The following is a 72,089-nucleotide window of genomic DNA, read 5'->3' on the forward strand; positions in this document are numbered from 1 at the left end:
AGCAAACATGGGACTGAGTTGCAGGGCCAGTGTTTACACTCCTATTGCATGTTGCTAATACACTGTTCCTGGGAGCACCCAACAGGAGTAAATTGCCTTGATGAGGGATGTTGAAAGGAGAGGAAAATACTGGCCAAGCTACCTTCCTGAGAAAGCAAGGGAAGATGGGGTTTAGAGAAAGTAGAGACCATAAAGCTTATGCTACCTTAGAGGAAACAATCATTGTGCAATCATTTTGTAAGCGTTAAAGCACCAGAAATACACAAAGCTTAGATATTATATATTCACAGTGGTTATCAAACAAATTTTAGCGAATCAGATGCCCTGGACATTATATTGTTTAAGATTCCCAACAATCATGCAAAGGAGATAGAAGTTTCATGAGTTTAGTTGAGGGACGAGAGAGGCAAATACCTAGGAAGATAAATTAGTTGTCTCAGTTAAACAAGCAGGAGTTTGCAGAACCAGGGCCTGAGGCTGAGCTGGTCCTAAGTCCCAGGCTCTTGATCACCTCACTCTGGTAGAGTGTCACGGGTTTCAACTGGGCTGACAGCGGGTTTGGGAGAGGCCCTCTGCCTCCTCCACCCAGAGCTTTGTGATAACCAGCACATGGACCAGAGCATTCTAATCCCCTTTTATTTCTTACCTAGAAAGAGTGGTCCTTGGTTTCCAGAATCAGGGTTGGTGGTAAAGGCCCAGTTGGTGGAAGAAACACCAAGAATGGCTTTGCTGTCACCACAGTCAAGATGCTGGTCCAGCTGCCACTGCAGACAATCAGTCATGTGGGTGCTTTTCTGAAGCTATGCCTGTGAAGTTGGCACCTCTGACCCTGGGAAACTCACAGGTTCCTGGTGAGAGTCCTCCCAGGTGTCACCTGAAAGGAAAAGAGGGTTCGTTGGACCAAGGAAAGCTTTCTCTTGCTAAGCCCTCCCAGAGGGCCCATTTCTGCTGTCCTAGCCCATAAGTGAAACCACCCAATAACGCAGACAACAATGGCAGACATCAATGTGAAGAAGGCGCCGTATTTATGCCTGGGACTGGGGTGTGGAGAAGGCAGGTGCTGGGCTGCAGTTTCTTGAAATGAGAAATCACCCACTTGAGTCGAGAGGGTTTGGGTGACACAGGAGGTCAAGCCTCTTATTCTGTTATTAGCCTTATTAGTCTTGGAGCCTAGAGAGAAGGTTCTAGACAAGCCTCTAGGCATGGGGGAGAAAGAGTTGTTGATATCTACCCACAGGAATAAAAGATCAGGAAGAGACATATGGCCTGAAAGCTTCAGGTCCTACTAGAATTTGAGCTGAGAAAATACAGTACATTCCAGACCCTTTTGAACTTCCTTGCTTGAAATGTTTGTCGACCCTTCCACTCACCCGTACATGTACATATAGAATAAAATCTATTGCCACGTGGGGCAGAATGGGGATGGATGGTATTAGCAGCTAGAACTAGTGGGGGAGAGGGCTGAGACCCTGTTGGAGACATCTTTGTGTCTCTTTAGAGAGATTATATAAGTATACTCCTTCAATCCATGTCCTCCTGCTGGTGCCTGGGCAGTGCTCCTAATGAAATCTGTTTATATTTCCACTGGAAATGAGTACATATTCTCAGAACCTGGGCTAACCAAAGGCACGAAGTTCCCTCCTCTGGTGCAGCTCAGGCTGCTGTGAGGTCCCGGCCGCCAGGGCCTGCTCTCCATTGCTGTGGGGCTCTCCTCTCACCTCCTTATGCGTCCGCACCCTCAACAGGGTTTGTTTCTGTAGCTGTCTCTCATGTGTCTGTTATCTCTAGTCTTCCAGAGAGCATCTGAGTCTGACTCTCATCAGATTCATCCAACCTCCTTCCAACTGCCTTCTCTGATTCAGTCCTCTCCACACTCTCAAAGGTCACCTGGCTTATCACCCCCCAATCCTGTTTTATCACATGCTCCTCAGTTTATGGAAATTCATCCTCCCTTCCCTGCTACACAGATCTAACCTCCTCACCTGCCTTTCCAGTGCTCCTGGCTTCTGTCCCTCTTTCTTCTGCAACATCACTTCCCACAACTCCCTCTGCAAATCCTCCTAGGCTCAGGCTGGCCCATTTCTGACCCCAGCCCTGTACCAGGAGCCTCTGTGAGCTTCCAGGGCTTTTTCCAAAAGCACTTCTCTCAGTCTGGTGTGCCCTTCATATTTCCACCAGGCAAACTTCATTAAATATTAATCATCATGTTTTAGGACACTTTATCCGATTTTATGATAATTCACATTATGCTGAAGGGTAAATCCTTGTATATCAACAAATTTGGTGTTTGAAAGTACTGTCAAAACTAATATTCTCCAATGTTATTATGAATCGATGTCTAGAATTGTCTTTAATTAGGATTGTGTAATTTCACCATCTAATTTTATTTGCCTTTCTTGAGAATGGGTTTTATTAAACCTATGCTTTGAACATTCTTTGCATTCACAGAATATATAATAACCAAACATTTTAATAATCATCAACAATACTGCCCAATATTGTTAGTGTGGGGAAGAGCCTCCAGAGAAGATCAAGATATAATTTAAAAATCAAGTGTCTGTGTTGTTTCTGCAGGGTTTCTCCTTGTACAGAGAGGACGGGGTAGGCCTGACTACTCGTACACGCATGGCTGCATAATGGCTATTCACACTGTCCTCACGTTATCATGTGAACCCAGACGCAGGATGGATGCTGTATAGTTAGATATTCTATTCATTCATTTCAATCCATCTGTGGGGCTTTGGCCTTTCCTGGCCCATTGTGAATAATGGACTCCCAGGACTGAGCCCTATCACAAACTCACAAACATCTCAGACACATATCTGAGTCACGTGTCTGAGCCTCACTCATCCTCTTCACGGGAACCCACACCCGGCAGTCAGTGTTTCTGAGATAGAGCTCCACAGTTTTCAATGGCTTCAGCACAGACAAATTCAAGGTCCACCTGGACCCGTCGTGACAGCAGGTGACCTGGGGGCAGGCGTGGGGAGCGGCGTGGACTCTCACCCTGGCTGATCCCCAGAGAGAGCCCCGTGGGGCTGTGGCTCCACCTGGAGGGGCCGGGGAGCCGCTGGCTCTGCCCTTGGGACACAGTGCACAGAGGGACGGGGAGCTGGCAGTCTGAGTGAGGGACCACAGGGCTTCTCTGCAGCCCTCTGGCAACTTTCTGTTGAAGATTAAGATAGTTGCAAATCATTTGGTTAGGGCAAAGAGAAAAACGTGAGCAACATCCTCTCTGAGTCATTGATGGTCTGACTGCTGAGAGGAGAGGACAGAGCCTGAGCCAGGGAGTCGGGCCCAGGAGAGTTCAGTGTCCCACCTGCCAGTGGCCAGGAGTCTGGGGCCAGGGAAGGGACCTGCTGATCCTCAGTGCCCTCGGCTCCGCCATGGGACACCACAGCTACCTGAGAGGGTGCCTGGGAGGGCTGAAGGGGTTATAGTGCACTAGGAGCTCGCTTAGGAAGAGCATGGAGGACAACAGGTGCACAGTAACTGTGTGTTCCCTTTCTGGTTTGTGAACTACTGTGATCTTGAGAAATAAGAAAGAAACTGCTTCCAAGGTGAAAAGGCACCAACTGATTGACAGACAACATTTATATGCCCAATATCATTTTAAAAGAAGGCAGATAAAGTCTGATACATAATGGAGTTTCTTCTGGTTTATCAAGATGATCTTATGTATCAAAGTCCTAACATTAAGAATGATTCTCCTAAAGAAAAAGTACAAAAAAAAAAATAGCCCAAGAAGGTATCATACTAGGTTTTAATTTCCACACCCTATGAACTCCTACCCAAGGGGACCTGGCCCATAAATTAGGTCAATACCCCCATCAGATACACAAGTTATAGATAGTTTCCATGAGATTATACCACTGAGATTGCATAAAACATTGAAACTATAAGCCACACATGGAAATCTCCTTTTTGCTGCACAAAGGATGAAACACAAGGGTGATTCTAGACGATAGAACAACAGAGACAGCTTTTGGCTTCACGGAAATGACAGCACATAGACAGATTTGATGCTCAGGACCTAGTATCTAAATGCTTCAGAGGGAGATAGGCAGCCAAGGGGTAAGAATCTGGAGTTGGGGAACAATATAACATGCATTACAAATATGGAGCAGATTGCAATCATGAATGCAAAGCCAGAGAGCTTGCATTTTCAAGAAATACAATTAGTAGCAAAATTTCATGACTCTAAGGATTCTTATCTTGATAAAAAGAGCTCTGTTACACAGATTCCTGCAGGTGAGACAGTGGGAGCTGAGATTCTGCCCTTATGCCTCCACTTGCCCTCTCTGGTCTGACTTGATACCACAAGCCTGTGCTGGCAAGACGAGTTCAGGTGACAGAGGGCAGCCTGGGGCAGGCAAAGGTTCATGACGCCTTTTAAAAGTTCAAACTGATTGGGTCATTTATTTTTCTGGAATTGAGCTTCAGGAGTTGCTTGTATATTTTTGAGATTAATCCTTTGTCTGTTTCTTCATTTGCTATTATTTTCTCCCAATCTGACGGCTGTCTTTTCACCTTACTTATAGTTTCCTTTGTAGTGCAAAAGCTTTTAAGTTTCATTAGATCCCATTTGTTTAGTTTTGCTTTTATTTCCAATATTCTGGGAGGTGGGTCATAGAGGATCTTGCTGTGATTTATGTCAGAGAGTGTTTTGCCTATGTTCTCCTCTAGGAGTTTTATAGTTTCTGGTCTTACATTTAGATCTTTAATCCATTTTGCCCATCAGCAGATGAATGGATAAGGAAGCTGTGGTACATATACACCATGGAATATTACTCAGCTGTCAAAAAGAATTCATTTGAATCAGTCCTAATGAGATGGATGAAACTGGAGCCCATTATACAGAGTGAAGTAAGCCAGAAAGATAAAGAACATTACAGCATACTAACACATATATATGGAATTTAGAAAGATGGTAATGATAACCCTATATGCAAAACAGAAAAAGAGACACAGAAATACAGAACAGACTTTTGAACTCTGTGGGAGAATGTGAGGGTGGGATGTTTCAAAAGAACAGCATGTGTACTATCTATGGTGAAACAGATCACCAGCCCAGGTGGGATGCATGAGACAAGTGCTCGGGCCTGGTGCACTGGGAAGACCCAGAGGAGTCGGGTGAAGAGGGAGGTGGGAGGGGGGATCGGGATGGGGAATAAGTGTAAATCTATGGCTGATTCATATCAATGTATGACAAAACCCACTGAAATGTTGTGAAGTAATTAGCCTCCAACTAATAAAAAAATTAAAAAAAAAAAAAAAAAAGAAAACTAAAAAAAAAAAAAAAAAAAAAAGTTCAAACTGAGAACATAGTTCTAATCGACCCGAGCCTAAGAACCTGTCTGGGAGCACTCACCGTTTACATCTAGAGCCAAGAAAACCTCTCTCTTCTCTGTTGGGAAGGTGACACTCCTAGAAGGATGACAGGAGCCTTCCAGATGATGGCCAATAGAAGCAGCCAGATAACATTCATCCAGTGAGTCTGGGTGGACTTCATTCTCTTCTACCACCAGCTGCTCCATACTGAGATTTGTGGGGTTGGGAGAGCAGATATTTAAACAAGAGGGATTAGTCAACCTGGAGCAATAATTGGTTTTGATGGGAGGGTTAAGGGACATGTTGCGAAAAACAAATGGGGATTTCCCTTAAAGGGAGGCATAACAATCCCCCCACCCACAACCCCAATCTGGGCCTGAAAGCACTTGCAAAGGGAAAGTGAGAGAGAGAGAGGGAGAGTGAGCATGAGATGCTCTGAGCACAGAGAAGAAATGAGCTCAGGAGGAAGGAGAGGAGCCACCGCAGGACACATAGTCATGTCACACACGCCCTCAGAACACAAAGGCGGCTTCAAATGGACCATAAATTTTGTTGAAATTTACATGCTGCATCCAGATGAACACCAGCTCCGGCAGCATAATGGACTCCTAGAAATCTTGTGTCTGCAAGACCAATTTTTCTAATACTGCAATGGGACAGGAATTTTTTTTCCCTAGTTACTTTTCTTGCCATGAAATACCTGCCAAGGTCTTAAGACCAAAGACAAAGGCAGATAAGTATGGCATCCTGGTTTTCATGAAAAGGAGAGGACAGAGGAGTACAAGAAATCCTGTGGCTGATCAGTAGCCCTGCCTCAACTGACTGAAAGTCACTGTAATTGAGAGGGATTCATAAAGGGTGAAAACAGATAACCTTGTTACAGGGACAGTCTGTCGTGGTCTGAATGGAAGGAATAGGCATGTGCAGCACTTTCTGATTCCCCTGCATGTGAGATGACCAAACGTCACTACTGATGTCAGACCCACGTTTCTCCATAGTTACCTAGAACAGATGATGTCTTGATTTTCCTCATCCTCAAGATCAGCAAGATTTTCTATGGATAAATTCAGACAAGTTGAGAAACATTTACAGATCTCATTCTGTAAATTAATAATCCAGTGTCTAATACTACCATAGGGACATTTATATCAGCAATGAGATGATAGGCTCTTTAAGAAGGATATTCCAGGTGCCTCAAGTTAGATCTCTCAGACTCTCCTTGGTTTACTTTCCTGAGCCATCAGGCAAGATCTCCCTTCCCTGGTGGATCCTCACCACAGTATTCTCTTCCAAGTCTCAGTAAAATGTTAAAGATTCATCTTCCCCACTAAGTCTGGGGAATCGCCCACAGCATTCTTACAGAATACTGTAATACTCAGGCTTTTCTCATCATATGCTGACTGCTTTAGCAGAATGATGAGTGGAATGAACAAATCCTCGAGTCACATGAATCCTAGTTGTTACACGGACCCTTCAGTCATTCATGGGGTGGGAAAATGCCAGGGCTCTGCCTTGCTTCATGAAACACACACGCAAGGTGATGGGAGGGCTCTCTGCATCCTGGGGCCCAGATGATTGGTTTGCTAAGACAAGCAATTTAGAGAAGTAGACACTGGGGGTGCCAGCAATGACACCAGGGGAGTAACAAATACTGAAGGCTGTGAGCACCTGTGGGAAGGCGCAGAGATTCAAGGGGCACTCTGAGTGTGAAAATGGGAGCCTTGTGGGCAAGAAGAGACATCGCAAAGGAGTCAGGAAAAAATACAGTCATCTCCGGACCCCTGCACACATGCAAGTGAGTGAGTGTTTCACACCAGCCTTGGGTCCGTTATCTTACCTGGGGCTGACCCGTAGGCTTCACCTGAATGAAGAAGACAGCAGAGCTCCCAGACCCACCTGACGTCTGTACTTAAAACTCTACCACAGAGTCTGATTCAAATCACTGTCTACAGAACTTCCAACAGGGAGGAGAAATCTCAGCACCCCAGAGGCGAGGAGTACGAAGCACACAGGGTCTACCTGGGCATCCAGGTGGAGTTTTATCACAAGACAACACTCACTGGTTACATCCCGAGCATAAGAGACATCCAGGTCCTCAGGTGAGAAGACGGCTGTGCTCCTATAAGGCCAGAAGGAGTCTGACAGGTTAGGAAGCACCGAGTAAGTCAGATAATAGTCATCCAGAGAGTTCTGTGGGACACCATCTTCTACCATCTGTGGCATCTGTCTGCTGAGCCTGGTGGGGGAGGGAGGGCAAAAGATTAAGCCAAGACTGATCAGAAACTGTACAGTTCTATCTGGTTCTGGTGGAATGTTTGAGTGGTGAAGCACGCCAAGGGTCTCATCCATTAGAGAGAGAAAAGTCTGTTTTGTGTGTGAGACACAGCGTGGTTTCACAGGGGCAGAAGAGAGAAAGAGCAGTAGGTGCTCAGTGCTCTGGCCAAAGAACAGGCTGATGAACAGACTGAATTGTCTCTGATGGTGCAGTCATGCCTCACATACAGGAACACAGAACATTGGCTTTCACACTTCCATTTACACTACATTGACATTACTATGACACACACGCCAGCATGCAACACCAAACAGACAGCAGATACGCATCTCACTCTGTAAAACACACCTGACATAAAGGTTGAGTACAAAAACACCAGTCTGACTTAGTTCACCCGGGTCAACTGATTTGGGTTTTAAACTTGACAAGTAAATGCGAAATGGGAAATAATAGAAGTACCACAGTGATAGCAGAGAACATTATGAAAAAGGATAATAGTGGTGGGCAAAACTGCTGACACAATATATTCAGCACTTTCTGTTTTTCCCTGGATCAGGGTGTGTAGATGTCAGCACTGTACAAAGAGCCCACAGATATTCAAAATTACCTCGGGGCAACCACCTCTGGTCCTTTCAGGTCATCATGATCATTCTGCTTTTCTGCAAATAAATTAACAGGAGAGTTATATCAGGCAAATGCCTTTCAAAAATGCCCAATCCTGTGCCTATCTTCACAATGTGGTAACAGGCTGTTGAGACAGAAATCATCCAGGAGGCACTAGAAAGAGCCTCATAGGTAGGCACTGGGTTTCCTTCTTGAGGCAATGGGCAAATTTCCTTGATGTCATATGTCATTGGCAGAGTATCCTGGTCGTGATTCTGTGCAAACAGCTAAATAAATCCTTTTCCCCACAGTTTCTGGGGAACAACTTTGCTACATTCTCAGCCTGCTATAATACTCAGGAATTTTTCATCTGAAATGTTGTTTACTAATGGGATAAGTGATTATACACTGAGATTAAATGGAAGTGGAATCCATACACCATCAAGTCAAATGAATCTCAACGCTGCAAACAGTGGACATTCATCAGGTTGGGAAGTTCCAGGGCCCTGCCTTAGCTCAGAGAAACATACCAAAAGATGATAGTGTGGCTTACCTTCTGGTTTCAGAAGACTTCGAACAAGATAAGTCAAAGGAAAAGAGAGAGCCTATGGGTTGATAGAAGTGAACTAAAGTAGTGAAATCTCCAAAGGTATAAACAAGCCTGCCAAAAGCCCTGGACAGGTGTAGGAACTCAGGGACATTACCCAGAAATGAAAATTAAAGCATTTCATGTGAGCTAAGAGGTTCACTCAAAATTAGGAAGCCTGAACGGTACCTCCTGTGCCACAGCTGCTGAGGTACACGTGAGTCTGGCTGGACCACCTTGGGTAGAGTGGTTTACCACAGGGACACCCATGACAGGGAACTTAGAAAAGTTCATTCATAGAATGTCTTATTTTAGATGGAATTATAGAGTCTGGTTCAAACCAGGCTTCAGGATGTAAGCATAGGGTCTATTAAAGGGGATTAATTCTCCAGGAGTAGACTAACAGATGTAGTGAAGTCTACCTGTGAGACCAGTTGGAATTTCATCCTCTTCAGCATGAGAGCAACCACAGGCTCCATCCACGGCAGACTCCACATTCTCTTCATCAAATGCAACTTTCCCATCACTGTAAGGCTGGTTGCAGGCAGAACCTTCCTGGGGAGTGGAAGCTACTGAAACACATTCATCGTGGGATTCCGGGAACACCACCTTCTTTTCCACATCCTGTACATTCACGCTGTGTCAGATGGAGAAGGGATGACAGATTAAGCGGACTCGATTCCAAGCGATCTGGCTGGTTTTGATGATAGGAATTGAGAGTGGTCACAGAAAGCAAAAGGGCAGCCCCCTTAAGGAAGGACGTAACTCCTCCTGAGGTGGAGTGGAGTGTGGCTGCCCTGGGGTGGGAAACATCCAGCAGGTTCTCCGGGCACTGGCCACACAACCGGTGGCTGAAGGAGGAGTCGGAACGTTCCCTGCATGCTAAAGTCATGACCCTCAGCACACACAGAGGACTGGGACCTCGGTGCAAACTTTTCTGCACACATTGTGTTAATCTGGATATCCTGTGTCCAAGTCAACACAGCTGTTAAGAAGTTAAAAATTTGTTTGAGTTTGGACTCTATTCCATTCAATTTAAAATTTTTTATTTGCACAAATATACCTTCCAAATTAGTATTTCAGAGTTGGAGAAAAAGGAGTTATAGACTAGATATTCTGCCTTCAAGGACTATTTTTTCAATATTTTGTTGTAATATTCATATCATTCTGTTTTCTTCCCTTGAAATCCAATATTTGCCAACATGCTGATGCCAAACCAGTGTAAGACCGTAGGATCTCATCCTACATTAACACTCAGGAGAAAGCACATGAACACAGGAACTCCTAGGTTTGGTTATTTCACCTGCATCAACTCACTGTATATTACTAAACTTGAAGGATTAAAAAATTGAAATGCAAAAACATGTGAAACATAAATAGACAATGTTGTTAAAGAGATAATTGTTGTTGAATGAATAGATGAAAGAGTTACATAGGCTACTTTCTATGTTTCTGTGGATCTGAAGTCTCTTGCTGTCACCACTGACATTCACAGCCCACAGATCTTCAAATTACCTGGGAAATGTGAGCTCTTGTCCACTCACTTGCTTGTGATAATTTTCATTGTCTAGTAAGAAATTCAGAGACAGCAGGTCATAATAAGAAAATCAGACCTCACACATATCTACTCAGTAATCACATATACAACAAGGACTTTAATATTCTCATTGTAAGAACATAATTCTTTAGCAAAGTTATTCTAGGACACTTAAGTCTTATGAGAATTAGACTGGACTGCTTCCAGAGCCATTGAGGAAATTTGCTGATTGAGCTGGTATCTCTCCCAACATCCTTTGTTCTGAGTCTGTATAAGCAGTTAAAAATGTATTTTCCACAGAGATGCTGGAACATGAGCTGAGTTATTTTCTAGAATTATTTCTGTAGTACTGCTTAGTCCCATCAGATTATGTGGTTGTTGATGGTTTAGAGGAATTTATACTTGGGGCTAGAGTGATGGGTGAATTGTGAAAGCCTTAGCCACTCAGTAATATCTGTTTCTTTGTGACCACGTGGACTACAGCCCACCAGGCTCCTCTGGCCATGGAATTCTCCACACAAGAATACTAGAGTGGGTGCCATTCTCTTCTCCAGAGGATCTGCATGACACAGGGATTGAACCTGGGTCCCTGCATTGCGGACAGATCTTTACCATCTGAGCCACCAGGATAGCCCAGTGAATAGTACTAACCCTCAAATCAAAAACAATCTTTGGTGCTACACAGAAGCCATGGCCATTGGAAGCTGGAGGATCTGCCAGAGCCCAGCCTTGCTGCATGCAAACATCCAAGCGAGGCAATGGTACACTTGTGTCTGTCTTGGTGTCAGATAACATCTTAGCTAAGACCTGCCAACATCGAGAAAGGGGAGACTGGGGCTAAGAGGAATAAAACCAAACCTGGACATCACCTCGCCTTATAAAAAGGCAACACCGTCATCATTTCTGGAGAGGCCAGGAACACTTACAAAAATTAGATCACTGCAGGTAACAATACACTGGCTCCAAACTAGTTCTGACAGATACCTCCTGTGGATTTCCAGCTGAGGTGGGTGAGAGTTGTCAAAACTGATTTGGGTCAAATGCCTGACACTGGGGTCAGGGTGACAGAGGCAAGCCCAGAGCCAAGAAAAGAATGAAAGCTCCCTGACCCACCTGATGTCTCTGTTCCATAATAGACCCTTTTCCCTGGTTTCGACTAAGATGTGTCTATACAGCCTGTCCTAAGAGATGACCTTCCTTGGTCTATACAGCTTGTGGGGACAAATAATATGGGGGCTACCTGAGATTTTGGTTGGAATTTCATCTTCTTTAGCATGAGAATAACCACATGGTCCATCCGGATCAACGTCTACTTCCAGTTCATTAAAGTTAAATTTGTCATCACTGTAAGGCTGGTGCTTATCAGAACTTCCTTGGAGAATTGAAGGCATCAAAACACATTCATCCTTGGATTCTTTATGCACTTCCTTCTTTTCAACCTCCTGCAGCTCCATGCTGTGCCAGATAGGAAAGGAGTGACAGAAAGTTAAATGAAGACGATCTGACCCCAAGCCATGCTGGCTGGTTTTGACAGGAGGCATGCGGAGTGGTCACAGAGAGTACAAGAGCAGGCCCCTTCAAGACAGAAGGAACTGTCCTCTCTTATATGAAGTGGAGTGTGTCTGTCTGGGGATCAGAGAGGGGTCAAGCAGGTACGCAACAGACCAGCCACAAAGCTCTGAGGAGGAAGGAGTCTCAACCATCCCAGGATGGTACTTTCAGGAACAGGAAGCACAGATGAACTTCCACACCAAGTGCTTCCCCACAGGTCCTAAGCCATGTTGAATTTAAGATGAAGTAGTCAAGTGAATAAGGACTTCCCCGGTGGCTCAGGAGGCTGAGTGTCTCCTGCCAATGCAGAGATGCAGCTTCGAACCCTGGCCAGGAAGATCCCTTGGAGAAGGAAATGGCAACCCACTCTAGTATTCTTGATGGGAAAATGCATGGGACTGAGGAGCCTGGCATGCTCCATCCAGTCTGTGCGGGTCACAAAGATTCAGAGACAACTGAGCAACTGAGCATGCACAGTGAGGTGAGTACAGATATTAAAGCTTTATAGACTCTCTGAGATATTCTACCTTCTCTTTAGGAATTGAAAGGCCTCTAAGGCCGCTTTCACTTACTAGTATCACAGACAACTAAATTTCTTTTCTGGACAGTTGTCCTGGTGTTTAATTTTGCTAGGTGCTTCTCTACTAATACCGTTGCTAGTTACGTTCCTTCCAAGGATTGTAAACAACTGTGTAGAAATCGATATTTATCTCACTTGGACTTCCTATAGAAGAGAACAGATGCTCTCTGTCTATACAGGAAATCCTAAGGGTGGTGCATTCACTTTTGGTCATACATACAAGTAGCACAGAGACAGCAGACAACCAAGTTACAGGGACACTTCCACGTGGGTTGAGTGAATTAAATTAATGCCATGTGAAGTTGTGCTTATACTGACATCTGGCATGTGACTCTCTTGAGTTCACTTATTGTTCTTCTGTGACCCTGTCCATGTTTACCCTACACATTACCAGCTCCTGACAGACAAACTGAAAACCACAATCACAGAAAACTAATCACTCTAATCACATGGGGCACAGCCTTGACTAACTCAATGAAATTATGAGCCACGCCGTGAAGGGTCATGGTGGAGAGTTCTTACAAAACGTGGCCCACTGAGAAGGGAAAGGAAAATCACTTCAGTATTCTTGCCTTGAGAACCCCATGAACAGTATGAAAAGGCAAAAAGATAGGACACTGAAAGATGAACTTCCCATGTCGGTAGGTGCCCAATATGCTCCTGGAGATCAGTGCGGAAATAACTCCTGAAAGAATGAAGAGATGGAGCCAAAGCAAAGACAACAGCCAGTTGTGGATGTGACTGGTGATGGAAGCAAGTTCCGATGCTGTAAAGAGCAATACTGCATAGGAACCTGGAATGTTAGGTCCGTGTTTCAATGCAAATTGGGAGTGGTCAAACAGGAGATGGCAAGGGTGAACATCGACATTTTAGGAATCAGCAATCTAAAATGGACTGGAATAGGTGAATTTGACTCAGAGGACTATTATATCTACTACTGTGGGCAAGAAGCCCTTACAAGAAATGGAGTAGCCATCATAGTAAACAGAAGAGCCCAAAATGCAGTACTTGGATGCAATCTCAAAAAGGACAGAATGAGCTCTGTTCATTTCCAAGGCAAACCATTCAATATCCCAGGAGTCCAAATCTCTGCCTTGGCCAGTAATGCTGAAGAAGATGCAGTTGAACAGTTCTCTGAAGATCTCCAAGACCTTCGAGAACCAACACCCATAAAAGATGTTCTTTTCATTATAGGGGACTGGAATGCAAAAGTAGGAAGTCAAGAAACACCTAAAGTAACAGGCAAATTTGGCCTTGGAGTACAGAATGAAGCAGAGCAAAGGCTAATAGAGTTTTGCCAAGAGAATGCACTGGTCATAGCAAACACCCTCTTCCAACGACACAAGAGAAAACTCTACACATGCACATCACCAGATGGTCAGCACCAAAATCAGATTGATTACATTCTTTGCAGCCAAAGGTGGAGAAGTTCTATACACTCAGCAAAAAGACTAGGAGCTGACTGTGGCTCAGATCATGAACTACTTAATGCCAAATTCAGACTAAAATGGAAGCAAGTAGGGAAAACCACTAGACATTCAGGTATGACCTAAATCAAATCCCTTATGATTAAACAGTGGAGGTGAGAAGCAGGTTTAAGGGACTAGATCTGATAGAGTGCCTGATGAACTGTGGACGGAGGTTCGTGACATTGTACAGGAGACAGAGATCAAGACCATCCCCAAGAAAAACAAATGCAAAAAAGCAAAATGCCTGTCTGAGGAGGCAGTAGAAATAGCTGTGAAAAGAAGAGAAGTGAAAAACAAAGGAGAAAAGGAAAGACATTCCCTTTTGAATGCAGAGTTCCAAAGAAGAGCAAGGAGAGATAAGAAAGCCTTCCTCAGTGATCAGTGCAAAGACATAGAGGAAAAAATAGAATGGGAAAGTCTAGAGATCTCTTCAAGAAAATCAGAGATACCATGGGAACATTTCATGCAAAGATGCGCTCAATAGAATTGTATGGACCTCACAGAGCAGAAGATATGAAGAAGAGGTGGCAATAATGCACAGAAGAACTATACAAAAAAGATTTTCATGATCCAGATAACCACGACGGTGTGATCACTCACCTAGAGCCAGACATCCTGGAATGTGATGTCAAGTAGGCCCTAGGCAGCGTCACTATGAACAAAGCTAGTGGAGGTGATGGAATTCCAGCTGAGCTATTTCAAATCCTAAAAGATGATGCTGTGAAAGTGCTGCACTCAAAATGCCAGCAAATTTGGGAAACTCAGCAGTGGCCACAGGACTAGGAAATGTCAGATTTCATTCCAGTCCCAAAGAAAGGCAATGCCAAAGAATGCTCAAACTACTGCACAATTGCACTCATCTCACATGCTAGAAAAGTAATGCTTAAAATCCTCCTAGCCAGGCTTCAACAATACCTGAACCATGAACTTCCAGATATTCAAGCTGGTTTTAGAAAAGGCAGAGGAACCAGAGATCAAATTGTCAACATCCGTTAGATCAATGGAAAAGCAAGAGAATTCCAGAAAAAACATCTATCATGCTTTATTGACTACGCCAAAGCCTTTGACTGTGTAAGCTAAGCTAAGTCACTTCAGCTGTGTCCGACTCTGTGCGACCCCATAGATGTCAGCCCACCAGGCTCCCCCATCTCTAGGATTCTCCAGGCAAGAACACTGGAGTGGGTTGCCATTTCCTTCTCCAATGCATGAGAGAGAAAATTGAAAGTGAAGTCACTCAGTCGTGTCTGACTCTTAGAGACCCCATGAACTGCAGCCTACCAGCTCCTCCATCCATGGGATTTTCCAGGCAAGAGTACTGGAGTGGGGTGCCATTGCCTTCTCCGTTTGACTGTGTGCATCACCACAAACTGTGGAAAATTTTGAAAGAGATGGGAATACCAGACCACCTGACCTGCCTCTGGAGAAATCTGTATGCAGGTCAGGAAGCAACAGTTAGAACTGGGCATGGAACAACGGACTGGTTCCAAACAGGAAAGGTGTACGTCAAGGCTGTATATTGTCACCCTCCTTATTTAACTTACATGCAGAGTACATCGTGAGAAATGCTGGGCTGCATGAAGCAGAAGCTGGATTCAAGATTGCCAGGAGAAATATCAATACCTTCATATATGCAGATGAAACCACCCTTATGGCAGAACGCAAAGAAGAACTGAAGAGCTTCTTGATGAAAGTCATCGAGGAGAGTGAAAAAGTTGGCTAAAGCTCAACATTCAGAAAACTAAGACCATGGCATCTTGTCCCAGCACTTTATGGCAAATAGATCAGAAGACAGAGGAAACAGTGTCAGACTTATTTTTGTGGGGTCCAAAATAACTGCAGATGGTGACTGCAGCCGTGCAATTAAAAGACGCTTACTCCTTGGAAGAAAAGTTATGACCAAACTAGACAGCATATTGAAAAGCAGAGACATTATTTTGCCAACAAAGGTCCATGTAGTCAAGGCTATGGTTGTTCCAGTAGTCATGTATGGATGTGAGAGTTGGACTATAAAGAGAGCTGAGCACCGAAGAATTGATGCTTTTGAACTGTGGTGTTGGAGAGGACTCCTGAGAGTACCTTGGACTGCAAGGAGATCCAACTAGTCCATCATAAAGGAAATCAGTCCTGAATATTCACTGGAAGGACTGATGTTGAAGCTGAAACTCCAATACATTGGCCACCTGATGCGAAGTTCTAACTCTTTTGAAAACACCCTGATGCTGGGAAAGATAGAAGGTGGGAGGAGAAGGGGACGACAGAGGATGAGATGGTTGGATGGCATCACCGAGTCAATGAACCTGAGTTGAGACTCTGGGAATTGGTGATGGACAGGGAGGCCTGGTGGGCTGCAGTCCATGGGGTCACAGAGAGTCGGACACGACTGAGGGACTGAACTGAACTGATAGATAATCATCACCTGGGGGTTGGTGTTTCTTGTGCTTGTTCATTGACTTCATCTTCATCTTCATCAGTTTCTGCAAACAAAATTCGAAATACCCAGTCAGCTTTTCGTCACTTCTCCCACTAAAAACACAGGGACTCCTGGTCACAGAACCATAAACATCTATGTGTGAGGCAGTACTGTACGGGAGTTTTAATGCATTGTCTTTAAACAGCTGCCCAAGCATGGATTTCTGATCCAACAGGCAGTCGGTTTCTAAACTGGTAGATCAACCTCAGGACACCTTCTGCTTGAAACTGGGCAAACATTTAAATTGTCTTTTCTTCCTTATATCACCTCACATTGTCCACCTCCCATCTCCACTTCTACAAATGTATCATCCATCCTGCCACAAATTCTGCCAAAGACACAGCCTCTATAAACCTTCTCAGGTCTCACAAGATGCTGTCCTTGCTCTAAGGAGAACAACCACGTCCCACATTCCTCCATCTGGGAACATCCTGGCTCTTCAAGGTAGCTTTTGTGTGTTAACTGGGAAACTCCCTATGGAAAGTGAGTTCTCCGGTTTAAACCATTTTCCCAACACCAAGTCCAATTCTATCAAGTACCTCATCCAACACCACAAAGTGAAGGGTTCTCTTTTCTGCAGTGTATTTGTAAATATTCCCAAATTTCATCACTATAGCTACCATCAACAGATTATTTGATCCATTTTACAGATGAGAACAGTTACTAACATAAGGAAAAGCAATCATTCTCACACAGTTATAAACACAGCACTCAGCATGGAACCTGGGAACTTCCAAGCTTCATCTAGGGCTCTATTCACTCTAACAAGCTGCCTGTCACCTTCTCCTTTCTGCGCTTTAATACTGGCTGGATGTTGCCTCCTTCCCCAGTGGCCATGGTCCATCAGGGAGGAAGCAGACCGTTGGGATACGCTGACTTCCACCCTGTGCATTTCTCCTCTATCCTCTTACTAAGACAATTCTGCTCCTACATAGCCCCAAATAGGATATGAAACAGGAAAGCTTATAAACATTCCTAGTGGAGGTGTTCATCTTATCACCTGGGGACCTAGGGGAGGATCAGTGCTCTCAGGGTCTGTGGCCCCCTCACCTGGGCTGAGCTTGCAGGCAAGGCACTCTGCCAGGCGGTATCCCTCAGACAGGCTCTCTCGGAAGCCCTGCCCCTGGTAGTTGTTCAGGTCATTGTGGGTGAGGAGGTCCTTGAGGTGCTGCTTGAGCAGGACAGAATCATCTTTCCCATCCCGTAGTGTCTGCCGTAACTGGGTCAGCTCTCGTGCCTGACTTCGAATTAGGACGTCACACGTCCTAGGTGGAACACAAGACACAATTGGAAAAGGCAAAGAGTTAGATGAAAGACAGTTAGGGATTTCTGTGAGAACATCCCTAAGGAGACCTCCAAATAGAATTCTGGCACATATCTGATGACTGGCTCAGTCACTCAGTCATGTCCGACTCTTGAGATCAAATGGAGTATAGTGCACCAGTTTCCTCTGCCCATTGGCTTATCCTGGCAAGAATACTGGAGTGGGTTGCTATTTCCTACTCCATATCTGATGACTGGCCTATGTCAAAGACAAACAAGGTAAACAAAGGTTTCCCCTGTATCAGATAGTACTCCTGTAAGATTCCGTGACATTCCATTCATCTTGTCCTTCTGTAAAGGTAACCTAATGTCTTCCCTGGAGGCTCAGCTGGTAAAGAACATGACTGACAATTCAGGAAACACAAGAGATGCAGGTTTGATCCCTGAGTCGGGAACATTCACTGGAGAAGGAAATAGCAACCCATTACAGTATTCTTGCCTGGAAACTTCATGGACAGAGGAGCCTGGTGGGCTACAGTCCATGGGGTCATAAAGAGTCAGACACTACTGAGTGCACATGCATGCATCAATGTCTTCCTAAATCTGCATCATGAAGATGTCTCTTCAGTTCCTCACTCGGCCATACCCATTTTCATTAAAAAATACACAAAATATTTTCTGTATTTTTAATGTGGCAACACAAAGTACTGTCCAGTGAATGACACACAGCCAGATATACAGTGTGGACACGTACAGCTGGTGTGAATTGGGAAGAAAGTAAGAATGACAGGGTCAAGAAAGCATTCCAGGATGTAGTCAGTCAGGAGGCGGTTGTGATTGAAAGGCAAATAAGGTACCATTGGCACAACATTGTCAATGAGCTAAGTGCCACTGGTTCACTTGAATGTAGTGAATTTCATGATGAGATTCAAGTCACTAGTTTATTTAAAAGCAAAGTAAATTACTTTCTGAATAACAACTTGAGTCCATAATTCACCAACTGGTGTTCTCCACCAATTTTATCACATTCTGCCCTGTGCCTGTGATGAATATCCCTGCCCTCCTTACCTCAACCTTTCATCAAGTGTTGGCTTCTCTGCCTGCTTCTCTGCTGAACTCCGCGCCTCAACCGGCAGCTTCTCCCCCAACACGGATTCAAGGATGTCCTTACATGCTTTACAATCTGAGGAAAGAGACAGTGCCTCAGGGAAAGCCGGCCTTGCTGCTGTGGTCACTGCCTTCAAGGGAGGAGGATGGGCCACCTCAGTGGTGGATGCAACTCCTTCCCCAGTCTCTATGGAGAGATTTCCACATCTGATTCCTCAGCGTCTGAACCGAGGTGACTCCCCATTTTAGAGCTGAGGAAAGAGAAGTTCCTAGGCACAGAACACAACTTGACAAGATGAACTACTTTTTGGCAAAGTCAGAATTCACATCCCCTGAGACTGACCCTGAATCCTGGGCCACTGAACCAGGACCTGCAGCCTCTTAGGTGAGACACTGAGCGGGGGCCTGGGTGGCGAGTCCTGTGGGGTCAGTAAGCCTCCCAGTACTACAGAGCTGCTGGTTCCCTCATGCTGGGATCTCAGTAACGAAGAAGTGTCTCAAGTATACAACTCACCTGGACACACTGGTGTGAAATAGAATACATGAAACCATAAGGACCTGAAAGAGATAGGCCCAAACCCTGAGAAAGCCTGTGTCATTAGGAACAGTAGAAGTATGAACTAAGTGTATTTACACTGAGCCAGGCACTGTTGTCAGAGCTTTGTCAGATTTACTCAGTATTCACTACAACTCAAACAAGAGTTCCTATTAGAGCACCACATGGACAGAGGAGGAAAGCGAGACACAGAAAGGTTCCCACCAGGGATGTGAGCCCAGGAAGCCTGGTCCAGAGTCCACGTCTTTCACACTGTGCTGAGGTGTGAAAGGTGACCCTGACCTCCACACCAGGGTCCTGGTGAGACATTTCTTCTTCACCAGCCTCACAATGTCTTTCCTAGAATTTTGTGACTATCATAAGGAGTGGGGTAAATTAAACTTAGTTTGTCCTTTCCCCAAAGCTCATCATTTCACTTTCTTAAACAGGAGGCTTTACCTCTTACGTCTCTCTGTGTCAGTCATTTTTCATTGACTCCCTCATCGCTTCATTGAAAATGACTATAGGAAAGTGACACAGACACAAGTTGTCAAGATTCCGCTCATCCCCTTGTTGTGCATGTACCCTGGTCATGACTTCTTTCCTTACTCCAGGCCCCTCTTACTGAACAGGAAAAAATGATTCCAATTGCCAGGCTGATGTGGGTGCAAAGGGCCAACTCACACTCAGCCTGAGTTTTTACTAGGGCTGGTGATCTCCCCCCACTTACTATCATCTTCATGTTGATCACACAGCTTATAGCATAGACTCAGGGTCCCCCGGACTCCTGGTCAACCTGTATCACCAAAGTTTCACCAGCTCAAGTGGGGAGAGAGGGGAAAGTGCAGATTGTCTGATTTCACCAGAAACACCTTCATTCTTGCCACAGAGTCACATGGCTTTCTTGGACTCAAGAAGGAGAACCTGCACCTCAGAAAGCATGGATTCCTTCTCACCAGGGAGGCCCTGTCATGACGGCGTCACAGAGACCACGGTTTCAGTGAGAAGCAGATTCATCCTTAAGCTCCTTTAAATCATATCCCCTGCTTCTCACAGTGTGTAACCACACGTTACCCCAGTGCAAATAGCACAGGGCTTTGTCAATGAAACCTCAGGGAACCTCTAACTGACGGAGTTCATTAGTCCCAGAGGTTTAGCCAAGAGGCATGCAGGATCAGATACAGAACAGAAAAGATTCCAATCAATGCAGCTTAGTATGTGCCTGAGAGACATGGGCACTCCTGTGCTGGCACCAGGAATCACTGTCTGGAATTTTAACTCGAATCTCACCCTACACATCACTAAAAACTTGGAAAAGTGCCTCACTCCTTGTGCCTCAGTTTCCCCAGCCTCAGGAACTGAAGGCGAAAGAGCCACACTACTACCTTTCCTGCACTGTGGTCAGAATGGAATTCAAAATGACTAAGGGAAAAGGAGACCAATGTTGGAGGCTTAGTTTCTTAGAGGGAAGACAGTGATCATTCATTGCTTTGGTGACCATGACCCCGAGGACTTACTGTATTTCTGCAGATGATTGGCCAGGGAGTAAGCAGTAGCTTGGGATATGAGGAATTTCTCTGTGAGGTCTCTGAAGTCCTGCTTGTACTTTTCTAGCTGCAACTGAAGCTCCTGGTTGATTTCCATGAGGGTACGTTCTGCCCTCAGATCCAATAAAGACGGAAGACATAGTGCCATGGTGACATGTGGTAGAAGAGGTAGAAGCCAGGGCTGGGGAGGAGATACCTAATATATGGGGGATTCAAATAAGCAAAATCACATTGGTTTAATCAGCACTGAGGGATGACAAAAACGGAATTCCTGACTTACTGTTGGGAACAACTAGAGGGTTCTCAACCACAAAGAGAAGTTGAAGATGCCAGAGCTCAGAGCCACAGGTGCTTTGTGGGGCTCAGACTAAGACAGGAGTGAAGTAGAGGGACCCAGCATGCTAGGTAACCATCTGGAGTTGCCATAACAGAACTAGAAGGGGGAGGGGTTCATGGAATCTTGGGGGCCCCTGCCTTCCAGGTGCCTAGGCCATGACCGTTTGTGGACATCACCACTGATAGCACCCAGTCCCTCAGCAGCCACTCTTGGGTTGTCTACATACGTTCCGATACCACTGACCTATCTCCTTCCAAAAACTATCTCAGCTGAGTTCCCATTGTTCATTCATCTGTGTATAAAAATATTCATGGTAAAAATACTTTGCCAGCAGGTCTTACTTTTTGTCGGGCTGTCATAAAGTTCGGTTCAGTTCATTTCAGTCACTCAATCTTGTCCGACTCTTTGTAACCCCATGGACTGCAGCACACCAGGCCTCCCTGTCCATCACCAACTCCTGGAATTCACTCAAATTCACATCCACTGTGTCGGTGATGCCATCCAACCATCTCATCCTCTGTCGTCCCCTTCTTCTCCCACTTTCAATCTTTCCCAGCATCAGGGTCTTTTCCAGTGAGTCAGTTCTTTGCATCAGGTGGCCAAAATATTGGAGTTTCAGCCTCTGCCATCAGTCCTTCTAGTGAATATTCATGATTGATTTCCTTTAGGATGGACTGGTTTGATCTCCATGGAGTCCAAGGGACTCTCAAGATTCTTCTCCAACACCACATTTCAAAAGCATCAATTCTTCACCACTCGCTTTCTTTATAGTCCAACTCTCACGTGCATACATGACTACTGGACAAACCATATCACCTCATCTTCTCTCTAAACCGATCTTAAGGCTTTTCCACAAGTGAAGGACATGAAACTTGTGGACTGTGATGAACTTCTTCTCTGGGTCTTCTCCAGTTTAGTCTGTGTCCTAAAAACTGTAGGATACAAATCAAAGTACAATACTAAGTGAATAAATAATTTTTAAATATATTTTCTGTCCCATCTCAGTGCTTTTGCTGCATCCTATTGTTATGTCATTTTCTTCTCTTTGCTGGGCAGCGTGTTGTCTTCAGAATAAACTTAAGTCTGATATCCCTACTTTCTAAATTCTTCCTCTGGGTCTGGGTTGTTCTATTTGTGTTTTTTTTAATATTACTAAACACTGCATTTCATACTTTCACTTATGTATGTCACTGTAGCCTCACAAGAGCTCTTTCCCAGCTGTCAAAGTGACTAGAAGAGTCTATGTGTATATCCTAGAAAACGTGGTGTGCTTGTGCCATCACTTCATTCTTGTCTGACTCTTTGCGATCCCAGGACACTAGCCCGTCAGGCTCCTCTGTCTATGGGGATTCTCCTTGCAAGAATCCTGGAGTGGGTTGCCCTGCCCTCTTCCAGGGGATCTTCCTGGCAGAGGATTGATCCCGCATCTCCTGTGTCTCCTACATTGCCGGCTGATTCTTTACCCCTGAGCCACTGAATACATGGTGGTGCCTGTCTGTTTAGGAAGATCTGACAGCCTCGTGCTATCGTTCTGTGTTCATTCAGTTCACCCACATATTGAACAGACCAGGGCTCCAGAGCAGTGTTGGTGGCACACACTTTGACCATCTCTTTGAGTTTTCCTCCTGCCATTGACCTGTGGTTGTGTTCCAGATACAGAGCATGGTTGAGTTCAAGGTCATAGGTCAGGGATCATGATGATCCAAAGTGAACATAAGCATTGTGTTCAGTGACATAGAAGCTGAGTTTGAGGAAAGAGAGACAGGCAGCCCTGGGACAGTGATGGTCTGAACCAACTGCTCATTCCCCTAGCATCTCTTCCGACCTGGGTCTTGTGAGTCTGAGACTTGGGGAACCCCTATATAATCCGTCTCTTCAGTTTAGCTGTTGGTATAACCTGGATGGAGGGTGAAATGTGTGTGACAACAGGCCACTGAGCATGTGTTCATGTTAAGGTAAAAGATACAAACCTGGAACAACTATTTATGAAAGCTTATCTTCCCCACACCCCCAAACAATCCTCCAACTACAATGTTTAGGGATAATTGCTGTGTGAGGTTCAGCCAAGGCTTTAAGGGAATCTACTTTCCGGCTGCTGTGGGGCCTGACATTCTGTGGGGGAAAGAAAAATGTGTCAAATTTCTTCATTATAAATAGGATGAAACCAAAAAAGCTCACAGAGGGTATCTGACTTGAGGTCAAACTGGGATGAATTTTGCCACCCTAACAGAAGTGCATAACCGGTACAGTTCATTGACTGATACCGTGCCAGGCATTTCACACATATTATGATACTTTCCTTTATCGTAATCATTGAAGGTGACATCATTGTAGAAGAAGTACATTAAAAAATTTATTCAACCAAAGTTAAAATAAAAAAAAAAACATTTTATCAAGGCAAGTAAGCTATTGCTTTGTATTTTGTAGGTAGGAGAATTCTATTGTTTTTATCCTTCCTTTGTCCCACTTCATACTCCTCTTTTTCTCAGTGAGCTGACTTTATTCCTAGAGCCCTACCTTTTTTCAACTGAACCATTTCTATGCACTGAGCAACAGCAGAAGTGATGGCTGGGCCCTTCTAAAGGCTCCCTGAGCGCTGACATGTTTCAGGACACCAGACACCATCTGGAGGCAAGAGCAGCCCGTCTGTCAGATTGTGTGTGTGCTAAGTTGCTTCAGCCGTGTCCGACTCTTTGTGATCCCATGGACTGTAGCCCTCCAGCCTCCTCTGCTCATGGAACTTCCCAGGCAAGAACACTGGAGTGGCTTGCCATTTCTTCCTCCAGGGAATCTTCCTGACCAGGGATCAATACCGTGTCTCCTTCACCCTTTCCATTGCCCTTTTAAGGCTGATGCAGTGCCTTAAGAGGCTAACACAAGAGGGTAAAGAAAGTCTCCATAAAACTCAGAGAAGAGATTTTTAGAACTCCTCTCTGGATCCTGTCTGGAGTCACAACTGAATCAGAAGATTTTACGTCCTAGCACTTACTAGCATGTGTATAGTTAATACCAAAGTCATTAAATTTAAACTTGCCTTTGATTTGACAATAAAAAGAAAAACAAAAAACCATGTCTCTTCCGTGTCCTACATTAGCAGGTGGGTTCTTCACCACTAGCGTCACCTGAGAATCCCGTCTGTTAGAATGGGCAGCTGCTTTCCCAGCCCACTGAAGTTAGCAGGATGTCCCAGGACAGAAAGGGATCACTTCCCTTCAACTCAAGAATCTTTTCTGTCAGTGACTGTGCTCTATCGGGCTGAACTTTCCTGAAATTGAACGCTCTTGCTAACTTTTTGGCTTCTTGTTAGGTGGCTTGGGTATTCATAAAATTTGCTAACAAACATCTTTGTTGAAGAGTACATTTATAGCAATGCAATTTATTTTTTAGAAAGTGGCAGCTTGGAGAAGATTGGTCCCATCAATGAGCAAACAAGGGTGAATTTAGCTTTCACTCAAAACCAGACTGAATTAAAAATTAGGCCTCTCACTTTCCTCAAGGTGGATGGTCAGCTGCCACAGGCATGTGTCCCCAAGGACTTGTGTCTCTGCTGTAAACTGGACAAGAGTAAAATGGGGTCAGATGGGCCTAGTCCTTCAACTCTAGAGTCTTTCAACAGTCCTCTGCTTTAGTCACTGGATTGGAAACACCCCTGTGCTTCTGCTCTGTCCTACTTCTGTGTTTGGGTAAAAGTTATACAGATCACTGTGTTCTGTCCCCAAGCTGATCATTGTAAGAATCACTAATCTGAGCTAGCACCCAGACAAGTGCACAGTCCTCTCCTGAAGCAACTGTGGTTCAGTGAGTTGAGGCGGGACCTGGAATCTATTTGTTAAAGGTACTCAGGTGTGCACTTAGTTTTACCCACTGATTTCATTGACCTCCCTCATGATCCGAGGGGATGATTATTTCATTTATGGTGCTTCTAGTGTTCAAAATTGACTGGTGCCAAAAACATAACTCTCTGATGCTTTGCAGCTGAAGAAACTGAGGCACAGAGAGGGTCTCTAACGGGCCAAGACCCCCTTGCTGTAAGTGCTGGAGCCACACCCGGGTAGCGTCCCTTCTACTCCGAAACCCCAGCCCACATTTTCCAGTTCACTCTTGTGTCAGATTCTTCCAACTAGCTGTTTCCTTCCCCTATACTGCATTTCTACCGAAAACTTCCCCAATGTATTAATAATTTCTCACTTGATACTGTTTTTCACAACAGATATTTTTCAGAAAAGTCTATCATTACCCCGTGATGCATATTGATGACTTTATTAAAAAACCGAATATGGGTGTGGGTAACTTTTCTACTCTTTCCTCTTTCATTCATTTGTGTTCTGTTTACTTACACCCGTATAGTCTCTTACTTACTGTAGTTTTAACCTGAGTTTTGAAATCTAGTAGAGTAAATCCTCCAACTTAATTCTCCTTCCTGGCTAACTTGTTTTGAAATCTAGTAGAGTAAATCCTCAAACTTAACTCTGCATCTTGGCTAATTGACATACTTTGATTTCCACTTACATGTTATAATATGCCTGCAAAACTATACCTCCCCCCAAATGCCAGCTGCAATACTATTTAGAAGAACAAGGATTTAACATTCTAAAAATATTGTCTTCCAATCTATGAATATAATGTATATTTCTGTTTATTTAGGTCTTCTTTAATTTCTCTGAGCAATAGTTTTCAGGAGTCGTCAGTATCTGTATTTTTAAGCATTAAATGATCATGGATGTTTCTCTCTATTATGTTTTACTGAATTTCATTTCCTAATACTGCTGGTATGGAGAAATGTGGTAGATTTTTATATGAGTCCTCTTGACTGCGCCGTTTAAAAATATACAACTAAATGCATTTTGATAAATGTATACAATATGGAAACCACAGCCAGAATCAAGATGCAGGGTGTTTCCATTGGCCACAACTTTCCTTGTCCCCCTTTGCAGTGCATCATGCCCTCAACTGTTAGCCCCAAGCAACCATTGCCAGTTTAGATGAATTTGCATTTTTAACAAATTTATACACTGGAACAGTATACATACTCTTTCTTGTCTGCAAATTAAGCATTCAACATATAGCTAAGAGATGATGTGTGTAAAGCCTCAAAATTTTAACTGCAGAAGAATATTATTACCATCTCTACTTCAGAAATGAGTCCCATTATCCTGGCCCCTGATAAGAATGAAGATCTCTAATTTTCTCCAAACACCATTTATCCAACTTATTGCACACTTACTTGGAGGACATCCACGTGTGGGTGCTTCCACGTTTCAGGCTGGGGGTCTAGGGCAGAGCCTCAGGGTCTCATCCTCCTCCTCCTGGAATTGGTGCTCCTAGCAGTATAAGCCAACTGGATCTGTCATGTGCATCTCCTCGGCAGGTGCACAAGTTCACTGTGGACTAAGTTACTCTCCTGGTCCTTCCTGCTCAGCTCTTGCTCCTTGAGAAGTTAGATGATGCTGTGCATTCCTCACTTCCTGTTGAACTTTCCAAGCTCAACTTGTCCTTATCCTCACCTCCCTTGGCAAACAGCTCCTCGACCATTACCTTGCTTCTCTTTGGGTTTTCTCATCCTCTGAACCTGCTGATTTCATTTCGTCCATCCCCTCTCTCCTTTCTGTGTTTCCAGTGTGTGGGCCAAGTTGAGGCTCCTATAGGAGACACACAGAGAAGGAACCAAGATCAAGTCTTGGCTACAGATCCCAGTGCACATTTAACATGCATCTCAGTCTCTTATGCACTCAGAAAATAAAAAGGAAATTAATTTGGAGAATTGGAATAACCTTCTCTTACAGATGGGGAAACTGAGGCCCAGAGAGATGTGGAGATTTTGCCTAAATTCCCACACCTTTATGCAGCATAGCTGCCACACAAACCTTGACCACAAGTTTTTGTATCCAAAAGCACCAGGAACCCATGGCTAAATTTCAGGGGACATTTGATCAAACATACTTCTTATTTTCCTTCCTAAAATAAAAATACCTGATGGACATTTCCCGAAAAGAATTTCATCTCAAAAAAAAAAAAAAAAAAAGAATTTCATCTCTTTTCAATAGTCCTGTATTTATAATTGGCATTTCTTTCTCCAGGGTATCTTCCTGACCCAGGGATTGAACGCAGGTCTCCTGCATTGCAGGCAGATTCTTTACCATCTGAATCACCAGAAGCCCAAACTCCTCCCAGTAGTCCCACCAACATGTTGGACACAGTGGGACCAAGGAATGCATGAATGTTGAATACGTCACAGTCTGTATTTTAAAATTAGATGTGCTTCTCTGTAAAACATCTGGCTCCTGTGTTAGAGGCCATGTTCCTGAGAGCCAGGCCTTCTCTGTGCCTCAGTTAACCTCCACCTGAAGTCTCTTCAAAGCCTGCCACATAGAATATTCAGTAAATACTTGTCAAGCAGATCCATACTAGTTACCAGGAATCACTAACTCTTACTGAGGTCTTCTGCTCCCTACCCGATTTCCACCGATCCTACCCTGTGTCTATGTGAAACCAATGAAAGCACAGGCCTGGTGACAGAAGTCCAAGATGCAAATTCCAACTCCACCAAAATACCAAGTCTGCTTTGCATGGTGATTTCATTCCCCTCTTTGAGCATATGGATCTCATGTATAATGGAGAAGAATGTATCATGTAAAATAGAGAAAGTAGTACTAACCTTGGATGATTAACTGTGATATCATAGAGGAGACAGGTCCCAATCCCTGGGTGCTGGCTGCACAGTATAGGAAATCTACACCAGAGACACTACAGGACCTGTTGTAAACTTGGGGGTAAGACTCGAGAAACTGCATTTCAGACAAAAATTCCAGGGAGATTCTCATGAAGGAAAAAGCCCCAACATTAAACAAATGGCCGAGAATGAAGACCTTGAAATCCTAGCAGCAACAGGCATGACTCAGCTTAAGTAAAACAAGTCCCTTGTCAAGGTGGCTTCTCAAGGGAAAATGTCTCCTTTGTAGGATGGTGCCCAACCCTGCCCAGCCCCACTCTCTTCCAGGACAGAACTGGGCAGCAGTGGCCAGTGGTACATGATGAGACCTCAGGAAGTGAGCATAACTGGAGACCTATCCTCAGGCTCCTCCATGTGCCAGCTTCACTCCAAACCCACAGGTAAACACAAAGCTGAGTGGGTCAGCCTGTGAAATGAAGTCTCATTTAGGATCCATCTCTTTTCTACCAGGGCATCCTCCTCCATTTCTCCTTTAGACCCTGCTCACAGAGTGAGGAAAAGGAAGGGCCCTAGCAGTGCCAAGTCCTTCCAAGTGCACCCCTCATCCTCCCCACCCTGGGCCTCGCAGCAGAGCAGGGGTGTGAGCGAGTCAGTGACTACCTCTGTGCTCTCATCACATCCTTCTCGGTCCCTGCACCCTGGTCCCCTCGCAGCCCACCTCAGACCCTTCCAGAATGCCAGGTGCCAACATTCACAGAACATCTTCCATCATCAAGAGTTATAACAGAATGTGGGGCTGTTTCTACACAGATTCTAACCCCATAAACGTGCCCTGTGTACCAACCCAATTCAAACTCTCCTTCTAACTCCTAGCTCCCTGGTCTCCACCTGGTGGAGAGGCGCAGCCACACATGTGAATGCTGGGATGCAGCCCAGTTCCAACAGAAGACAACTGGGATTCTCAGAAAAAGGTTGTCCCCAGGTAAAATGAGGTATTTGATGGAGTCTGTCATCAGCACCCCACCCACTGCTCTTTCCTGCATCTTTTGTTCTTTTCCATGAGGTGTTTTTTCCAACTCTCTAATCAGCTGTCAGATTCCTACTTCAGTGCCATACAGACAAAGATAATGTCATACTAGAGATGTTTTTATGCAAACACAGGTGCAGCCATTTATGGAGGAGTAGATAATTGTGACTGAGATTGAACTGGCACTTCCAAATCAGGGTTGCAGGAAGAAGAGCTAAGAAAAGGCATTTTAAGGTCTGTTTGCAAATAACAGGACATAGAATTGGCCAATCTCCTTTGGAAAAGCAAATTCACCTGGATTACCTGCTGGAAGCACTGGAGATGGCAAATATTCAAAACTTTAGCAACCAAAGGCAATGGCCTTGATGAGGCAAGGGATGGTTAGTTGAAACATTAAATAGCAGACATCAGTACAATCATTTTTGCTCCCAAAGACCACATCACAGATCTCTTTGGAAAAGTTGAGGGAGCTTTCTTCCTTCCATAATAAAAGTTATTTGAGGGAATTGTTGAGTACCAATCATTAACCACACAGGATGAGTTGACATGAGGTACTAACAGTTTAAACTTTATTTATTTATTATTTTTGGCTGTGCTGGGTCTTCATTGCTATGCAGGACCTTGCTCTAGTTGCAGCAAGTGGAGGTTACTCTCTAGTTGTGGTGCACAGGCTTCTCATTGTGGTCCCTTCTTTTGTTATGGAGCCAGGACTCTAAAGCATATGAACTTCACTAGCTGTGGTGAACACATGGTCTTTGTTGCCCTGCAGCATGTGGAATCTTCCTGGTCCAGGTATCAAACTCATGTCCCCTCCATTGGCAGGCATATTCTTAATCACGGGGCCACCAGGGAAGCCCATGAGATACCCACTTTTACGTTAGGCCTTCTCTCTAAGGGTGGAGGAAGAGCATTGTTCCTTGCATAGCAATGTTCAGTCGAGGGTCAGTGCAAGGAGAGGAATTAAGGTTAATTGAGCTCCTCCCTAGTACCCTCAATTCAACTCAGGCAAAGGTCACACCTGTCTAGGGTCTAGACCGAGATCCACAGCCTTCAGTTATTTTTCTAGACAATGGGAAACGCCTTACACCTACCAGTTGCCCAGGTAACTGGCCATGTATTACAACTCCCTTACACATACCTCTGTATGGGAGGAGGCCAGTGGGGCTTGCTTAGCATCACCTGTCCTGTGTTTGAAGCCAGTTTACTCTTCAAGCAAGCTCACCTAAACTTCTGGATGTCTGCATGAGAGAGGATGGTGATCTTTAGGTATTTTGCTGGCCAAGCAACACCTCCAGTTGGGCCCCACTAGTGACCAGGGTGCTCCATCCCCACCTCCTCCTGTCCTGCTCGGTGGCTGAAGGGGCTGACCTGCTAGAGGAACATCTTGGTGAAATCTGGAATCTGCACTAGCGCCTAGAGGAGTCCATCTGCGTTAACAACCACCTGCAGGAGCAACTTGAACACAGGCTCAGCTCCTCAGGCCCACGGAAGCAGTAGGAGAGGCCCAGGGTCTCCTATTTCTGGTCTATTTAGTGAGAATCTGAAGGTTGCCCTTAGGAAGAACTTTGCAGATTTCAAAACACTGTGGTAGGCTTTCCTCTCCTGGCTTTTTACAGTCAGCAAGGCAGGGGCAAGGACCATTCCCCTCCCTTTGTAGCTGTATCTGAGCTCAGAGAGTAACTCTCCTCACTGCAGATCTAACCAGGTCTGGTCCCCAGAATCCTGACTTCTCATCCAGTCCTGTGACCCTTGCCTTCCAGGAGACATGCAAGCAGCGAAGCCACCAGAGGTCCTTAAAACAGCAGGAAGGATGGGCCTGCGCCCCTTCTTCCCAGCTCCCTGTCTGCTGAGGAGATCTGGGCCCTCCTCCACATCTACCGGTGGGTCTGGAAAGAGTCAGAGATATGGTCTCATGAGCAGGGCGAAAGGCAGAGGGCCTTTCCTGCCGTTGAGGAATAACCAGCCAGGGTCCCCGTGGCTCAGCACTAAGGAAAACATGCCTAGTGAGCCGAGGACCTTGTGACGCTGCTTCTGAACACCCTGAGGCGTGGGAGCCAGCGACAGACATCTGTTGCCTCATCACCTGTCCTCAGAGGGTCAGGTCAGGGGAAACAGGACCTGCTTCCCCACACTGGAGCGTGTGGTCCCCACATTGGAGCTCCTGGGCACATCTGAAAGCACAGGCCTGAGCAGCGGTGCCCTGCAGGACAGTGTGGGCAGGGGCGCCTGACTGCCTGACTTGGGGTCGGCACAGCTGTTTCACCGTCAGGCTGGGCGTCAGTCTACACTGCAGCACCTGAGGTCTTTGAATCCATGGGGTGGGAGTGGTGACTCCCATATGCCATCCCATGCCATCTCATGCTCAGCCTAGACCTCCTGTTTGTATTGTTGTTCAGTCGCTCAGTTGTGTCTGACTCTTTGTGACCCCATGGACTGCAGCACGCCAGGCTTCCCTGTCCTTCACCATCTCCTGGAGCTTGCTCAAACTCATGTCCATTGAGTCAGTGATGCTATCCAACCATTTCATCCTCTGTCATCCCCTTCTTCTCCTATATCTATTAAGGTCTCCAAAAAGTGTACTGACCTCACTCTTAAATATGCTTTCCTATTTGGTCATCCTAACTTCACTTTGAGATTTGGAAACTAAAGGCCATAGCAAGCCTATTGAATGTCTTGTGTAAAGCAAACCAGTGATCATTTTAAAGTGATACGTAAGCAGCCCCCAGCTGTGTTAAAGCCTTGTCTGTGTCTTCATAGTGCTTTAGAAAGTGTGTATATATGAACAAATGTAGGAGAGTTACTCATATACATTGCTCTAAGGGTATGTTTAAGACTAACATAACTGGTGGACAGGGTTGGTGAGAGGAAATGAAATAGCCTTTTTGATGGCCATTAAAGCAAAATATATATATAAAGAAATAAGTTGTTCTTCCCCTACTTCATTTCTAATATCAGCATCAGTCCCAGGGCTGAGTGGGGAAGAACAGGGAAGACAAACTGTCACCAAGAGCTCACCTCACTAACACTTAAAAGTCTAAGTTTAAAAGAATGATTTACTGTCTTGCCTTTTTATGAGAATCTCCTATTTAAAAATATTAAAAAGTGGTTCTTAAATTTAGAGAATCTTAGAATGAGCTGTTGTGATTAAAGAAGATATTTTCTGGCTTCCATTTCCCAGAGATTTAGTTGGTGTGCGGTCCTAGAGTCTGAATTTTTCACATAAGCGCAACCATATATTTCTGATGTGGGTAAGGTGTAGATCACCGTTTAAGACCTATTGTTCTATAACACTGATTCAAACCCATATATTAGTTTGTTCACTTTTAATTAAAAATCTTTATTTAAAAAGTAGATTCGTTGAACCACAAATTAACATGAAGGTCTTCAAACATTCCTTGGAAAATGTCCTTCGTTACATTCTTTTGCCTTCCAGAATTAAAATCAAGCACTCATTCCACAGTTAATTCCTAGTAACAGTTGAAAAATAAAACAAGCAACAACATGAACAAAAAAACTCACTGCCACTACCACCAATTACAAAACGATCCTTCAAGAGACTCAGCCCTGAGGTAGAGAGACATGCCCCCTTTTTGAAGTAGATGGAATGACCTCAACTTCTGTTTTTTACACTTAGCTAATTATATATTTTCCATCAGCACCTCTGGCTGTCACTATAGAGGAACTCACTGGCAGAATCAGCAGAATGGGTGAAAAGTCAGCCAAGCTATGAACTATCATTTTAAGATAAAGTAGTAAAATTTGAGTATCCTTTGCCGTGTGGTGACTCAAGCATCCCAGAAATCTTTCCTTCATCCCAGTGTTGCTGGGGCTTCTAGAAATAGATAATATAATCAGTAATTAATGGAGGAGTCAAGTAATGCTTTAAAAAAACTTCATTTGATCAAAGGATCAATCCAAGAAGAAGATATAACAATTATAAATATATATCCACCCAACATAGGAGCACCGCAATATGTAAGGCAAATGCTAACGAGTATGAAAGAGGAAATTAATAGTAACACAGTAATAGTGGGAGACTTTAATACCCCACTCACAACTATGGATAGATCAACTAAACAGAAAATTTACAAGGAAACACAAACTTTAAATGACACAAAGGACCAACTAGACCTAATTGATATCTATAGGACATTTCACCCCAAAACAATCAACTTCACCTTTTTTCTCAAGTGCATACGGAATGTTCTCCAGAATAGATCACATCCTGGGCCATAAATCTAGTCTTGGTAAATTCAAAAAAATTGAAATCATTCCAGTCATCTTTTCTGACCACAGTGCAGTAAGATTACATCTCAATTACAGGAAAAAAAATTGTTAAAAATTCAAACATATGGAGGTTAAATAAGATGCTTCTGAATAGCCAACAAATCATAGAAGTAATCAAAAAAGAAATAAAAATATGCATAGAAATGAATGAAAATGAAAACACAACAACCCAAAACCTATGGGACACTGTAAAAGCAATGCTAAGGGGAAGGTTCATAGCATTACAGGCTTACCTCAAGAAATAAGAAAAAAGTCAAATAAATAACCTAACTCTACACCTAAAGCAACTAGAGAAGGAAGAAATGAAGAACCCCAGGGTTAGTAGAAGGAAAGAAATCTTAAAAATTAGGGCACATATAAATGCAAAAGAAACTAAAAAGACCATTGCAAAAAACAACAAAGCTAAAAGCTGGTTTTTTGAAAAAATAAACAAAATTGCCAAACCATTAGCAAGACTAATTAAGAAACAAAGAGAGAAGAACCAAATTAACAAAATTAGAAATGAAAATGGAGAGATCACAACAGACAACACTGAAATACAAAGGATCATAAGAGACTACTACCAGCAGCTCTATGCCAATAAAATGGACAACTTGGAAGAAACGGACAAATTCTTAGAAAAGTATAACTTTCCAAAACTGAACCAGGAAGAAATAGAAGATCTTAACAGACCCATCACAAGCAAGGAAATCGAAACTGTAATCAAAAATCTTCCAGCAAACAAAAGCCCAGGACCAGATGGCTTCACAGCTGAATTCTACCAAAAATTTAGAGAAGAGCTAACACCTATCTTACTCAAACTCTTCCAGAAAATTGCAGAAGGTAAACTTCCAAACTCATTCTATGAGGCCACCATCACCCTAATTCCAAAACCAGACAAAGATGCCACAAAAAAAGAAAACTACAGGCCAATATCACTGATGAACATAGTTGCAAAAATCCTTAACAAAATTCTAGCAAACAGAATCCAACAACATATTAAAAAAATCACACACCATGACCAAGTGGGCTTTATCCCAGGAATGTAAGGATTCTTTAATATCTGCAAATCATCAATGTAATACACCACATTAACAAATTGAAAGATAAAAGCCATATGATTATCTCAATAGATGCAGAGAAAGCCTTTGACAAAATTCAACACCCATTTATGATTAAAACGCTCCAGAAAGCAGGAATAGAAGGAATATACCTCAACATAATAAAAGCTATATATGACAAACCCACAGCAAGCATCACCCTCAATGGTGAAAAATTGAAAGCATTTCCTCTAAAATCAGGAACAAGACAAGGGTGCCCACTCTCACCACTACTATTCAACATAGTTTGGGAAGTTTTGGCCACAGCAATCAGAGCAGAAAAAGAAGTAAAAGGAATCCAGATAGGAAAAGAAGAAGTGAAACTCTCACTGTTTGCAGATGACATGATCCTCTACATAGAAAACCCTAAAGACTCTACCAGAAAATTACTAGAGCTAATCAATGAATATAGTAAAGTTGCAGGATATAAAATTAACACACAGAAATCCCTTGCATTCCTATACACTAACAATGAGAAAACAGAAAGAGAAATTAAGGAAACAATACCATTCACCACTGCAACAAAAAGAATAAAATACTTAGGAGTATATCTACCTAAAGAAACCAAAGACCTATACATAGAAAACTATAAAACACTGATGAAAGAAATCAAAGAGGACACAAACAGATGGAGAAACATACCATGTTCATGGATTGGAAGAATCAATATTGTCAAAATCGCTATACTAGCCAAAGCAATCTATAGATTCAGTGCAATCCCTATTAAGCTACCAACGGTATTTTTCACAGAACTAGAACAAATAATTTCACAGTTTCTATGGAAATACAAAAAACCTGGAATAGCCAAAGTAATCTTGAGAAAGAAGAATGGAACTGGAGGAATCAACCTGCCTGGCTTCAGACTATACTACAAAGCCACAGTCATCAAGACAGTATGGTACTGGCACAAAGACAGAAACATAGATCAATGGAACAGAATAGAAAGCCCAGAGATAAATCCACAAACCTATGGACACCTTATCTTCGACAAAGAAGGCAAGGATATACAATGGAAAAAAGATAACCTCTTTAACAAGTGGTGCTGGGAAAACTGGTCAACCACTTGTAAAAGAATGAAACTAGAACACTTTCTAACACCATACACAAAAATAAACTCCAAATGGATTAAAGATCTAAATGTAAGACCAGAAACTATAAAACTCCTAGAGGAGAACATAGGCAAAACACTCTCCGGCATAAATCACAGCAGGATCCTCTATGACCCACCTCCCAGAATATTGGAAATAAAAGCAAAAATAAACAAATGGGACCTAATGAAACTTAAAAGCTTTTGCACAACAAAGGAAACTATAAGCAAGGTGAAAAGACAGCCCTCAGATTGGGAGAAAATAATAGCAAATGAAGAAACAGACAAAGGATTAATCTCAAAAATATACAAGCAACACCTGAAGCTCAATTCCAGAAAAATAAATGACCCAATCAAAAAATGGGCCACAGGACTAAACAGACATGTCTCCAAAGAAGACATACAGATGGCTAACAAACACATGAAAAGATGCTCAACATCACTCATTATTAGAGAAATGCAAATCAAAACCACAATGAGGTACCATTACATGCCAGTCAGGATGGCTGCTATCCAAAAGTCTACAAGCAATAAATGCTGGAGAGGGTGTGGAGAAAAGGGAACCCTCTGACACTGTTGGTGGGAATGCAAACTAGTACAGCCGCTATGGAGAACAGTGTGGAGATTTCTTGAAAAACTGGAAATAGAACTGCCATATGACCCAGCAATCCCACTTCTGGGCATACACACTGAAGGAACCAGATCTGAAAGAGACACGTGCACCCCAATGTTCATCACAGCACTGTTTATAATAGCCAGGACATGGAAGCAACCTAGATGCCCATCAGCAGAAGAATGGATAAGGAAGCTGTGGTACATATACACCATGGAATATTACTCAGCCATTAAAAAGAATTCATTTGAATCAGTCCTAATGAGATGCATGAAACTGGAGCCCATTATACAGAGTGAAGTAAGCCAGAAAGATAAAGAACATTACAGCATACGAACACATATATATGGAATTTAGAAAGATGGTAATGATAAACCTATATGCAAAACAGAAAAAGAGACACAGATGTACAGAACAGACTTTTGGACTCTGCGGGAGAAGGCAAGGGTGGGATGTTTCGAGAGAACAGTATCGAAACCTGTATATTATCTATGGTGAAAGAGATCACCAGCCCAGCTTGGATGCATGAGACAAGTGCTCTGGCCTGGTGCACTGGGAAGACCCAGAGGGATTGGGTAGAGGGGGAGGTGGGAGGGGGGATCGGGATGGGGAATACATGTAAACCCATGGCTGATTCATGTCAATGTATGACAAAACCCACTACAATATTGTAAAGTAATTAGCCTCCAACTAATAAAAATAAATGAAAAATAAATGAATAAATAAACTTCATTTTGTGGACAAAGATTTTACAAAAACAACAGCATATGAATCATGTAAATTTCAGACCTGGTCAGGATCGAATCACAAATTACTTTTGGGGAAAATTCCTAAAAGCTATTTTGTTTCACCCTTTGAAAGGTAGTTCTTCACCCTAATTTTAACAAAAAAGTTGCAAAAAAGTGTATCTTTAAGACGGAGTATTCTAGAATATTTAACTTTTCATAAATTATATTATTTCCCTCTACATGTTAGAACCCATTCTAAAACAAATGAAATCAACTTGTGTCATTACCAATGTCTTCCAATTTGCTGTAAATGAGAACCACGTTGGGTACAACTGTGCAGGAAATAGGGTGAGAGTCCTCGAGGGGAAAAAAACAGAAAGGAAAAAAGACACTTAATGAAATGCTTCAAAGAAGTACCAATATTGCTTGACCTGTCAGCAGACAACCTGCAGGTCCATACAGGGTTCATTATGTCCCCCATCTTATAACTTCTAAAGTGAATGTAACAGACATATTGAATTGATATTCTATGTCTGATGTAATAAGTGACCATGAGTTTAGCCTCTTAAAAGAACACACTTTTATTATCTTAAAAGAACACACTTTTATTATCTCCAATTTTGTTGGAGGCCAACAAAGTTCTCATTAGACTAAAATCAAAATGTCAACAGGACTGACTTACCTTCTGAAGGCTCTAAGGGATAATATGTTTCCTTGTCAATTCTAAAGGAGGAGGAGGGGAAAACAGAGACAGAGTAAGGAGGAAGATGACCAGAGCCTGAATGGCAAAGAAAGTTCTAGTCTCGGTCCCAGAATAGCAGCTCCTCTCTCTTGAACTTCTCCTGACCTCATGGTGGACAGGTACACATGCCCAACCACCTCTTTCATCCTCCAATCCCCTTGAGTCCCATAAGAGCAGCCTCTTATCACATCCCCCTCCAGCCCCCTTCCATGCTCTGATTCTAGGGATTTTTTTCTTTTCTGCCTAGGTCTCCTTAGGGCTAGCCACAGATTCCTCACCAACACCCAAACCCTAGTCGTTGGCTCTGGAGAGTCCAAACCACAGAAATCTCCCAGGAGAAGAGGAAATGCCGGCCACATGTTCTCATGGGGTCACTCTGCAAAAATCTCAATCTGGCTGTTCAAAACATGCCAGGTTGATATTTGGGAAGATGCAAAAACTGTTTACAAAAAAAAAAAAAAAAAACCAAAAAACCAACTCCTTTTTGCAGGTTATTGTTACATGGAATAACTTATACTATAAAACCCTAAACCAGGTGATCAATTCTCATTCTAAAGTCACAGATAAGCCTCAACAAGGGAAAGCAGGCTGTGAGTACTAATTACAGGAAATGAACAAAATTGGGGCAGATCCCACAAAGGCCCAGATAGGAGAAGATTCTCAGGCCAATGGTTAAGCAACCTCCTGTATTAGTCAGCTCAGGCAAGCCATACAAAATTACCATAGATTGGGTGGCTTACCTATCAGTCTGTTTTCACACATTCTGGAGGATGGTTGTCCAAGATAAAGACTCATGTCACGTTCCTGTCATGTCATGTCAATTCAATTTATGATGCAAACACTCTTCCTGGCTTGCAAATGTTAGAGCAGATTTCTCACTGGGTCCTCTCCAGGCTTCTTCTCTGTGGTTGAGCTGGGGTAGGGCAGGAGCCCAAGCTCTCTGGTTTCTTTTCTTACAAGGACACTATCCTATCAGATTAGGACCCCAAGGCTATGGCCTCATTTAATCTTATGCAAGTGAGTTATATCTTTGAGTCGTGTCTGACTCTTTGCAACCCCATGGACTGTAGCCTACCGGGATTCTCCATCTATGGGGTTTTCAAGGGAAGAGTACTGCAGTGGGTTGTCATTTCCTTCTCCAGGGGATCCTCCCGGCCCAGGAATCGAATGTGGATTCCCGCACTGTAGGCAGACGCTTTACCATTTGAGCCACCTTAATTACTTCCTTAAAGATAGAAGGCAGGAGAAGGGGACAACAGAAGACAAGATGGTTGGATGGCATCACCGACTCAACGGACATGAGTTTGAGCAATCTCCAGATGTGAAGGACAGGGAAGACTGGCATGCTGAAGACCACAGGGGTCGCAAAGAGGTGGACATGACTGATCAACATCTTCCTCAAAATGCTTTCTCCAAATACAGCCCCACAGGGATTAGGGGTCAACATATGAATTAGGTGGTGGTGTTGGGGGGGGTGGTGATATACATTCAGTTCCTAACACCCTCCCCAGCCTTCTCTCATGAAGGCATTTGCAGCTCTCAGCTCTAGTCCCTAGGAACTTTCTAGGCACTGGCTACTCAGATTCCTCTCCCCATAGACTTTCTCCTTCTCTCTCTCTCTCTCTGACTTTAGTACCTGAGCTCAGGGCACAGTTGTTGACTGGCTGACGCTAAGAAGCCGTGGACTGACTTGCTTTCACCTGGATGACTTTCAGAAGGGAGCAGAAATGTGGGCACTGAGGAGACTGGCTGTGGTGGCAGGCTAATGCTTCCCCAAAGATGTCCACAGCTGGGTCCCTGGAATCCATGATTATGTTACTTGACATGGCAAAAGAGACTTTGCGGTGTGATTAAATAAAAGATCTTGAGATGGGCACCCCATGGAATCACAAAGGTCCATATAGAGTGAGGAAAGGGAGTTGGTGTTAGAATAATGTGTTGTGAGAATAACTTGATCAGTTGTAACTAGCTTTGAAGATCAAAGTGGCCTATGAGAGTAGAATCTGGGCATCTTCTAGAGGCTGGACAAGGCAATGGATTCTCCCCTAGCATCTCCAAGAACCACCAGAATCCAGCTGTCACATTGATTTTAGCCCAGGGAGATTCATCTTGAACTTCTGACCTCCAGAATCATAATAAATGTGTGTTGTTTTAAGGCACTAAATATGTAGTGACATGTAAAAGTAGCAATAGGAAAGTCTTACAGTGGACCTCAGTGAATACAAAATATTTAATACCAGTTACAGTGGGAATTTGTTACCATAGCTTTAGACCAATTACTCTATCCCCAGAAATGTGAAATTTCAAACTGTTTAATTCTCAGTGTAGAAAATGTAAATAATACTGGATGAGGTACCAACCATCCCCATATAAGAGGCTGAAACCTCGCTTGCACTCAGGGATAAATGTCTAGTATGCTCCAAGACAGGGTTGTGCATGCCTGGTCTATTTGACACAGGGTTGCACTGTGTCAAATGCGGCACTGAATTTATAATGTTCTTCACTGGGCTATCTGCAGGGCTGTCCTTTGTTATATCTTGATCAACTACTATCTGAACCCCCCTTTCCTTTGATGAGGAATTTTCCATATTCTGCAACTTCTGAGGATCACACACTTAGTTTTCTGAGGGGCTAAGATGTGGATCTATTACCAGGAACTGGCCACTCCCTACAAGTAACAAATACTCCAGCATTTAATAGGAGGTGAGAGACACAAGAGTGGGCCCTGGGAAAATTCTTTCTGGCCACTACAACAGAAGAATCCCCCCACCACAAGATCTTTAGTTGAACACCAACCAGGTGCAGCAGAAGTCATGGAACCACGGGTGGTGTCTAATGCCCAGGCCCAACAGGGTCAGCTGTGCAGTTAGAGGGTTTGTCACTGAGCAGAAGGCACCAGTGTCCTTTCCATTTGGTTTGTGTGCTCGCTTTCATCAGTCTTTTTTATTCCTCCCAGTTTGTATAAATTCATTCTCCAGTTTTCTGGAGATTCTCTAAGGTATTATTAGCCCTGGATTAAAGTTTATGTCAGATGAAAAGAGCCAGAATCTATTTCTGATGGTTGCAGAGAGAGAAATGGGGGGTGGGGTGCGGTGGGGAAGGGAGGTAGAAAGCAAGATTCTTCCTGGAAGTTAACTGCATGCTGAGTTCCTTTGCTGTTTGCCCCATGATTTTCCAGAAGTCACCTTCCCCCTTAAACCAAACGCACCTCAAGGATCAAGTTACTCCATTTCTCCTTGCTCTCTGGTCAGAAAACACAAGTTGGCTGTCTTCTCCAGCCTCCCACTTCTCTGCCCTCAGGTCTAACCCAGTCTTCTGCAGTAAGAGAAAACAAATAAACAAACCTCACTCTCCAAGCAAACACGCCATCTTTCTTGCCCTTATTGTAGTCATCAGGTTCTATTTCAGAGTCCTCATTTCTTGTATTCTGTATGGTAAGCAAAGGAAAAGCATGGTCCTTGGGATATCTGGAGAATGAAACAGGAAGAATCTGCACAGAAAACAAGTCCACTGAGTAGTACTTTGAGATGTAACCCTAAATCCATATGTTTACACACATGAAATATACATGTACTTTTATTTTGTCTCTATATTTCTACTCACTGTTTTCAGTTCAGTTCAGCTCAGTCTCTCAGTCGTGTCCGACTCTTTGCGACCCCATGAATTGCAGCACGCCAGGCCTCCCTGTCCATCACCCACTCCCGGAATTTACTCAAACTCATGTCCATCGAGTTGGTGATGCCATCTAGCCATCTCATCCTCTGTTGTCCCCTTCTCCTCCTGCCCCCAATCCCTCCCAGCATCAGAGTCTTTTCCAATGAGTCAACTCTTGGCATGAGGTGGCCAAAGTACTGGAGTGTCAGCTTCAACATCAGTCCTTCCAATGAACACCCAGGACTGATCTCCCTTAGGATGGACTGGTTGGAGCTCCTTGCAGTCCAAGGGACTCTCAAGAGTCTTCTCCAACACCACAGTTCAAAAGCATCAATTCTTCAGTGCTCAGCCTTCTTCATAGTCCAACTGTGACACCCATACATGACCACTGGAAAAACCATAGCCTTGACTAGACGGACCTTTGTTGGCAAAGTAATGTCTCTGCTATTTAATATATTATCTAGGTTGGTCATCACTTCCCTTCCAAGGAGTAAGCCTCTTTTAATTTCATGGCTGCAGTCACCATCTGCAGTGATTTTGCAGCCCCCAACAATAAAGTCTGACACTGTTTCCACTGTTTCCCCATCTATTTCCCATGGAGTGATGGGACCGAATGCCATGATCTTAGTTTTCTGAATGTTGAGCTTTAAGCCAACTTTTTCACTCTCCTCTTTCACTTTCATGAAGAGAATTTTTAGTTCCTTCGCTTTCTGCTATAAGGGTGGTGTGATCTGCATATCTGAGGTTATTGATATTTCTCCCGGCAATCTTGATTCCAGCTTGTGCTTCTTCCAGCCCAGCGTTTCTCATGATGTACTCTGCATATAAGTTACATAAGCAGGGTGACAATATACAGCCTTGATGTACTCCTTTTCCTATTTGGAACCAGTCTGTTGTTCCATGTCCAGTTCTAACTGTTGCTTCCTGACATGTTTTTACAACTTATTTATTACTTAAAAACTTTTGCATCAGCGTAACACACGGTCCCTAAATTTCTCTCCTCGGGGTGCAATTCAGCCCGGAGGGTCAGCCTCCGAGGAGCCTGGCAAAATCCGTCCGTATCTCCATGTATATGTATGGCTGAATCCCTTCGCTATTAACCTGAAACTATCACAACATTGTTAACTGACTATACCCAAATAAAAAATAAAAATTTTAAATAAAAAAAAGAAATGAAAACCCGTGTATGTCTCATTTAAACAGTGAAGGTTATATGCTCAGTCGTGTTGGACTTTTTGCAACCCCATAGATTGTAGCTTACCAGGATCCGCCGTCTATGGATTTTTCCAGACAAGAGCATTGGAGTGAGTTAGCCATTTCTTCAGGGGACCCTCGCGATCCAGGAATGGAACCCGGGTTTCCTGTATTACAAACTGACGCTTTACTGCCTGAGCCACCAATGACGCCCCAGGCCTTTTCTATCGTTTTAAGTAGGTGGATTGCAAACTTTGATGAAGTCATGACGTCACTTCCCGTCACAGGGGACTCGCCACTGGTCATCTCGACAGGGGTGGGGCCGGGCTTGGGTTGAAGAAGAGGAGCCGCCTTAGAGGTCCCGAATGGGGTTGGTTTATGTAAATCTTGCAGCAGGGTGGTCCTATTCCCGGCGACCCACTTCCCCGGTTACGGAAATTTTCCTGAGATTTTGTTGGATTTCTTTTTTTAGAAGAGTTATTTGGAGGGACTGAGGGGCGTGGGAAAGGAGAGGGTGCGGAGGATAGTGGAAAAATTGAGGGGCAACGGCAAAGTCAGCGTGTGTGTACAGTGAACGGGTCTAAGGCTGTGCGGGGGGCAGGGGGAAGGTCAACTCATACTTACTTGGCAGAGGAAATCCCATGATCAAGAAGGTGGTTCTCCCAGGGCGAATCTTACCCATTGCCCTCAGGGTGTGTTGACTTCTGCGATTTCCTCAAATAGAGGAAACTCGACTGTGTAATTTATGCAAGTGGAGAACAGCTTGCGCGATTTCCCCTGATAACTAAGTAATAACTGCAGACTTGGTCTGTGTTTCCTTGGTGGTGATTTAGTTATTAAGTTGTATTTGACTCTTGTGGTTCCCACGGAATGTAGTTTGCTAGGCTTCTCTGTGAGATTTTTTCAAGGCAAAAATACTGGACTGAGTCATTATTGTTTCCCCAGGGAACCTTCTTAACCTGGAAATCACACTCGGATCTCCTCGCATCAGGTGGCCCAAGGACTGCAGTTTCAGCTTCAATACTGGTTCTTCCAATAAACATCAAGAACTCATCTTCTTTAGGATGAACTCGTTGGATCTCCTTGCAGTCCAAGGGACTCTCAAGAGTCTTCTCCAACACCACAGTTCAAAAGCATCAATTTTTCAGCGCTCAGCTTTCTTTATAGTCCACCTCTCACATCCATACATGACCACTGGAAAAACCATAGCCTTGACTAGACGGACCTTTGTTGGCAAAGTAATGTCTCTGCTGTTTAATATGCTATCTAGGTTGGTCATAACTCTCCTTCCAAGGAGTAAGTGTCTTTTTATTTCATGGCTGCAATCACCATCTGCAGTGATTTTGAAGCACAGAGAAATAAAGTCAGCCATTGTTTCCACTGTTTCCCCATCTCTTTCCCATGAAGTGATGGGATCGGATGACATGATATTAGTTTTCTGAATGTTGAGTTTTAAGCCAACTTTTTCACTCTCTTCTTTCACTTTCCTCAAGAGAATTTTTACTTCTTCACTTTCTGCCATAAGGGTGGTGTCATCTGCATATGTGAGGTTATTGATATTTCTCCCGGCAATCTTGATACCAGCTTGCGCTTCTTCCAGCCCAGCATTTCTCATGATGTACTCTGCATATAAGTTAAATAAGCAGGGTGACAGTATACAGCCTTGATGTCCTCCTTCTCCTATTTGGAACCAGTCTGTTCCATGTCCAGTTCTAAGTGTTGCTTCCTGACCTGCATACAGGTTTCTCAAGAGGCAGGTCAGCCAGTCTTTAAGAAATTGAATGAAGGGGTGTGATTACTTTTGAGACACCTCAGACAAAACTTCTACTGAGATACTTGTAGTTGTTGTTCACTCACTCAATGATGTCTGATTTCTTTCCAAGATGTTTGCTAGTCGTGACACTTTGGGTGATGTCTTTGTGTGTGTTGTTTGCCAAATGCAGACCTCAAAAGATTTTAGTGGGAACCTGTGTTCTGTACCATGTAGAACTCTTTCCGAATCTTAATAGTTTTTTCACAAGTTGAGTTCAGAGGGTCCCCACACCCATATACAATTAATAGAAACTAAGTTTACTGAACTGCTGAAACCACAAAGTCAGACTGGGGACATTAAACAAAGATTTTCAGGAGACTTGGTATCAGGTGAAGGAGGACAGGGAGTGATCCCTGAGAGATGGGAAACAATGGCTCCAATGGCTCCAACTGATTGCGCGGAGAGTTCCCAAGCGAGGCACCAGGAGCAAACTGAAAACCAGCCCAGTGGACCTTGCTGAGTTGAGGACAAGTTCCTGGATGTCAAAGGAGCTAGAGTGCATAGGACAAACTCCCAGGGAGAAGAGAGATGGTGAGGGTAATCAGGAGAGCCCTGCAAAGGAGGCTCCTCCAGAGGGCAGCAAAGTACTGATCAGTGCAGCCCTGGGAAAAACTCCCCAAAGTCAGGGGGAAATCTTCCACAGGCTCAGAGAGAACAGACAGCCTGGCACTCACAGTCATGCTTGCCCTCAACAGGTAGTCTAGAAAATACTAATAATCTTGTAATTAAGGAGATCGTGGAGTGGAGTACTCAAGGAAGTCTTAGCTCAACAGGAATTTGTTAGCCCTAGACTGAGTGTTCAGCTGCTCCAGACCATTTAGTAAATCATAAAAGCAAGACCTGAGACCGTCAAACTGTTTACAAATAACTTAAGGGCAACCCTGAACAAAACTCAACATTTATAGGAACACAAAACTATCTAGCACCCAACAAGATAACATTTACAATGTCTGGCATTCCATCCAATTTTTAGGTATCCAAAGAGGAAGGGGAAATGACTCACAATGAAGGGACACAGTGATCATTTATGAGTGACCGAGAGCTGACACAGATGTCAGAATAACCAGGGAAGGACATTTAAACTTTTATTCCAACTATATTCCAGTCAAAGCTATGTTTTTTCGAGTGCTGTGTGCTTAGTTGTGTCAGCTCTGCGGACCACAAGAACTGTATGTAGCCCTCCAGGCTCTTCTGTCCATGGGGATTCTCCAGGCAAGAAAACTGGAGTGGGTTGCCATGCCCTCCTTCAGGGAATCTTCCCAACCCAGGGATCGAACCCATGTCTCCCGCATTGCAGGTGGAGTCAAAAATTTCAGCAAATGAGAAGATTGCCTCAAAATCACACAAAAAACATTGGGAAATGTAAAATGGCATCCATATTTTGAATTATTCTGAACAAAGCATTTGTAGACACATACACATGGAAAAAACTTCAATATTTTACCTAAGAAATTCAGGACATGAGATAGAAGTAGACAGGAAAGAAGAAATGAGAAATTGGAACTGGCAGAGATTAAAAAAAAATTGAAGGTAAGGGAAATTCTTTGGGAAAAAAAAGGCTAAATGACAAGGTACATAGAGAACATATTTATCTAAACTAATATGGGACACTGCATTAAAAATGAAAGCATCAAACAGAATAGAAATGAACAAAAGATAGTGAGAAAGGATCGGAGGGAAAGTTATAGATACATAGGAGAAAAAGACCTGAAATGGTCAGTTCTAAGACCTATCCTAGTAGAGCTGAAAGACTTGCTTTCTAAAAGAAAACATGTCCCGAAGCTCCAGATCACCCTTTGTCCTCAGTGAAAAAAAAATCAATTTGCATTCTACATCTCAGCAGAACATACAATGTAAGACAATATTTACTTTTCAAAAATCAATAGAACTCATTGTGGATAAGTTCTTTTTATTGAGCCAAGGTGTCTGTACTGAATCAAAGCAACAGAAGAAATGTATTAGGTATATCAAACTTAAGAAGTCCTCAGACCATCATGAGAAATCTTTAAAGATGAACTCTACTCATCAAGAATTGACAGGAAACTGAGTTTTGTACATCTGGTCATCACTGAATATATGTGATTGTAGATTGATTAAGCCACTGTGTTGTGGGCCCTGCTCTGGGGGCAGCCTAGGTACACCCTCAAACTTCTGCAGGGAGGCTGCGAGTTCTCCCAGAGTGGGACAGCCATCCTGTGCCACCAGGGGGTCGAAAGGACCCAGTGGGCCCCTCCTCCAGCTCCTACCTCTACCCTACCAACTAGCACATTAACAAAAAAAGGTAGGGAAAATATGGTATATAAAGGGCATACATTTGATTGGGTTGAAATAATGCAATAAGGTAATAATACTATAAGGTAGGTAAAGACAGAAGAAAAAAGCAAAGACTGTCCTCGATCATCACAGTAGTAAGTAGTTGAGGTTGATAGACAACATTTAAAACATATACTTCAAATATTAGACATGTGACAAAATACTAAAGGACTAGCGTGTCAAAAATGTTAGTGCACTAACTAGCTATCCAGGCATTCCAAAATACCAAGCAAAACACACACACACACACAAATATGCATACACAAAGAAAATAAAATCACAGAGAAAGAAACACAGAAGATACCATCTACTACAAATGGTAAACATAGATGAAAAGATGCGAGAGGAGTTTAAGATACAAAACTGAATAGGAGAAACAAAGGGGCTTCCCTGGTAGCTCAGCTGGTAAAGAATCTGCCTGGGATTCAGGAGACCCCGGATCAATTCCTGGTTGTCGGATTCCCTGGAGAAGGGATGGGATACCCACTCCAGTATTCTTGGGCTGCCCTGGTGGAAGCCGCCTGCAATGGGGGACACCTGGTTTCGATCCCTGGGTTGGAAAGATCCCCTGAAGTAGAGCATGGCAACCCGCTCCAGTATTCTTGCCTGGAGAATCCCCATGGACACAGGAGCCAGGGGGGCTACAGTCCATGGGGGTGCAAAGAGTCGGACATGACTGAGCAATTAAGCACAGCATGGCACATGAGAAATAGAGTCTTTATATTAATAAAATCAATCATGTTAATAATGGACTGTAGGTGGGGGAGCGGTGGGAAGGAGGTTCAAGAAGGAGGGGACATATTTATACTTACGTTTGATTCCCACTGGTGTATGGCAGAAACCAGCACAACAGTGTAAAGCAGTTAGCCTCCAATTAAAAATAAATGTAAGAAAATAAGGGATTGTAACACTGAATTTTAAAAAAGCATGGGTCCACAGTGAAACACAAAAATATTTTTAATAATATGTTAGGGGTAGGGATTGTCTTTTCCACAGCACAAAGCTGGCAATACCACAGATATGATAATTGACAAACATCAGGGATCAATAAAGGATGGTAAAATTTTTACAGAAAGAGCATCATAGAATATGATATTCATACACTCTCGAAATACCACTCATCAAATTACTCATTACAGACACAAAAGCCTGTCTTTTCAATGAACAGATCTTCTAAGCCTCTGCATAACAGTGTTCAATGCTAAAATAATGATAGTGGTGACAGGTAAAGTGGACACTCTTAGCCTCCAAACAGGCTGCACTAGGAAGCACACAGCATGTACTAGATGGTGTTCCTGGCAAAAAGGGTTCACCTGAATTTACTCATGAGGAAATGATCAGACAACTGCAAAATGGAGACCTTGGAGTAGACAGCTGACCTATCCTCTGCAAACAAGTCAATGTCACGAGCATCAAAGAAAACTGCAAGAAGCTGAGGAGATGTTTGAGGTTCCAAAGGACTAAAGAAATAAAGTAACATGATCTTTTTAGTCCTTTGGAGCCTAAAACATCTCTTTTCCTTTTTGCTGTCTTTTTGGTGCAAACATCGACTGTTTGAAGAAAAATTGGCCAGTTGTCTGGTTCAAAGGTCTAAATTCTGCAGTTATCTGATATCTACCTCAATAGTAAACACTTTCAGCAAGAACAATGCATAGTAAATGCTGTCTGCTTTGAGCACAGTCCATCTGGTGGCAAAGAATGACCGGGATGATATGTTGTCTTCTTCCAGTTGATCCCATGCTGTTGTATGGAGGATGAATATTTAGAGGCGCAAGAGTGAAGGTCTTTCCAACCTGTGTGTCCATCAAAGCACTGATCACATTACTGAGGATTACATTCCGAGGCTGATGACTGGGATGACTCCCATCAATTCTGTCCCTTGGGGTGTGGAGCGTGGTTGTCGGTTGGGATGCTCATTCTCAGGAAGGGATCCCTCCAGTGTTGCTGAGGTTTGAATTGAGTTGCTGTCGAAGATTTTTTTTTGCATCAAATGGAAAAGGTACATTTTATAGTGTGGTTTCTCAAATTGACAATATCTTTCCTTAGTTCCTAAAGTAATTGGTATCTGTGAAAGACAGAGAGAGGGAGAGAAGCAATGTGAGTGTTTGTTAGGTCCTGCTGAGACTGGAGGGTTGGCCACATGGTGACTGGGGCCAGGGGCAGATAGAGCTGTTGACAGGACGAGCTGAAGGGAGAGCACAGGCTGGCTGGAGAGGAAAGTGAGATCCATGATTTAGAAGGAATACCTCCCTAAACTTTCCTCTAGCCTGTGGTGCAGCATCGAAGGACCCCTCCTCACCCCACCTGAGCTTGGTGATGTCTCAGCTCAGAGCTGCTTCAGAGCCTTAACTGGATCCCCACCGCTCAATCCTCAACAGTCCTTTCACTCCTGAATCCCCTTCATCTGTACGCTTTCCCACACATTCAGGGATGGACGTGCTGAGCATCCCTCGTACACAGCTGGAAATAGACTGCTATGGGAGCAGAGGATCCTCATTGAGAAAGGACCCTCTTCTACCTCTTCATCCCTGCCCTCTGAGGAGGAGAAGCAGGCTACCGGAGAGTCCTGGATGTGAGCACCAAAAGGGACCTCAGAATGTATGCAAGTCCAGTTCCATAATTTACAGGGGATGAGCTATGTTTCCAAGGTCTAAGGACTATCCAAAACCACATGACTTGTTACTGACAACCCAGGCCACAGGCCCTTCCTATACATTTGCGGGAAGGTAGAGGAGAAGAGGAAAGCTCCCATCTGGAGGAGTCAACAGTTAATGGAGCGTGTTTGGCTATCCTCCTAGACAGGAATAAGGCGTTCCAGAGAAATCCTGCTCCAAAGAGACTGAGGAATGAATGGAAAGGGGGGAAACTCAAAATAAAATGAGCAAAAAGAGAGCAGCGAGTGGAACTGTGTCTCAACCCATTGGCATCCTGTGGACACCAAAATGCTATGAAGGTGATTTCATGCTGGATCTACCTTAAGGCATTTCTAGGAATATCCTTGACCTCTACACAAATCAAACTCTGAAGTGAAAGAGCATTCACTTTAGTTATACTAAATTCTCATCACCTTTTCCCCAAGCTTTTCTCTAAGAAAGAGTCTCTCCTAGTATTTTATGCTAGTGTACAGAAAAACACCTACTTCTGCTTTCTTGACTAGGCCAAAGCATTGGACTATGAGGATCACAGCAAAGTATGGAAAATTCTTAAAGAGATGGGAATACCAGACCACCTTAGCTGCCTGCTGAGAAAACTGTATGCAGCTCAAGAAGCATCATTAGACTGGACATGGAACACAGAATGGTTCCAAATTGAGAAAGGAGGATGTCAAGGCTGTATATTGTCATATTGATCATTTAAGTTAAATCCAGAGTACATCATGTGAAATGCTGGGCTGGATGAAGCACAGCTGGAATCAAGATTGCCAGAAGAAATATCAATAACCTCAGATATACAGATGCCACCACCCTTATGGCAGAAAGCAAAGAGGAACTAAAAAGCCTCTTGACGAAAGTGAGAGGTGAGTGAAAAGGGTGGCTTAAAACTATGCTTTCAAAAAAACGAAAATCATGGCATCTGGTCCCATCACGTCATGGCAAATAGATGGGGAAACAATGGAAACAGAGACAGACTTAATTTTCTTGGGCTCCAAAATCACTGCAGATGGTGACTGCAGCCATGAATTTAAAAGACTCTTACTCCTTGGAAGGAAAGTTATGATAAACTGAGACAGCATATTAAAAAGCAGAGATGTGACTTTGCCAACAAAGGTCCATCTAGTCAAAGTTAGAGTTTTTCAGTAGTCATGTATAGATGTGAAAGTTGGACCATAAAGGAAGCTGAGTGCCAAAGAATTGATGCTTTTGAACGATGGTGTTGGAGAAGACTCTTGAGAGTCCCTTAGACTGCAAGGAGATCCAACCAGTCCATCCTAAAGGAAATCAGTCCTGAATGTTCATTGGAAGGACTGATGCTGAAGCTGAAAGTGCAATACTTTGGCCACCTGATGTGAAGAACTGACTCACAGGAAAAGACCCTGATGCTGGGAAAGATTGAAGGCAGGAGGAGAAGGGGACAAAAGAGGATGAGATGGTAGGATGGCCTCACCGACTCAATGGACATGAATGTGAGCAAGCTCTGGGAGTTGGTGGTGAACAGAGAAGCCTGGCCTGCTGCAGTCCATGGGGTCGCAGAGATTTGGAGACAACTGAGGAACTTAACTGAACTGATAGACGGGTGTGTAAAAGGGTAAACATAGCAGGGTAAAGCCTAATACTCATTAGGGGGCTTTTGCATAAAGAATATATTCAGTGAAAAAAACTTTGTTGCATCTGCTCCTCTGAACCAGTTAGTAGTCTGTGAAACAGGTCTAGTGAATAGCTAACTGCAAGTTGCATTTTAACATTTGAAAAGGAAATACTAAACTGTATTCTTGTGGCAAGGGGAGGGGTGATTTTATACTTTGAGGCATTTGTAATGTTCTTTTGTTTGTTTGTTTGTTTTCTTGTAAATTGTACTAAGAAAATTGTGAGAAACTTCAATCCAAACAGAGAGATTATATATCTAACTTAACTATCTACATCTCTTTTTTTCTCTTTTCTCTTCTCCAGGCTGTACAAAATAGTTCTGTTGAGAGAAGAATGCAAATTCCCTTAATTGTTGATATTCAGCTTTTTGAGGAAGCAGCCACTCATAGGCCATTGCCATATTGGTTACTTATATCCTATCCGGTCCACTGTCCTCTGATCCTTGATGCATATTAGCAGAGCTTTGAAAGATACTGATATCCAAACCTCATCCTCAGAACTTTAAAATCAGAATTTCAATGGATTGGGTTAAGGCATTCATGTTAGCTCAAAACCCAACCCGTTTTCATTTTACAATCGCATGATTTAGAACTACACACTAGACTACACTATTTCACATCACTCTTTTTATTTTCTCCTTCTAGTCCAATATGGACTTCTCCCCACTGGCCCTAAAGTTTTTTTGGTCTTTTTCTGTTAGTCTCATATATAATTGGCCTTCTCAATTGGATGGTCAGAAGCAATGATTCCCTTGTATTCTTGTGTATCTCCCTGGGTCTTCATAAATGTGGCCCAAGTTAATTCAGTATAATGCTGTCCTACATTCCCTGCCATCAGACTTCAACTCAGTTCATTTTTCTGGGCTTTGACTAATACTGAGAAGGAATAATGTGAGTAAAACTGGAGAGGTCCGAGCGCTGTCCATCTCACGCTCTGTGTATTTTGAAAACCTGGCTTCTCTATCTCCTTTTCCCCAGTGTCCCTTTAGGGGGCCATTTACTGCCCTCCCCCTAAAGCCAGCTCCAGTTAGTTCCTGGAAGCCCCTGCACATTAGCAAAGTTCTGCCCATCAGGGCCTGAGGGGAATCATGACTCAGGCCAGTCCAGCACTCCCACCTATGACCCAGGTTCTTCTTTTATTTTAGTAATCAAGGCTTTTTCCTTCAGCTCTAGCATTTCTTATTCAGGTGGAAAAGCTGAGGGTTAAGGACTGCCCTAGGTTCATTTATCCAGAAGCCAACTCACATGTGAGAGATTCCTTCAGTCATGATCCTGAAAGAAAGAGGCAGTGGACTTGGAGGCAAGGGGGAAAGTCAGGTGAAGAAACCAAGAATGTGTATGATTGAAGGCCAATGTTTTCAGTGGCTTAAATGCCGCTCTTCTGATGAGGAGGACCATGGATCTGGGCTTCCTTGTGGCTAATAGGAAAGGTCAGAGGGAATATGAGGATGGTAGCAGTGGGGAAACAGTACGGGTCAGAGTGGAAACCGGAGAGTGAGAGGGAAGGCCACTGCAGGGTGGCAGCCCCCATGGAAAAGAGAGGAAAGACCACACAGAGGTGTGTCAGTTGTTGAGTGAACAAATGGGGAAGAGCAAACTTAGTGGGAGATTGAGCCATAAGAGATAAAGAGCATAAGGAAGAAGTGCATGGGATTACCTCTGTACCCTAAGCTTGAAGGCCAGGGAATCTGCATGCTAGTCTCCACTTGCCAAACAGCAGTTTTCTTCTGAGAATCTTCTGTTTCAGAACACTTAAGCCTTTAATCTTGTTACAGACTGGATGCTCCTGTGTGCTTGCTGTGGAGCCCTCACCTTCCAGCTTGCGAGGGTTCTTCATTCTGATGGAAGCATCCAGCTCTGAAGAGAAAACCACAGCCAACAGGATCCACTGTTATTCATGATTTACAAAGACTTATTCCTTCACCCAAGAAGGACATCAGGTACCAAAAGTGTCCAGGAACAAGAAAGGCCAAATGAAAGCGCATGGGTAGGTGAAGCAATGGAGATATTTTTATATTTTCTTTTGTGCTGATCTTCCTCATACTACCCAGTATTGCTAAGTGTGCCACAGGGCAAACATGTTTCCAAATGCCAAAAATGAGCAAGGAAAATAAAATGGATGCAACCAAAAATTCCTAGGTAGAAAAGACAAAGGCAAGAAACTCCTACAGGATGTAGTTTGTACTGTTGGGAGGGAAGAGATGAAGGAAAGTGGAAGTTGAAGGAGAACCTCATGAGAGAAAAGAAGTGGGGAAGTCTAAATTGGAAAACTTTTAAATGTGCATCAATATACACTTCATATATATGGATACACACTACATATGATATTTATACATAATTTATATAAGGCATAGATGATATGATAAAAATGGAAGAAAACTCAAAGGTGAGTGTGTTTGTGATGGAATAAATGAATGAAGGATTTGAGCTATTGAATGGATCATTCTCTTGGCTTCCTGATGAGTTGAATTTGGAAAAGAAAATAGAAAAATAAGAAGAATGAGAAAGAAGCTCTATTTGGTGACAGGAACTAGGAGATATGGGGGGGGGCAGATGGGAGTCACAGTGTGAAGGGGTGTGAAAGTAAAGGGCATTAAGACTACCCTTTGCTGCAAAATCTGCTGTGAAGCCTGGATTTATGCTCAGGTCTCCATGGAAGGTGAGCAGGAAACAGAGTGACTGAGCCAGTGGGGTTCAGTCTTGGCTGAGAATGTGGGAGACCAAGCACAAGAACAGGAGAGACAAGCGGAAGAGGAGACAATAAACACCACAAGACCTACTGGCTCTTGTCAGGCTCTGCACCCCTCCCTCCCTGAGCACTTTCCGTGAGACTCTGGGTGCTGCACCAGGGGGCTCCTTCTCAGCTCAGCTCCACCTGAGGACGTGGGTCTCTCCTGGATCCTCACATGAAGCCACAGCCTGAGGGAGGAGCACCAGGCAGCCCCAGGTTCCAGTGGAGGATATGGAGAGCGAGGGAGGGTAAGGATGAATACGTCCCAGATGAAATGGATGTGAGGGTCTGAAAGCTCTTTGAAGGAAACTTGAACAGAGGTGGATCCAGAGGAGAGGAAGACTAGGAGACGGAAAAGGAGATGAGTGGAGAGAATGAATTAAATGCAGGGTAATAAAAGAGACTGATGGGTGCACTTCAAGAATGAGGGTAGCCCTTTATTTCAAAATGAGGGGAAAATGAGGAAAAGAAACTGGATATGAAAAGCCAACATGGGACTGAGTTGCAGGGCCAGTGTTTACACTCCTATTGCATGTTGCTAATACACTGTTCCTGGGAGCACCCAACAGGAGTAAATTGCCTTGATGAGGGATGTTGAAAGGAGAGGAAAATACTGGCCAAGCTACCTTCCTGAGAAAGCAAGGGAAGATGGGGTTTAGAGAAAGTAGAGACCATAAAGCTTATGCTACCTTAGAGGAAACAATCATTGTGCAATCATTTTGTAAGCGTTAAAGCACCAGAAATACACAAAGGTTAGATATTATATATTCACAGTGGTTATCAAACAAATTTTAGCGAATCAGATGCCCTGGACATTATATTGTTTAAGATTCCCAACAATCATGCAAAGGAGATAGAAGTTTCATGAGTTCATTTCAGGGATGAGAGAGGCAAATACCTAGGAAGATAAATAAGTTGGCTCAGTTAAACAAGCAGGAGTTTGCAGAACCAGGACCTGAGGCTGAGCTGGTCCTAAGTCCCAGGCTCTTGATCACCTCAGTCTGGTAGAGTGTCACGGGTTTCAACTGGGCTGACAGCGGGTTTGGGAGAGGCCCTCTGCCTCCTCCACTCAGAGCTTTGTGATAACCAGCACATGGACCAGAGCATTCTAATCCCCTTTTATTTCTTACCTAGAAAGAGTGGTCCTTGGTTTCCAGAATCAGGGTTGGTGGTAAAGGCCCAGTTGGTGGAAGAAACACCAAGAATGGCTTTGCTGTCACCACAGTCAAGATGCTGGTCCAGCTGCCACTGCAGACAATCAGTCATGTGGGTGCTTTTCTGAAGCTGTGCCTGTGAAGTTGGCACCTCTGACCCTGGGAAACTCACAGGTTCCTGGTGAGAGTCCTCCCAGGTGTCACCTGAAAGGAAAAGAGGGTTCGTTGGACCAAGGAAAGCTTTTTCTTGCTAAGCCCTCCCAGAGGGCCCATTTCTGCTGTCCTAGCCCATAAGTGAAACCACCCAATAACCCAGACAACAATGGCAGACATCAATGTGAAGAAGGCGCCGTATTTATGCCTGGGACTGGGGTATGGAGAAGGCAGGTGCTGGGCTGCAGTTTCTTGAAATGAGAAATCACCCACTTGAGTCGAGAGGGTTTGGGTGACACAGGAGGTCAAGCCTCTTATTCTGTTATGAGCCTTATTAGTCTTGGAGCCTAGAGAGAAGGTTCTAGACAAGCCTCTAGGCATGGGGGAGAAAGAGTTGTTGATATCTACCCACAGGAATAAAAGATCAGGAAGAGACATATGGCCTGAAAGCTTCAGGTCCTACTAGAATTTGAGCTGAGAAAATACAGTACATTCCAGACCCTTTTGAACTTCCTTGCTTGAAATGTTTGTCGACCCTTCCACTCACCCGTACATGTACATATAGAATAAAATCTATTGCCACGTGGGGCAGAATGGGGATGGATGGTATTAGCAGCTAGAACTAGTGGGGGAGAGGGCTGAGACCCTGTTGGAGACATCTTTGTGTCTCTTTAGAGAGATTATATAAGTACACTCCTTCAATAACGTCCCTCCACTGGTGCCTCGACAGTGCTCGTGATGAAATCTGTTTATATATTTCTACTGCGAAATGAGTACATATTCTCAGAACCTGGGCTAACCAGGCACGACGTACCCTCCTCTGGTGCAGGTCAGGCTGCTGTGAGGTCCCGGCCGCCAGGGCCTGCTCTCCATTGCTGTGGGGCCCTCCTCTCACCTCCTTATGCGTCCGCACCCTCAACAGGGTTTGTTTCTGAAGCTGTCTCTCATGTGTCTGTTATCTCTTAGTCTTCCAGAGAGCATCTGAGTTTGACTCTCATCAAAGATTCATCCAACCTCCTTCCAACTGCTTTCTCTGATTCAGTCCTCTCCACACTCTCAAAGGTCACCTGGCTTATCACCCCCCAATCCTGTTTTATCACATGTGCCTCAGTTTATGGAAATTCATCCTCCCTTCCCTGCTACACAGATCTAACCTCCTCACCTGCCTTTCCAGGGCTCCTGGCTTCTGTCCCTCTTTCTTCTGCAACATCACTTCCCACAACACCTTCTGCAAATCCTCCTAGGCTCAGGCTGGCCCCTTTCTAACCCCAGCCCTGTACCAATAGCCTCTGTGAGCTTCCAGGGCTTTTTCCAAAAGCACCTCTCTCAGTCTGGTATGCCCTTCATATTTCCACCAGGCAAACTTCATTAAACATTAATCATCATGTTTTAGGACACTTCATCCGATTTTATGATAATTCACATTGTGCTGAAGGGTAAATCCTTGTATATCAACAAATTTGGTGTTTGAAAGTACTGTCAAAACTAATATTCTCCAATGTTATTATGAATCGATGTCTAGGATTGTCTTTAATTAGCACTGTGTAATTTCATCATCTAATTTTATTTGCCTTTCTTGAGAATGGGTTTTATTAAACCTATGCTTTGAACATTCTTTGCATTCACAGAATATATAATAACCAAACATTTTATCAATCATCAACAATACTGCCCAATACTGTTAGTGTGGGGAAAAGCCTCCAATAGAAGATCAAGATATAATTTAAAAATCAAGTGTCTGTGTTGTTTCTGCAGGGTTTCTCCTTGTACAGAGAGGATGGGGTAGACCTGACTACTCGTACACGCATGTCTGCATAATGGCTATTCACACTGTCCTCACGTTATCATGTGAACCCAGACGCAGGATGGATGCTGTATAGTTAGATATTCTATTCATTCATCTTAATCCATCTGAGGGGCTTTGGCCTTTCCCGGCCCATTGTGAACAATGGACTCCCGGGACTGGGCCCTATCACACACTCACAAACATCTCAGACACATATCTAAGTCACGTGTCTGAGCCTCACTCATCCTCTTCACGGGAACCCACACCCGGCGGTCAGTGTCTCTGAGATAGAGCTCCATAGTTTTCAATGGCTTCAGCACAGCCAAATTCAAGGTCCACCTGGACCCGTCGTGACAGCAGGTGACCTGGGGGCAGGAGTGGGGAGCGGCGTGGACTCTCAACCTGGCTGTTCCCAGAGAGAGCCCTGTGGAGCTGTGGCTCCACCTGGAGGGGCCGGGGAGCCGCTGGCTCTGCCCTTGGGACACAGTGCACAGAGGGACTGGGAGCTGGCAGTCTGAGTGAGGGACCACAGGGCTTCTCTGCAACCCTCTGGCAACTTTCTGTTGAAGATTAAGATAGTTGCAAATCATTTGGATAGGGCAAAGAGAAAAACGTGAGCAACATCCTCTCTGAGTCACTGATGGTCCGACTGCTGAGAAGAGAGGACAGAGCCTGAGCCAGGGAGTCGGGCCCAGGAGAGGTCAGTGTCCCACCTGCCAGTGGCCAGGAGTCTGGGCCCAGGGAAAGGACCTGCTGATCCTCAGTGCCCTCGGCTCCACCATGGGACACCACAGCTACCTGAGAGGGTGCCTGGGAGGGCTGAAGGGGTTATAGTGCACTAGGAGCTCGCTTAGGAAGAGCATGGAGGACAGAAGGTGCACAATAACTGTGTGTTCCCTTTCTGGTTTGTGAACTACTGTGATCCTGAGAAAGCCTTTGCTTCTCTGCACCTCGGGGAAGAATGAGAAATAAGAAAGAAACTGCTTCCAAGGTGAAAAGTCACCAACTGATTGACAAACAACATTTATATGCCCAATATCATTTTAAAAGAAGTCAGATAAAGTCTGATACATAATGGAGTTTCTTCTGGTTTACAAGATGATCTTATGTATCAAAGTCCTAACATTAAGAATGATTCTCCTAAAGAAAAAGGAAAAAAAAATAGCCCAAGAAGGATTTCATACTAGGTTTTAATTTCCACACCCTATGAACTCCTACCCAAGGGGACCTGGCTCATAAATTAGGCCAATACCCCAATCAGATACACAAGTTATAGATAGTTTCCATGAGATTATATAACTGAGATTGCGTAAAACATTGAAACTATAAGCCACACATGGAAATCTCCTTTTTGCTGCACAAAGGATGAAACACAAGGGTGATTCTAGACGATAGAACAACAGAGACAGCTTTTGGCTTCACGGAAATGACAGGACATAGACAGATTTGATGTTCAGGACCTAGTATCTAAATGCTTCAGAGGGAGATAGGCAGCAAAGGGGTAAGAATCTGGAGTTGGGGAACAATATAACATGCATTACAAATAGGGAGCAGATTGCAATCATGAATGCAAAGCCAGAGAGCTTGCATTTTCAAGAAATACAATTAGTAGCAAAATTTCATGACTCTAAGGATTCTTATCTTGATAAAAAGAGCTCTGTTATACAAATTCCTGTAGGTGAGACAGTGGGAGCTGAGATTCTGCCCTAATCCCTCCACTTGCCCTCTCTGGTCTGACTTGATACCACAGGCCTGTGCTGGTGAGATGAGTTCAGGTGACAGAGGGCAGCCTGGGGCAAGAAGAATGCAAAGGCTCATGACGCCTTTTAAAAGTTCAAACTGAGAACATAGTTCTAATCGACCCGAGCCTAAGAACCTGTCTGGGAGCACTCACCGTTTACATCTAGAGCCAAGAAAACCTCTCTCTTCTCTGTTGGGAAGGTGACACTCCTAGAAGGATGACAGGAGCCTTCCAGATGATGGCCAATAGAAGCAGCCAGATAACATTCATCCAGTGAGTCCGGGTGGACTTCATTCTCTTCTACCACCAGCTGCTCCATACTGAGATTTGTGGGATTGGGAGAGCAGATGGTTAAACAAGAGGGATTAGTCAACCTGGAGCCATAATTGATTTTGATGGGAGGGTTAAGGGACATGTTGGGAAAAACAAATGGGGAGTCCCCTTAAAGGGAGGCATAACAATCCCCCCACCCACAACCCCAATCTGGGCCTGAAAGCACTTGCAAAGGGAAAGTGAGAGAGAGTGAGGGAGAGTGAGCATGAGATGCTCTGAGCACAGAGAAGAAATGAGCTCAGGAGGAAGGAGAGGAGCCACCCCAGGACACATAGTCATGTCACACACGCCCTCAGAACACAAAGGCGGCTTCAAATGGACCATAAATTTTGTTGAAATTTACATGCTGCATCCAGATGAACACCAGCTCCGGCAGGATAATGGATTCTTAGAAATCTTGTGTCTGCAAGACCAATTTTTCTAATACTGCGATGGGACATGAATTTTTTTTTCCCTAGTTACTTTTCTTGCCATGATATACCTGCCAAGGTCTTAAGACCAAAGACAAAGGCAGATAAGTATGGCATCCTGGTTTTCATGAAAAGGAGAGGACAGAGGAGTACAAGAAATCCTGTGGCTCATCAGTAGCCCTGCTTCAACTGACTGCAAGTTAATCTAATTGAGAGGGATTCATAAAGGGTGAAAACAGATAACCTTGTTACAGGGACAGTTTGTGGTGGTCCGAATGGAAGGAATAGGCATGTGCAGCACTTTCTGATTCCCATGCATGTGAGATGACCAAATGTCACCACTGATGTCAGACCCGTGTTTCTCCATAGTTACCTAGAACAGATGATGTCTTGATTTTCCTCGTCCTCAAGATCAGCAAGATTTTCTATGGAAAAATTCAGACAAGTTGAGAAACATTTAGCAGATCTCTTTGTGTAAATTAATAATCCAGTGTCTAATACTACCATAGGGACATTTATATCAGCAGTGAGATGATAGGCTCTTTAAGAAGGATATTCCAGATGCCTCAAGTTGGGTCTCTCAGACTCTCCTTGGTTTACTTTCCTGAGCCATCAGGCAAGATCTCCCTTCCCTGGTAGATCCTCACCACAGTATTCTCTTCCAAGTCTCAGTAAAAGTTAAAGATTCATCTTCCCCACAGAATCTGGGGAATAGCCCACAGCATTCTTGCAGAATACTGTAATACTCAGGCTTTTCTCATCATATGCTGACTGCTTTAGCAGAATGATGTGTGGAATGAACAAAACCTCGAGTCACATGAATCCTAGTTGTTACACGGATCCTTCAGTCATTCATGGGGTGGGAAAATGCCAAGGCTCTGCCTTGCTTCATGAAACACACATGCAAGGTGATGGGAGGGCTCTTTGCATCCTGGGGCCCGGATGATTGGTTTGCTAAGACAAGCAATTTAGAGAAGCAGACACTGGGGGTGCCAGCAGTGACACCAGGGGAGAACAAATAATGAAGGCTGTGGGCGCCTGTGGGAAGGCGCGGAGATTCAGGGACACTTTTGGTGTGAAAATGGGAGCCGTGTGGACAAGAGACATCGCAAAAGAGTCAGGAGAAAACACAGTCATCTCCGGACACCTGCACACATACAAGTGAGTGAGTGTGTCACACCAGCCTTGGGTCCGTGATCTAACCTGGGGCCTGACCCGTAGGCTTCACCTGAATGAAGAAGACAGCAGAGCTCCCAGACCCATCTGATGTCTGTACTTAAAACTCTACCACAGAGTCTGATTCAAATCACTGTCTACAGAACTTCCAACAGGGAGGAGAAATCTCAGCACCCCAGAGGCGAGGAGTACGAAGCACACAGGGTCTACCTGGGCATCCAGGTGGACTTCTATCACAAGACAACACTCACTGGTTACATCCCGAGCATAAGAGACATCCAGGTCCTCAGGTGAGAAGACGGCTGTGCTCCTATAAGGCCAGAAGGAGTCTGACAGGTTAGGAAGCACCGAGTAAGTCAGATAATAGTCATCCAGAGAGTTCTGTGGGACACCATCTTCTACCATCTGTGGCATCTGTCTGCTGAACCTGGTCGGGGAGGGAGGGCAAAAGATTAAGCCAAGACTGATCAGAAACTGTACAGTTCTATCTGGTTCTGGTGGAATGTTTGAGTGGTGAAGCACGCCAAGGGTCTCATCCATTAGAGAGAGAAAAGTCTCTTTTGTGTGTGAGACACAGCGTGGTTTCACAGGGGCAGAAGAGAGAAAGAGCAGTAGGTGCTCAGTGCTCTGGCCAAAGAACAGGCTGATGAACAGACTGAATTCTCTCTGATGGTGCAGCATGCCTCACATACAGGACACAAAACATTGGCTTTCACACTTCCATTTACACTGCATTGACATTTCTATGACACACACACCAGCATGCTAACACAAACAGAAAGCAGATACGCATCTCACTCTGTAAACCACACCTGACATAAAGGTTGAGTACAAAAACACCAGTCTGACTTAGTTCACCCGGGTCAACTGATTTGGGTTTTAAACTTGACAAGTAAATAAGAAATGGGAAATAATAGAAGTACCACAGTGAAAGCAGAGAACATTATGAAAAAGGATAATAGTGGTGGGCAAAACTGCTGACACAATATATTCAGCACTTTCCGGTTTTCCCTGGATCAGGGTGTGTAGATGTCAGCACTGTACAAAGAGCCCACAGATATTCAAAATTAGCTCGGGGCAACCACCTCTGGTCCTTTCAGGTCATCATGATCATTCGGCTTTTCTGCAAATAAATTAACAGGAGAGTTATATCAGGCAAATGCCTTTCAAAAATGCCCAATCCTGTGCCTATCTTCACAATGTGGTAACAGGCTGTTGAGACAGAAATCATCCAGGAGGCCCTAGAAAGAGCCTCATAAGAAGGCACTGCGTTTCCTTCTTGAGCCATTCGGCAAATTTCTTTGATATCATATGTCATTGGCAGAGTATCCTGGTCATGAGTCTCTGCAAACATCTAAATAAATCCTTTTCCCCACAGTTCCTGGGGAACATCTTTGCTACATCCTCAGCCTGCTATAATACTCAGGATTTTTTCATCTGAAATGTTGTTTATTAATAGGATAAGTGATTACACACTGAGATAAATGGAAGTGGAATCCATACACCATCAAGTCAAATGAATCTCAAAGCTGCAATCAGTGGACATTCATCAGGTTGGGAAGTTCCAGGGCCCTGCCTTAGCTCAGAGAAACATACCAAAAGATGACAGTGTGGCTTACCTTCTGGTTTCAGAAGACTTTGAACAAGATAAGTCAAAGGAAAAGAGAGAGCCTATGGGTTGATAGAAGTGAACCAAAGTAGTGACATCTCCAAAGGTATAAACAAGCCTGCCAAAAGCCCTGGACAGGTGTAGGAACTCAGGGACACTACCCAGAAATGAAAATTAAAGCATTTCATGTGAGATAAGAGTTTCACTCAAAATTAGGAAGCCTGAACGGTACCTCCTGTGCCCCAGCTGCTGAGGTACACGTGAGTCTGGCTGGACCACCTTGGGTAGAGTGGTTTACCACAGGGACACCCATGACAGGGAACTTAGAAAAGTTCATTCATAGAATGTCTTATTTTAGATGGAATTATAGAGTCTGGTTCAAACCAGGCATAAGGACGTAAGCATAGGGTCTATCAAAGGGGATTAATTCTCCAGGAGCAGACTAACAGATGTAATGAAGACTACCTGTGAGACCAGTTGGAATTTCATCCTCTTCAGCCTGAGAGCAACCACAGGCCCCATCCACGGCAGACTCCACATTCTCTTCATCAAATGCAACTTTCCCATCACTGTAAGGCTGGTTGCAGGCAGAACCTTCCTGGGGAGTGGAAGCTACTGAAACACATTCATCGCGGGATTCCGGGAACACCACCTTCTTTTCCACATCCTGTACATTCACGCTGTGTCAGATGGAGAAGGGAGGACAGATTAAGAGGACTCGACTCCAAGCTCTCTGGCTGGTTTTGAGGACAGGCATTGAGAGTGGTCACAGAAAGCAAAAGGACATCCCCCTTAAGGAGGGACGTAACTCCTCCTGAGGTGGAGTGGAGTGTGGCTGCCCTGGGGTGGGAGGGAGACAACAGGTTCTCCGGGCACTGGCCACAAAACTGGTGGCTGAAGGAGGAGTCAGAACGTTCCCTCCATGCTAATGTCATGACCCCCAGCAACACACAGAAGATTGGGACCTCGGTGCAAACTTTTCTGCACACATTGTTTTGATCTGGATATCCTGTGTTCAAGTCAACACAGCTGTTAAGAAGTTAAAAATTTGTTTGAGTTTGGACTCTATTCCTTCAATTTAAAATTTTTTAGTTGCACAAATATACCTTCCAAATCAGTATTTCAGAGTTGGAGAAAAAGGAGTTATAGACTAGATATTCTGCCTTCAAGAACTGTTTTTTCAATATTTTGTTGTAATATGAATACCATTCTGTTTTCGTCCCTTGAAATCCAATATTTGCCAACATGCTGATGCCAAACCAGTGTAAGACCATAGGATCTCACCCTACATTAACCACTCAGGAGAAAGCACATGAACACAGGCACTCCTAGGTTTGGTTATTTCACCTGGGTCAACTCACTGTACATTACTAAACTAGAAGGATTAAAAAATTGAAATGCAGAAACTATGAAACATAAATAGACAATGTTGTTAAAGAGATAATTGCTATTGAATGAATAGATGAAAGAGTTACATAGGCTACTTTCTATTTTTCTTTTGATCTGAGGTCTCTTGCTGTCAGCACTGACATTCACAGCCCACAGATCTTCAAATTACCTGGGAAATGTGAGCTCTTGTCCACTCACTTGCTTGTGATAATTTTCATTGTCTAGTAAGAAATTCAGAGACAGCAGGTCATAATAAGAAAATCAGACCTCATACATATCTACTCAGTAATCACATATACAACAAGGACTTTAATATTCTCATTGTAAGACCATAATTCTTTAGCAAAGTTTTTCTAGGACACTTAAGTCTTATGAGAACTAGACTAGACTGCTTCCAGAGCCGTTCAGGAAATTTGGAGATAGAATTTTTCAAGAGTTCAGATGAGGGACTAGAGAGGCAAATACCTAGGAAGATAAAGTAGTTGTCTCAGTTAAACAAGCAGGAATTTGCAGAACCAGGGCCTGAGGCTGAGCTGGTCCTAAGTCCCAGGCTCTTGATCACCTCACTCTGTTAGAGTGTCACGGGTTTCAACTGGGCTGACCGCGAGTTTGGGAGAGGCCTTGTGCCTCCTCCACCCACAGCTTTGTGATAACCAGCACATGGACCAGAGCTTTCTAATCCCCTTTTCTTTCTTACCTAGAAAGAGTGGTCCTTGGTTTCCACAATCAGGGTTGGTGGTAAAGGCGCAGTTGGTGGAAGAAACACCAAGAATGGCTTTGCTGTCACCACAGTCAAGATGCTGGTCCAGCTGCCACTGCAGACAATCAGTCACATGGGTGCTTTTCTGAAGCTGTGCCTGTGAATTTGGCACCTCTGACCCTGGGAAACTCACAGGTTCCTGGTGAGAGTCCTCCCAGGTGTCACCTGAAAGGAAAAGAGGGTTCAGGAATGAAACCAATGAAAGCTTTTTCTTGCTAAGCCCTCCCAGAGGGCCCATTTCTGCTGTCCTAGCCCATGAGTGAAACCACCCAATAACCCAGACAACAATGGCAGACATCAATGTGAAGAAGGCGCCATATTTACGGCTGGGACTGGGGTGTTGAGAAGGCAGGTGCTAGGCTGCAATTTCTTGAAATGAGAAATCACCCACTTGAGTCGAGAGAGTTTGGGTGACACAGGAGGTCAAGCCTCTTATTCTGTTATTAGCCTTAGCTTGGAGCCTAGAGAGAAGGTTCTAGACAAGCCTCTAGGCATGGGGGAGAAAGAGTTGTTGATATCTACCCACAGGAATAAAAGAACAGGAAGAAACATATGGCCTGAAAGCTTCAGGTCCTACTAGAATTTGAGCTGAGAAAATACAGTACATTCCAGACCCTTTTGAACTTCCTTGCTTGAAATGTTTGTCGACCCTTCCACTCACCCGTACATGTACATATAGAATAAAATCTATTCCCACGTGGGGCAGAATGGGGATGGATGGTATTAGCAACTAGAACTAGTGAGGCAGACGGCCAAGACCCTGTTGGAAACACCTATGTGTCTCTTTAGAGAGATTATATAAGTATACTCCTTCAATCCATGTCCTCCTGCTGGTGCCTGGGCAGTGCTCCTAATGAAATCTGTTTATATTTCCACTGGAAATGAGTACATATTCTCAGAACCTGGACTAACCAAAGGCACGAAGTTCCCTCCTCTGGTGCAGCTCAGGCTGCTGTGAGGTCCCGGCCGCCAGGGCCTGCTCTCCATTGCTGTGGGGCTCTCCCCTCACCTCCTTATGCGTCCGCACCCTCAACAGGGTTTGTTTTTGTAGCTGTCTCTCACGTGTCTGTTATCTCTACTCTTCCAGAGAGCATCTGAGTCTGACTCTCATCAGATTCATCCAACCTCCTTCCAGCTGCCTTCTCTGATTCAGTCCTCTCCACACTCTCAAAGGTCACCTGGCTTATCACCCCCCAATCCTGTTTTATCACATGTGCCTCAGTTTATGGAAATTCATCCTCCCTTCCCTGCTACACAGATCTAACCTCCTCACCTGCCTTTCCAGTGCTCCTGGCTTCTGTCCCTCTTTCTTCTGCAACATCACTTCCCACAACTCCCTCTGCAAATCCTCCTAGGACTCAGGCTGGCCCATTTCTGACCCCAGCCCTGTACCAGGAGCCTCTGTGAGCTTCCAGGGCTTTTTCCAAAAGCACTTCTCTCAGTCTGGTGTGCCCTTCATATTTCCACCATGCAAACTTCATTAAACATTAATCATCATGTTTTAGGACACTTCATCCGATTTTATGATAATTCACATTGTGCTGAAGGGTAAATCCTTGTATATCAACAAATTTGGTGTTTGAAAGTACTGTCAAAACTAATATTCTCCAATGTTATTATGAATTGATGTCTAGGATTGTCTTTAATTAGGATTGTGTAATTTCACCATCTAATTTTATTTGCCTTTCTTGAGAATGGGTTTTATTAAACCTATGCTTTGAACATTCTTTGCATTCACAGAATATATAATAACCAAACATTTTATCAATCATCAACAATACTGCCCAATATTGTTAGTGTGGGGAAGAGCCTCCAATAGAAGATCAAGATATAATTTAAAAATCAAGTGTCTGTGTTGTTTCTGCAGGGTTTCTCCTTGTACAGAGAGGACGGTGTAGGCCTGACTACTCATACACGCATGTCTGCATAATGGCTATTCACACTGTCCTCAGGTTATCATGTGAACCCAGACGCAGGATGGATCCTGTATAGTTAGATATTCTATTCATTCATCTCAATCCATCTGTGGGGATTTGGCCTTTCCTGGCCCATTGTGAACAATGGACTCCCAGGACTGGGCCCTATCACACACTCATAAACATCTCAGACACATATCTGAGTCACGTGTCTGAGCCTCACTCATCCTCTTCACGGGAACCCACACTCGACGGTCAGTGTTTCTGAGATAGAGCTCCACAGTTTTCAATGGCTTCAGCACAGCCAAATTCAAGGTCCACCTGGACCTGTCGTGACAGCAGGTGACCTGGGGGCAGGCGTGGGGAGCGGCGTGGAATCTCACCCTGGCTGATCCCCAGAGAGAATCCCGTGGGGCTGTGGCTCCACCTGGAGGGGCCGGGGAGCCGCTGGCTCTGCCCTTGGGACACAGTGCACAGAGGGACTGGGAGCTGGCAGTCTGAGTGAGGGACCACAGGGCTTGTCTGCAGCCCTCTGGCAACTTTCTGTTGAAGATTAAGATAGTTGCAAATCATTTGGATAGGGCAAAGAGGAAAACGTGAGCAACATCCTCTCTGAGTCACTGATGGTCTGACTGCTGAGAGGAGAGGACAGAGCCTGAGCCAGGGAGTCGGGCCCAGGAGAGTTCAGTGTCCCACCTGCCAGTGGCCAGGAGTCTGGGCCCAGTGAAGGGACCTGCTGATCCTCAGTGCCCTCGGCTCCGCCATGGGACACCACAGCTACCTGAGAGGGTGCCTGGGAGGGCTGAAGGGGTTATAGTGCACTAGGAGCTCGCTTAGGAAGAGCATGGAGGACAGAAGGTGCACAATAACTGTGTGTTCCCTTTCTGGTTTGTGAACTACTGTGATCTTGAGAAATAAGAAAGAAACTGCTTCCAAGGTGAAAAGGCACCAACTGATTTACAGACAACATTTATATGCCCAATATCATTTTAAAAGAAGTCAGATAAAGTCTGATACATAATGGAGTTTCTTCTGGTTTATCAAGATGATCTTATGTATCAAAGTCCTAACATTAACAATGATTCTCCTAAAGAAAAAGTACAAAAAAAAAATAGCCCAAGAAGGATTTCATACTAGGTTTTAATTTCCACACCCTATGAACTCCTACCCAAGGGGACCTGGCTCATAAATTAGGTCAATACCCCCATCAGACACACAAGTTATAGATAGTTTCCATGAGATTATATAACTGAGATTGCGTAAAACATTGAAACTATAAGCCACACATGGAAATCTCCTTTTTGCTGCACAAAGGATGAAACACAAGGGTGATTCTAGACGATAGAACAACAGAGACAGCTTTTGGCTTCACGGAAATGACAGGACATAGACAGATTTGATGTTCAGGACCTAGTATCTAAATGCTTCAGAGGGAGATAGGCAGCAAAGGGGTAAGAATCTGGAGTTGGGGAACAATATAACATGCATTACAAATAGGGAGCAGATTGCAATCATGAATGCAAAGCCAGAGAGCTTGCATTTTCAAGAAATACAATTAGTAGCAAAATTTCATGACTCTAAGGATTCTTATCTTGATAAAAAGAGCTCTGTTACACAGATTCCTGCAGGTGAGACAGTGGGAGCTGAGATTCTGCCCTAATCCCTCCACTTGCCCTCTCTGGTCTGACTTGATACCACAAGCCTGTGCTGGTGAGACGAGTTCAGGTGACAAGGGCAGCCTGGGGCAGGCAAAGGTTCATGACGCCTTTTAAAAGTTCAATCTGAGAACATAGTTCTAATCGACCCGAGCCTAAGAACCTGTCTGGGAGCACTCACCGTTTACATCTAGAGCCAAGAAAACCTCTCTCTTCTCTGTTGGGAAGGTGACACTCCTAGAAGGATGACAGGAGCCTTCCAGATGATGGCCAATAGAAGCAGCCAGATAACATTCATCCAGTGAGTCCGGGTGGACTTCATTCTCTTCTACCACCAGCTGCTCCATACTGAGATTTGTGGGGTTGGGAGAGCAGATGGTTAAACAAGAGGGATTAGTCAACCTGGAGCAATAATTGGTTTTGATGGGAGGGTTAAGGGACATGTTGGGAAAAACAAATGGGGAGTTCGCTTAAAGGGAGGCATAACAATCCCCCCACCCACAACCCCAATCTGGGCCTGAAAGCACTTGCAAAGGGAAAGTGAGAGAGAGTGAGGGAGAGTGAGCATGAGATGCTCTGAGCACAGAGAAGAAATGAGCTCAGGAGGAAGGAGAGGAGCCACCCCAGGACACATAGTCATGTCACACACGCCCTCAGAACACAAAGGCGGCTTCAAATGCACCATAAATTTTGTTGAAATTTACATGCTGCATCCAGATGAACACCAGCTCCGGCAGCATAATGGACTCCTAGAAATCTTGTGTCTGCAAGACCAATTTTTCTAATACTGCGATGGGACATGAATTTTTTTTTTCCTAGTTACTTTTCTTGCCATGATATACCTGCCAAGGTCTTAAGACCAAAGACAAAGGCAGATAAGTATGGCATCCTGGTTTTCATGAAAAAGAGAGGACAGAGGAGTACAAGAAATCCTGTGGCTGATCAGTAGCCCTGCCTCAACTGACTGAAAATCACTGTAGTTGAGAGGGATTCATAAAGGGTGAAAACAGATAACCTTGTTACAGGGACAGTCTGTCGTGGTCTAAATGGAAGGAATATGCATGTGCAGCACTTTCTGATTCCCATGCTGTGAGATGACCAAATGTCACTACTGATGTCAGAGCCACGTTTCTCCATAGTTACCCAGAACAGATGATGTCTTTAATTTCCTCATCCTCAAGATCAGCAAGATTTTCTATGGATAAATTCAGACAAGTTGAGAAACATTTACAGATCTCATTGTGTAAATTAATAATCCAGTGTCTAATACTACCATAGGGACATTTATATCAGCAATGAGATGATAGGCTCTTTAAGAAGGATATTCCAGATGCCTCAAGTTAGATCTCTCAGACTCTCCTTGGTTTACTTTCCTGAGCCATCAGGCAAGATCTCCCTTCCCTGGTGGATCCTCACCACAGTATTCTCTTCCAAGTCTCAGTAAAATGTTAAAGATTCATCTTCTCCAGATGGTCTGGAGAATAGTCCACAATATTCTTGCAGAATACTGTAATACTCAGGCTTGTCTCATCATATGCTGACTGCTTTAGCAGAATGATGAGTGGAATGAACAAAACCTCGACTCACATGAATCCTAGTTGTTACACGGACCCTTCAGTCATTCATGGGGTGGGAAAATGCCAGGGCTCTGCCTTGCTTCATGAAACACACACGCAAGGTGATGGGAGGGCTCTCTGCATCCTGGAGCCCAGATGATTGGTTTGCTAAGACAAGCAATTTAGAGAAGCAGACACTGGGGGTGCCAGCAGTGACACCAGGGGAGTAACAAATAATGAAGGCTGTGAGCGCCTGTGGGAAGGCGCGGAGATTCAAGGGGCACTCTGAGTGTGAAAATGGGAGCCTTGTGGGCAAGAAGAGACATCACAAAGGAGTCAGGAAAAATTACAGTCATCTCCGGACTCCTGCACACATACAAGTGAGTGACTGTTTCACACCAGCCTTGGGTCCGTGATCTAACCTGGGGCCTGACCCGTAGGCTTCACCTGAATGAAGAAGACAGCAGAGCTCCCAGACCCATCTGATGTCTGTACTTAAAACTCTACCACAGAGTCTGATTCAAATCACTGTCTACAGAACTTCCAACAGGGAGGAGAAATCTCAGCACCCCCGAGGCGAGGAGTACGAAGCACACAGAGTCTACCTGGGCATCCAGGTGGAGTTTTATCACAAGACAACACTCACTGGTTACATCCCGAGCATAAGAGGCATCCAGGTCCTCAGGTGAGAAGACAGCTGTGCTCCTATAAGGCCAGAAGGAGTCTGACAGGTTAGGAAGCACCGAGTAAGTCAGATAATAGTCATCCAGAGAGTTCTGTGGGACACCATCTTCTACCATCTGTGGCATCTGTCTGCTGAACCTGGTGGGGGAGGGAGGGCAAAAGATTAAGCCAAGACTGATCAGAAACTGTACAGTTCTATCTGGTTCTGGTGGAATGTTTGAGTGGTGAAGCACGCCAAGGGTCTCATCCATTAGAGAGAGAAAAGCCTGTTTTGTGTGTGAGACACAGCGTCGTTTCACAGGGGCAGAAGAGGGAAAGAGCAGTAGGTGCTCAGTGCTCTGGCCAAAGAACAGGCTGATGAACAGACTGAATTCTCTCTGATGGTGCAGTCATGCCTCACATACAGGAACACAGAAGATTGGCTTTCACACTTCCATCTACACTGCCTTGACATTTCTATGACACACACACCAGCATGCAACACCAAACAGACAGCAGATACACATCTCACTCTGTAAACCACACCTGACATAAAGGTTGAGTACAAAAACACCAGTCTGACTTAGTTCACCCGGGTCAACTGATTTGGGTTTTAAACTTGACAAGTAAATACGAAATGGGAAATAATAGAAGTACCACAGTGATAGCAGAGAACATTATGAAAAAGGATAATAGTGGTGGGCAAAACTGCTGACACAATATATTCAGCACTTTCCGGTTTTCCCTGGATCAGGGTGTGTAGATGTCAGCACTGTACAAAGAGCCCACAGATATTCAAAATTAGCTCGGGGCAACCACCTCTGGTCCTTTCAGGTCATCATGATCATTCGTCTTTTCTGCAAATCAATTAACAGGAGAGTTATATCAGGCAAATGCCTTTCAAAAATGCCCAATCCTGTGCCTATCTTCACAATGTGGTAACAGGCTGTTGAGACAGAAATCATCCAGGAGGCCCTAGAAAGAGCCTCATAAGAAGGCACTGGGTTTCCTTCTCGAGGCAATGGGCAAATTTCCTTGATGTCATATGTCATTGGCAGAGTATCCTGGTCGTGATTCTGTGCAAACAGCTAAATAAATCCTTTTCACCAAAGTTTCTGGGGAACAACTCTGCTACATTCGCAGCCTGCTATAATAGTCAGGAATTTTTCATCTGAAATGTTGTTTACTAATGGAATAAATGATTATACACTGAGATAAATGGAAGTGGAATCCATACACCATCGAGTCAAATGAATCTCAAAGCTGCAATCAGTGGCCATTCATCAGGTTGGGAAGTTCCAGGGCCCTGCCTTAGCTCAGAGAAACATACCAAAAGATGACAGTGTGGCTTACCTTCTGGTTTCAGAAGACTTCGAACAAGATAAGTCAAAGGAAAAGAGAGAGCCTATGGGTTGATAGAAGTGAACTAAAGTAGTGACATCTCCAAAGGTATAAACAAGCCTGCCAAAAGCCCTGGACAGGTGTAGGAACTCAGGGACATTACCCAGAAATGAAAATTAAAGCATTTCATGTGAGCTAAGAGGTTCACTCAAAATTAGGAATCCTGAACGGTACCTCCTGTGCCACAGCTGCTGAGGTACACGTGAGTCTGGCTGGACCACCTTGGGTAGAGTGGTTTACCACAGGGACACCCATGACAGGGAACTTAGAAAAGTTCATTCATACAATGTCTTATTTTAAGTGGAATTATAGAGTCTGGTTCAAACCAGGCTTCAGGATGTAAGCATAGGGTGTATCAAAGGGGATTAATTCTCCAGGAGTAGACTAACAGATGTAGTGAAGACTACCTGTGAGACCAGTTGGAATTTCATCCTCTTCAGCATGAGAGCAACCACAGGCTCCATCCATGGCAGACTCCACATTCTCTTCATCAAATGCAACTTTCCCATCACTGTAAGGCTGGTTGCAGGCAGAACTTTCCTGGGGAGTGGAAGCTACTGAAACACATTCATCGTGGGATTGCGGGAACACCACCTTCTTTTCCACATCCTGTACATTCACGCTGTGTCAGATAGAGAAGGGAGGACAGATTAAGCGGACTCGATTCCAAGCGATCTGGCTGGTTTTGATGATAGGAATTGTGAGTGGTCACAGAAAGCAAAAGGGCAGCCCCCTTAAGGAGGGACGTAACTCCTCCTGAGGTGGAGTGGAGTGTGGCTGCCCTGGGGTGGGAGGGAGACAGCAGGTTCTCCGGGCACTGGCCACACAACCGGTGGCTGAAGGAGGAGTCGGAACGTTCCCTGCATGCTAAAGTCATGACCCTCAGCACACACAGAGGACTGGGACCTCGGTGCAAACTTTTCTGCACACATTGTGTTGATCTGGATATCCTGTG

General features: G+C 44.2%; 1 long non-coding RNA gene and 2 other non-coding genes across 3 annotated transcripts; 2 read left to right on the forward strand and 1 right to left on the reverse strand.

Moving 5' to 3' along the window:
* The first annotated feature begins 24,026 nt into the window (after positions 1–24,026).
* On the forward strand, positions 24,027–24,149 carry LOC122678598. The gene has a single exon (XR_006336250.1). It is a non-coding gene; the product is annotated as a small nucleolar RNA SNORA26 (small nucleolar RNA).
* An 18,739-nt stretch (positions 24,150–42,888) lies between these two features.
* On the forward strand, positions 42,889–43,052 carry LOC122678390. Its single transcript, XR_006336078.1, has one exon. It is a non-coding gene; the product is annotated as a U1 spliceosomal RNA (small nuclear RNA).
* A 15,420-nt stretch (positions 43,053–58,472) lies between these two features.
* Positions 58,473–60,574, reverse strand: LOC122677135. Its single transcript, XR_006335719.1, has 3 exons — positions 60,437–60,574; positions 59,383–59,434; positions 58,473–58,586 (listed from the first exon to the last, which is right to left on the reverse strand). It is a non-coding gene; the product is annotated as an uncharacterized LOC122677135 (long non-coding RNA).
* Positions 60,575–72,089: the final 11,515 nt, after the last annotated feature.

Source organism: Cervus elaphus, chromosome 20 (assembly GCF_910594005.1).
Source record: "Cervus elaphus chromosome 20, mCerEla1.1, whole genome shotgun sequence".
In the NCBI taxonomy this organism is placed as follows: domain Eukaryota; kingdom Metazoa; phylum Chordata; class Mammalia; order Artiodactyla; family Cervidae; genus Cervus; species Cervus elaphus.